Source organism: Microchirus variegatus (assembly GCF_963457635.1).
Source record: "Microchirus variegatus genome assembly, chromosome: 10".
NCBI lineage: Eukaryota > Metazoa > Chordata > Actinopteri > Pleuronectiformes > Soleidae > Microchirus > Microchirus variegatus.
This window is the reverse complement of record NC_139811.1, coordinates 11,319,868-11,391,956: the sequence shown is the minus strand read 5'-3', so window position 1 is coordinate 11,391,956 and position 72,089 is coordinate 11,319,868. Positions and strand designations below refer to the sequence as shown.

At 41.2% G+C, this 72,089-nt stretch overlaps 1 protein-coding gene across 1 annotated transcript; it reads right to left on the bottom strand.

Annotated features, from left to right (window-relative positions):
- Nucleotides 1-28,357: 28,357 nt before the first annotated feature.
- Nucleotides 28,358-58,328, bottom strand: grapa (GRB2 related adaptor protein a; the record flags this gene model as incomplete). The annotated part of the gene is made up of 5 exons (XM_083897126.1): nt 58,245-58,328; nt 53,273-53,370; nt 51,508-51,627; nt 42,413-42,581; nt 28,358-28,543 (listed from the first exon to the last, which is right to left on the bottom strand). Exons 1-5 carry the CDS (start codon nt 58,320-58,322, stop codon nt 28,358-28,360), a joined length of 651 nt encoding a protein of 216 aa, XP_083753252.1. The 5' UTR covers nt 58,323-58,328.
- Between the last annotated feature and the right edge of the window lie 13,761 nt (nt 58,329-72,089).

Genomic DNA, 72,089 nt, shown 5'->3' with positions numbered 1-72,089 from the left:
GGATCCAGGAGAGTACCAGGAAGGAGAATCTAACTAATGGTTTTACACAAACTACTGAGAAAATACTTAAGATTTGCGTGAGACATTTAGTATATTATACCACATGACATGGGTGAATGAATGAATGAGAGCTGGGTATTTAAGAAGAGCAGGAGTGAAATCCTGATGAGATGATTAACTGCAGGTGAGATGTTTGGGAGGGGCTTAAGATATAGGTCAGCCACGTTTACCTAATCACAGAGAGACATCATTTTATTTTATATCAAAAGCATGTCTATTTTATTTGTTGTTTGTTTTTAAAAAAAAAAAAAAGCATAAAACACAGTGAGGTTGACACCGTTTCATATTTTTTTTTATTGTAAACAGTCCCATGAAATGATGAGCCGTGTCCTACATCACCGTGAACATCTGCTCTTGGTTATTTCTGAGTCAAACCCTCGTGCGCAGCTGCTGCTCATTCTGTGTGACTGTAAAGCCACGGCAGAAAATACTGTGAACAAGTGCATGTGCCACATTTTTTAGTTTATTTTAGTAGAATCCAATGGCCTTGAGGGCTGCATGTGCCACATTGGGAGGATGACAGTTGTATCAAACCCTTGTGGTGTGTTTAACTGTAAATATTAACCCACGTTGACATGTGTTCTGCAGCTGCAATAGGGATGAGTTTTTTTGCAGACTGTGTTGTGTCTTTGTTGTGTATCTCAGGGTTTTATATTTGTAGTTTCTGCATCGCTCTTCAGATATGGAGGTTATTTCTGCTTCTCTGTTGTTGTTGTTGTTATTTTCTTTATCTTTACTTCCTGCATTTCAATCATTGCTCCTCTCTCTCTCTCTCTCTCTCTCTCTCTCCTCCACACCTTTCTTGTGAATTGAGTGCGTGAGAGTTTGATTGTGTATGTGTGTGTGTGTGACTCATGCTAAATGCAGATGTGTGAGACACAAAAGCAGATTTCTTCCCACGTCTGTATGGCCATAGATTTTTTTTTTTTTTTTTTTTGTTCATAGTATACAGTAGTTTTAAGCGTCTCTTGTGTCTCATATCCCAGATTAAGTAGACAAAGACGTTTGGATTTATGACGGTGAGGGACGGTTTGAATAATGCTGACGTGCGGAGAGGAGCCTCATCCCGGTGTGTTCTCATGAATCGAGGGTTATTTCATTCGTTGTCAACCACTTTTTTTTCCTCCACATGAAGAGGGATTGGTCCCAATCTGAGCGGAGGGTCATAAAAATGATCTCTGTCCATTTTCTGCACTGCACATCGCACCAATTATAGCTGTTACAATAAAAAAATCTACTCCTAATCTACACCTCAGACTCAAGATATTCACATGAACCTCCCATCATCGGTCAGAGGAAACATCTGATGTGAGAATCTATAATGGGATCGTTTTCACTGCACTGTTTACTTCTGGAAATATGGTGCCAACTCACAACTGTGTGTGTGTGTGTGTGATATTTGCAGAATTGCAACGTGCTGTGAAAGACGAAGCACCTCAGACCTTCTCTTCCTGACACAGATGTTTAGTCTTAGAGTCTTGTGCTTTGAGGTTATTCACGATATCAGGGTGTAAATACTGTATGTACATGAGCCAGAATGTGCAACCCAGCCCTTCCACAGCTCAAAATAGCAGTTATTTATGATCCTCAATCAATATTTTGTACAAATATATTACATTATCTTCCACTATGCACATAAAAATCAGTGCTTGAAACTGTTTTAGACGAAAACAAAACAAAACCAACAAAAGGGAACATCTCGTCTCTGGATTTTTGTGCACAGAATAAATGAATAACCTGAGTCCTTTACTCTTTTAATGTGCGGCACACAATGGACGACCATATAAGATAGCCAAAATGAAGGTCTGACGATGAAAAGACAAAACAATTAGTTTTTTAGATAATGTTGCAGTTAAAAGTCAATTTTACAGCATTTACAGATTCACAGAAGAGGAAAAACAACATAGTTTTCAATATAAATAGGGGACAAAATCTCTCCCGATCAACACTCCTATGCTACCAGTAAGTATTTGTATTGTCATGTTAACCCTCTGAACATTTACTTGGAGTATTTGTTCACTAACAAAAATGCTAAAACACTGAAGAGAAGAAAATACCTGTGACACCACACTGGAAGAAGCGGTTTAAATTTGTTGTGGTCTGGCAATAAACTGAATATGAATAGAGATCTGTCAAAAATGTCCACAGACACCAATGAACAACACACACACACGAGTGGTTTCATAGTAGAAAACAACCTGAAAGGGCAATGTGTAAGTATGTTCACTTCATAATGACATCATGAAAAAGACAGCCATGTATTATACTTGAAGTTGCATAGAGAGTTCCTGACCTTAGCCCCTGCCCATCCTCGTCTAATAATAGCACTTTGTACCTCGCTCGCTATTGCGCACACTGAATGACAAGTACAAAGAGAGGACTAATCCCATTGGGATTTGTACCGGTGTGTGTGCAGTGGACAGTCAGAGCTGCAAGCTCATTTATGCTTAATGTTAGATGCATGATTCATAAATGGGAACAGACAGAAACTTCCGTTCAGTACTCTGCTTTCCTTTTTGGCTGCATTGGCTTTTAATCTCCTTAAAGCTCACTGATACGACATACAAAAGAAGTATTATTACCAGAAATCATGGGAGGGCAGTGGAGCCAATACTTTGAGACAAACGTATGTCACGGGGAAGAGATTTCAACAGTGGCAGAAAAAACGATGAGGTTTAACACACTGTCAACCTCCTTCATTGGCACTCTTGGACGAATTGCATGTAAACCATGCAAACGTAAAATATGCATGGAAGGCACTTTTTTTGTCCGTAAATGGACCATAAAGAGATTTAAGGCACAGGGGGAGAAAATACAGGGTGATGCAAAGATTGCTGCTAATTTGCTGCACTCTACTTGTTTGGGGTATGAATTTGAATTAGCGGACATAAGTTAGCAGCAGGTATGATATTCGCTGGATATTGGTTTTCAAAAGACATTTTCTCAATCTGATTGCTGTAGTTGCCAATGGTAGGCGACTACTACAGGTGAAGTGTTGCTGATATCTGCCATTATAGTGAAACAGTATGAATTTAAATATTTAAAATATTCACCAAAAATCAATAAATAACCCTAACCCTGCTACTAACTTATACCCGCTATTTGAATTTTGAATAACTAGTGCAGTGCCCGTAGGAAGTATGTGCATACCGCAAATCAAATACGCATTGTGAAGAGATTCCAGCATGGCTGACAGTCACAAAACAGCTAGCTACACTAATGCTAATCGTAGCCTTGTTTCCCGCCAAATAGTAGCATTCTAATGCTAAATGAATATGTGCTCGCGTTCGTCGTTTCAGTGTAACACCATGTTCTACTTTGAACTGTGTGAAAATGGCTCACCCACCGTGAGGACAGAATCTTCACTCCGCTCCAGACAGCGCAGCTGCTGCTGATGAGCTGCTGCCTGCCTGATGCACCGTGATAAATCAGCGAAAATTAAAATTACTCCAAAAAACGTGAAAATCAAGGGCCATGCTCAACCCATATCCCAAATCTTCGGGCAATCTGACTAACGGTCAGTGAGACATGCCCGTCACAGACACACAGACGCAACTTGCTTAATAGGTGGATACTTACACATTGTCCCTTTTAAACGGTGTCCTCCACCATACAATACGAAAGCAGAGGGTGATAGTTCAAAAGCAAGGTGATGCAGAGCTGTCCTAAGGGGACAAATGTTTTTTCTATATTGCACATACTGGGTCTTTTTATGTTACAGTACCATATACAGTAAAGTACACCAGGCTTGATGCTTATTTTGTTGTAACAAGATAAAACAGACTAAACTAGCTCATTATGTCATTTGGCTGGAGAGCTGCTGCTGTGTTTCTTGGTCTGTGGGTGGCTTATCTTGCTCTTCAGGCCCTTGAGGTTGTACAGTTTGCTGAAAGTGAAGGCAAATGGAGACTTTCCCTCTTCCTGTCGGTGTGACTCCTGAGGAGGTAACTCCTGGATGGGAAAATGACGGTAGAGCTGCGACTCTGCGTTCGAGCGTGCGCGCGGACCAGAAGCCTGGGTGTTCGGGTGAGATTGCTGCTGATTGAGCAAATGTCTCACTTTGGACCTGCTGTTCGCCACGGGAGCCTGGTGAGAAACAGTGCTTTCCTTGCTGTGGGAAACCTCCGCCTGCTTCTGCTTTGCAGACCCGACAGCGCCCGCTATGACCTGTGGAGGGGGAGGCCTGGACGGCGGTCTGCGAGGAGACCTCGAAGGAGAGGCGTGCAGCTGAGACTTGGATGAAGAAGACAAGACAAGACGAGACAAGAGAATTAAAAGAAATGTATTTCTTTAAAATAATATTAAAATAATATAACATGGAACTTATTCTGAGTGACATGAACGCTTCTCCTCCGCTGCAAATAAAATATAGAAGCGCTATCATGTAACGCTACATGAACGCACCGTGTTAAAACACCTTGCTGACTTGTTAGGTAAAAAGTGAAAACACTGAGCGAGTTAACAGCCATCGGTCTTTCTACAGGTTCATCAATATTACATGCCAGTGTGTGAGCGTGTGTGAGCGTGTGTGTGCCGCTTCATTAAAAGGATGTCGCTTTAATTCGCGCACACGGCCTCGTCGTTCAATAATGAACAAGTGTCGTGTGTTTCGACTCTGTAGAGCTCTGCTGGGGCGTACGCAAAAGATCTGGATAAACACACGCACGCACGTGCAGGCACACAAATTGAACTGCTCAACTATGGTTGAACCTCACACACGACAGATGGACAAATTATCTCCAGACTTCACTTAATGATTAAAGGTGCACAGCGTCATTTTGAATAGGGTTATTTTATCTCCACGACGTTTGCAGTGTTTGGATCTAATGTACGCAGGAAATGATTCAAGACAGACGGACGCAACAACAACAACAACAACCACAACATCACACGAGTGAATGAAAGATGACTGCAAACAGGTTGACGTACAACCGACAAACACAAAGAAGAACCTACTGCACAAAAAAACCTGCTTGTTTGACGGCGGCGCAGTGTTTCTCATCCAGTTTAACACCAACGACAACACACAGCTTGCTTTAGTTTTCATGCCGCTTTATTTTCTCCTCTCTGGTAACATCCATGTCCTTAGTCCGTCCCCTATGCTGCCGCTGCTTACACACAAAAGCTCCCTCAGTCAGGTCCGATTGTACCGACTGACAGAGCCTGTTTTCAGATGCAACATACGGTACATTTTACATTACAATATCAACAAACAAACAAAAAAACGTTTTACACAGCAGCTTTAAATAAGATTTAAATTAGAAATAATAAAAATGATTAAACAAATGTTACTTAAGACATGAGTAACACAAAAATAAAACAATTTGAAAAGAGACACGTTTAAAGTTTTGGGGGAGAAGCGTGCAGCCAGGATTGATCGCGCTAAAGTTAAAGCCAGAGGTCAGCTAACAAATAATCTGCTGCTGCTTTATGGCTCATACCTTCTGTCCTTGAGTATCTCTGGATGACTGGACTCTGACTCTGCTCTCCACGCTGCTTGGTCTTACTGCCGCCTCATCCACTAACTTCTCTCTGTCAGTAGAAAGCTTCTCAGGCTTTAGGTCAGCGGCTAATGTCTTCACTCCTCCGTCGTGTACTCTGGGCGCCGCCGATTGGTTTGAAACCCGTTTTCTTTTAGCAACTTGGGGTGGGGTCTTCTTGTTGTTGACGGTCATCTCGGTCAAATCTTTGGCGTCTTTAAAGTGATCCGTTATTGTCGTCCTGTCATTGCTGCCTATCCTCTCCATCTCCTGGGGAAGATCTGCTACGATCCCCTTTGCGTCCTCTTGCCTCCAGTTTTCCTCATTCCTCGCTTTCATCTCCATCCACCCCATATCCAGTTTCTCCAGTGAGGAGGAAGACAGACTCTGTGCTTCACTAGCATACGCGGGATTGTTCATGTGTAGTGGACTAGCATTCATGTAAGGGAAGCTATCACAATCCACGGTTGCCCCGTGGTAAAGATAATGGGACGGCGAGTCGACGCATTCGTAATACTCATCCGAGGTGGTCGATAAAGTGGAGCCATCCATCGGCGAGATGTATCCGTCGCTCATGTCTGGCGTGGGCTTTCGAAAGTCCAGAGTATGATTCTGTGGATCCGGCGTGTGCGATCGCGAGTCTGTCGTAGGCGTGCGTGGAATAAAGTAATCAGGAGTTGGAGTGCGAAGCAGAGGAGATGGCGGCTGTGGATTTTTCTCAGCGAACGTGGAAAGCAGCTCTGACATGTTTGTGTTGAGATGTAAGCGCCGGGGTCTTTCAGGAGTGTATGCGCTTCCCTGTGCTTTGGGAATCTTTTGAGATCCTTGAGTGGTAACACCGATGTGTCCATTGTGTTCCTCTATATTTGGCTCGTCGTGTATGCGGGGTTCCGGTGTGACGCACGGACTACCTGGCTGACTGCTGTCGTTGGACGTGTGTGAATTGATTCTGGCAGAAACGCCATCGTTTCTCGAGTCCACGTCAGTAACGGTTGAATTTAGTTCGCAATATGATATGATCTGAGGTTCATGAGCTCTGGCAAGGTATGTTTTGCATCTTATCACATCTTCACTTTTTGCATTTGGCTCTTTTGTGAACCCAAAGCCTATTAGGGTTTCATCTAAGTCCTTGGTGTCCGTCTGTACTGTTGACTTGAAGTCTGATGACAATAAACTCTTGTTTTTAACCTTTTCTTTTGGAATGACTTCTTGATTATTCCCTATTAGGGTTTTATCTAAGGCCTTGGTGTCCGTCTGTACTGTGGCTACACAATCCATGTCTGTCTTTGAGGGTGTTTTGAAGTCTGATGACATTAAACTCTTGTTTTTAACTTGTTCTTTTGGAATGACTTCTTGATTATTCCCTATTAGGGTTTCAACTAAGGCCTTTGTGTCTGTCTGTACTGTTGACTTGAAGTCTGATGACAATAAACTCTTGTTTTTAACCTTTTCTTTTGGAATGACTTCTTGATTATTCCCTATTAGGGTTTTATCTAAGGCCTTGGTGTCCGTCTGTACTGTGGCTACACAATCCATGCCCGTCTTTGCGGGTGTTTCGAAGTCTGATGACATTAAACTCTTGTTTTTAACCTTTTCTTTTGGAATGACTTCTTGATTATTCCCCATTAGGGTTTCAACTAAGGCCTTTGTGTCTGTCTGTACTGTTGACTTGAAGTCTGATGAAATTAAACTCTTGTTTTCAACTTGTTTTTCTGGAATTACTTCTTGATTATACCCTATTAGGGTTTTATCTAAGGCCTTGGTGTCTGTCTGTACAGTTGACTTGAAGTCTGATGACATTAAACTCTTGTTTTTAACCTTTTCTTTTGAAATGACTTCTTGATTATTCCCTATTAGGGTTTTATCTAAGGCCTTGGTGTCTGTCTGTACTGTGGCCACACAATCCATGTCTGTCTTTGAGGGTGTTTTGAAGTCTGATGACATTAAACTCTTGTTTTTAACTTGTTCTTTTGGAATGACTTCTTGATTATTCCCTATTAGGGTTTTATTTAAGACCTTGGTGTCCGTCTGTACTTTTGACTTGAGGTCTGATGACATTAAACTCTTGTTTTTAACCTTTTCTTTTGAAATGACTTCTTGATTATTCCCTATTAGGGTTTTATCTGAGGCCTTCGTGTCTGTCTGTACTGTGGCCACACAATCCATGCCCGTCTTTGGCGGTGTTTTGGAGTCTGATGACATTAAACTCTTGTTTTCAACTTGTTCTTTTGGAATGACTTCTTGATTATTCTCACTATGTGCCTTTGGTGCATTGATAGTCCAAAAATCTGACTGTCCCTGTGGTTTGGTAGCAGCAGGTGACAAAGGTGTCACATCTGTATTAACTTTTTCATCATCCTTTGTCTCTTGGGAAGTCACATTCTGATTTTGGTGTGGGTTTCCTGTGCTTGCTGTGTCTTTTAGGATTCCTGGTTTGACCCCAGTGCTCACCTGCACTTGTGCAAGAGTCTCTGGCTCTTTCTCTGGTTGTGTCTGCACCACATCTGTTTCACTGCTGACCACGAGTGGCCCTGTGCCGTCTCGGCTCTCAGGTCTCTTGACAACACTGACCTCTGGCAGCTTCTGGCCATCACTGGTTGCATCGTTTCTGATAACCAGTTGAAAGGTGCGGGGTTTAGGGATGGGCGCGTTCATGGTCAAAGACGAGGCGGCGGAGGATGCAGGGACGGGAGGATCTATAGTTGTAGAAGAGATAAGAAGTGGGACAGGGGTGGAGCAGCTGGTGGAGGGCACAACAGAAGTATTGATAGCTGTCCTTGAGGGGGGACTGACGGACTGATGCTGCACGGGAGAAGCGGAGGAGGTGGGAATGCGGCTGTGAACAGTCTGGATGTTAACAGTCAGTTCAGGGGAACTGCGTGGACGCATGGGAAGAGCCCGTGTGCGTGAATCTATCCGTGTCCCCTCTGTCTTTGTTTGTGTGTGTGACTCTGAGTTTAAGTAAGCGGGGAAACTTTGTGTGTTTAAACTCGTTTCTGTCTCTTGTTCAGGGATCGATCCTGAGGGGGACAGCGGCTTTGGACTGCTCACAATGACTGTTGGTGTGGTGTGTGAGCTATTGCTGGCATTAGGGGTGGATGAGTTGCTGCTGGACTGAGACAGTGAATGTTCACTGACATGAGATGCAGTGCAGCTGGTTTGGCCTGGATTTTGTTTGGTGGTTGTGTTTAAATGCAGTTCATTCTCTGTGTTCAGAGTCTTATTTGTGTCTTTTTCAGGTTCTGAGTTCTGCACAGATTTGGCTAAACTCTGTTCAGGCACTTCTTTTTTTGCTTTCACGTCACTAGGCTCTGCAATGTGTTCCACTGGACGATTACTGTCCACCACAGGCTCCAAAGCTTTTGTTTCATTTGGTGTCGATTGAGGTTTATTCATGTTCTCGTGTTTAGCAGTGACCTGTCTGGGCTGGGCAACCCCCAGCGGTGCTTTCTCAGGCATGCTGAATGGACTGCTAAACCTGATTGCTTGGCTTGTTTCAAACATTTCAGATCTCTGCAGGTGGACCTGCGTTGGTTTGCTGGAATCGCGGATATTAATGAACCCAATGACATCACTTGGGGGATCAGGCTCGGGCCAAATGGGCAGGTACGAGATCAAGGACGCCTTCTCTAAATTCATAAGTCCAGGGTGGAGGGGAGGAGCCTCTTGTATAGCGTCTTTACTACTCTTCATCTTCTTGCCATCCAGGACGTCTGCCTTGTTGTTGTTTTTGGGCTCTTTGGTGTTGTTTTTTGCATTAGATGTGATCAGATTTCCTGCAGCTACAAGTGCATATTTGGGATTATACAGTTTCCTGACATCAGCAGCAGAAGGAGGGGCAACAGCAGCCGGCTGCTGGACGGGCTCTGGCTCAGGTTCTGGCTCGGTGGTCACCTGCCGGAGGTCAACGAAGCTGGAGGTCAGGTAAAGGAAGCGAAACAGCTGGTCAAAGCCTTCCACTGCCTGGCCGGTCACCACAGTGATGAGGTTTCTGTCCAGTCGCGAGGCCATCCAGGTGAAACTAAATGACAAAACAAACTTGTGTCACTCTCCTGTAAAAGATACTCAGGCCACGTAAACATCAATAACAGAACTTGGCAGGCAGTCTCTGGGAATCTCTAGAATGCAGCAGTGCTCAAACTGTAATGTCTGCCAAGTGACATTTTTGCTATTGTTAGGCCTCTGTGAAATACTGACAGTAAAGTTCAAAAGTGTGAGATACAGAGCTTATGCTGATGACTCTGGGCTCTGCAGCTAATCCCTGAATACAAATTAATTTGTAATCAAATAATAAGTAAGTATGATAATGCTTTATTAATGTTTGTTTGCCCGGTTTGTAATCCTGAAGCTGTGTATGCATCAAATTAACCACACAGAAAGACCCTTAATTTTTAAAAGCACTGTACATCATGGCATGCATTTATGTCAGCGGCACACTCAATACATGAACTGTTTTTTTAACAAACCAGTTCATCTAGTTTGTTAAAAAAAAAATGTTACAGAACATTAATCAACATATTCTTTATCTTTATCTGTCCACAGATTGAACCCAGGTGGAGCACACGGAGATAATCTTTCATTCGGGCATTGTCTCACTTTATCTCCTTGTCACATTGTCAATGAAACACAAACACAGAGAGAGAGAGCGAGAGTGACAGAGATAAAGCACACTGACCTGTACGACCCAGACACGGCTTTGTCCCCGTCGACGAACATGAATCTGTGTCCCAGCTGCCCTTTGACCTTGGCGCATGACCGAGTGCAGAACTCTGCCCCTTCTGCGCAGCGAACACGAAGGTGCTGTAACACACATACACATTTTGACAGTGTTACAGGTGCCACTGTACAGCTAGTACATTTAACAATCGTGATTATAGCTAGGGTGGTACAATGTCACAGTGGTTCTGTCCTAGAAACACTGATAAGAAATGACACATAAAGGGAACTTTGAGTTGAAGACATAATCAAGTCTCTCTCTTTTCCTTCACTCACAAGGGTGTGGGCTGACATCTGAGCACAATGAATCACGAGGACATAAAAGTTATGATTCACCATTCAGCAGTTGGATCGTCCAACGTCTGCATTTCCAACTGGTGTTATAATGCTATGATCAGCCAAACATGTTTCGAGCCATCTTGTCCTGATTTCTGAAGGTCATGAGTATAAACTACAGTATTCTTTCATCCATTGCTTTTCCACAATTGTTAAAGGACTCATATTATACCCTATTTCTCAAAGTTAAACTAGTTCCCTGGTGTCCTAATGAACATGTCTGTGACATGCTTTGGTCAAAATACTATAAGGATGAAGCACCACCGCAGTTCAATCACCCTGCCAAAACAGCCCTGTTCAGAACGCTCCGTTAAGTCATATCTCTTTAGGTCCACCTTAAAAAAAAAGTAAAACGAAACCTAAGGGACAGGAAATGACATCAGCCACAGAGGCTACTGGGTACTAACAGCAGTTCGCATTTGGAAAAGTAATAATTTGCAGGCTCTAGCAGGCACATTGCCGTCATATATAATAACATGTATCCGCTGGACAGATAAATCCTCTGAGGCTGGAAGTTTGTGTAGGACTCTGTGCTGCACTGCGGACTACACAGACTTCTGGTTTTTGGATACCGTTGCCCTCACCAGCACTCTCGCTTGTTTTACAATTCAAGGATTCCAGGAATTTAACGCATTGTGATGTCCCAATGAGTGCGGAAGTCAACTTTGCGTGTTTCATCTCCTGTACTTAGACTGAGGAGGACCACAAACACATGAGTGAGTCATCTTTTTTCACACTTTGCAGACTGATGGGGTCTCCAGAGTCCCAAATATAAGGATTTAAATGATTAAAAAGTTGATTTAAACTGTGTTTTTCATCCTCAGCAACTTGGAAATAAACTGTGCCAAAGTGATATTTGGGTACTTCAACTTTCAACACTTTTTTCCTCATCGGAAGCCTATGCTTGCAGTCACAGGGTGTTATAGATAGGGTTTAATGTATGTGCCTTGACTGTGATATTCTGTTTTATGGCCCTCTTTTGGGAAAGCAGTGCAAGTTCAGCTTGACCTTTTTGTTTCTTTGACCTTTGAACTGCATCAGGGTGTTGTCAGAGAGACCGTGATAAAACACTGATGTAGCACAGGTTCTACAGTAGCTGCACAGTCTTTATGGAGCAAATTACTCCTGGCATGGCCTGCTTCACTTTCTTAGAACACTTTTCTCCCCCTCCCTCTCTTCACTTTCTCTTTCCCTCAGTACATTCCTTTGACTAACTGATTAAATAAAACCATTCCAATTGCTTTTCTGGGTGTGTTTTGTTGTCAGAGCTGCGCTCTAAATGAAGAGCACTTAAACTGTCATTTGAGGAATCTTGCACGGATTTACGACCTGACAACAAGCTTTAAGAACAAACTATACAGAGCTGACCAAATGTGGATTTGCGAAAAATACTTAAACTAGAGTCTAAAGCCCAATTTATACTTCTGCGTAAAGTGCTCTGCGTAGGCTACGTAGAGACTCTGCGTCGACGCAGAGACTGTCGAAGAGCCTCTGCGTAGTCTCCGTCTGCACGAAATATTTTTTAAGTGTCCGTCACTCCGTCAAGGGACTACGGAGACGGCAAGAGCTGCGATTGGTCCTCAGGACAGGCCGAGCTAAGCTGCTCTGTGCCGGCTCTCAGTGCGCTCCGGGCGTCCTGACAGAGGCGGAGCAGATCCCCGCCGATAACGCCGCTGCCGAACTATAAATACGTCATATCTTAACACACACAGCACATGTTTAGACTCTAAATGGCCAATTTCTCGCCTCAAATTATCTTAAAACTGCGTTCCGTCACACAGAAAAGTGAGAAACGGCCACTTTTTCAACAACAACAGTCTTTCTCTCTCTTTCTTTCTCGGACGCCATTGCTCACTGTAGCCAGAAGCACAACAACCTTGCGCAGCGACCCCTACTGATCGGGCGGGAAATTGCAGCGAGTGTCCGTCACCACGACGCAGAAGTATAAATGCTCGAGGCGTCTCCGTGGTGACGCAGACGGATAACGCATACGCAGTCGGAGAAGTATAATGTGGCCTTAAGTCAACATGTTTCACGCTGATGGATCACTATAACGGAGGTGCACAATGCCACGGAAACCTAATTAGACCTTTGAAGAGAAAGACAACTGTGGCACCTCTTTGCTTACCTCGCACAACTCATCTTCTGATTACATCTCCTCACTTACAGCTTACAGTAAAAAACTCAAGCTGTCTTCTTCTCCGCCAGTCGAACACTCATTTAGCAGCTCAGACTCAGCTTCAAGGCAGACTTTTTTTTTAACGTTTGTTAAACATCCATCACTGTTACACAGCTGTCCTCAAAATTCTTTGAATACCACAAAGTAGCCACAATGACAATCTTCCAGAGGAGCATCATATGAATATAATATCATTTCCTCTAAGGACACCCATTTTGATTGAGTTGAGTTGCAAGGGGATCTTGTAGAGCACTGCATCACTTTTCTCCACTAGAAAGGCACTCCTTTAGAATTCATCAAATCAATTTGTGGAATACTTACACTGAATCAAATCAGCAGCTCATCAGGGTCACTTAGAAATGTCCTTATTTTTGAAGGAAAAGTACTTTTTTTTCAATGAATATAACATTAAATTAATCAGAAATACACTCTATACATTCTAGCTGCAAACGTCTGTTTTTTAATGGAACATGTACATAGGTGTATAGAGGCCCATTTCCAGCAACCACACTCTTAGAAATAAGGGTTCCAAAATGGTCCTTCTACAAGGGCTGAGGTTCTACCTGGAACCAGTTGCTTCTGAAATGGTTCCAGTAAGAACCATTAGATCCCGAGAACCCTTTAAAACCCCTTTCCTGAATAAAGGATTTTAAAAGGGTTCTTACTGGAACCATTAGTGTTACCAATGTTTCAGAAGCAAATGGTTCCAGGTAGAACCTCAGCCCTTGTAGAAGGACCCTTTTGGAACCCTTATTTCTAACAGTGTATATTATATAACTAAGATACGGACACCTACAATCGTTGTGGCGTTAAACACGGACTCTATTTCTTCATATGCAGCTTTGAGAGCTTAACAGCTGCCTCAACAAATAGACATAAACCAACTGTTACAAAGTAATAATGATGTGCTTTGCGTGCGACGGGTAAAAAGTGCATGAGAACACAAATACTGCTCACACCTCTCTGCAACAACAGGCCCATGCACTGACACTAAACATAAAGAATACAATCAAGGGAAGCTGCTAATACACAGCGACCAAATATCCAGCTAATTTAATTTACAGCCACTTCAGGCTAAGTGTGAAATGTCCGGCTGTATTAGTGTCAGCAGGTTTGTTTCTGTGAACATAATCACGACAAAACTGAGACAACTTGCCGAGTAGCTGCCATGACATGCAGTATAATATAAACATGTTTATGTTTATAAGGCACACACACACCCACACGAGACTGTGGCATTTACTGCCATTCACCGATTTATTCCAGATCCAGATGGTGCAGAAAGTCTGTTCCACATTTGTGCCTCCAAGGCATAGAGAGAGATAGAGAGATATGTGCAACCTAATCATTTTTGTCTATGAACGTCTATTAACGTCAATTATAGTTTCCTACATTAGTACTTACTAAACACTGAAGTAAATACTCAACAGTTAAAAATCACTTTGAGCATAATTAGAGAAGCACGTTTGTGGGGTTTTTACAAGTGCACTCCCTGAAGGAAAGAGGACAAATAGTAAAGAGCCTGACATCCAACAACAAACATAGCTTTATTAGCCATTAAAACTATCATCTGTTGCTCTGGAAAAAACATAAATACGACACCACATGTCGAGGTGCTCATATTAGTTGATACAAGTTAAAAGCTATCATGACTTGGCACAGAGTGTGATTTATGTGATAAAAATGAATCTAACTGAAAACAGCGGCTGTATTTTCACGTGTTCCGACAGGACCACATTCTGTTTGACGTATGATTTCATAACCGGGTAATCAAGCCGACGTTAAAGATTTATCTAGTGTATTTGAGGTGACAGCTGGAAGGGATTGACGGCTGTTGTTTGAGGACTAATGTGTGTGTGTGTGAGTGTTTGTGAGAGAGAGGAAGATTAATAAGCATACATAAGAGAGTTGCATGTCTTGCCTTCACCACATAATTTTATTCACTTATAATTATTTTTTCCTGATTCGTTTTCAATCTCTGTGCCTCCAGACACTCACTTTCTGTTAGCGCTATCACGTTATATCTGAAATTTGGATAACTTGGGAGTGAAATTCATATCTCACATCTTAAATTGAGAGGTCAACATATACAGCCTATATATATATACAGCCAAGACGTGCATCAGATCATCTGAGAGCTGTGAGCGTAAGATTGGCCTTTGATCCTCATTAAAAAGACAGTAACGTTATGTTGTTTTGCTGTGAGAATGGACGACACAACCTAGCCAAACTATATGTGTGGACAACCACAGTATCTGAAAAGCAGCGTGTGGAAGTATTGCAGCTTAAATGAAATACGTTTAATGCATCACAGACAAACAGTGCCACTACTGCGTGTGTGTAGTGAATGGTATATAACTCAGTTTGGGCTCAACCTCAAAATTAACTTCTTGTCTGGTCAGGAGGGGCCAGGCCAAGTAAAAAAAGTCCAACAATTCGGGGAAAAATGAGCGGTTTAGCGATTAGAAATTAAAATGATATCTTGATAATCCATCCTGATGTTGCAATTACAAATATTTAGGATGACATCGCACACCATTTCAAAGAAAAGGTGTTTGTTTTGATATAGTCCACGACCCAAATCTTTTTTTTTTTTTTTTAATTCATGACGCAAAATGAATCTGTAAAACAGACAGAAATAAAACAGAATTCAAAAAATACATGTAGAATTAATACACTAGACAGGCTTATATATAATAAAATAATTTCAAAATAAGTGTAGGGCCGCAGGACATTGACTGGCAGGCCACACGTGGACCCCGGGCCGCGAGTTTGAGACCCCTGGTATATAAGATGTGAAATGTTTGGAAACTTTGGAAACATGGATTTGTCCTGGTAGTCATAGTTTGTTATTGCGTGCTTGGATTCATGGCAGCGTTAGTTCTGAATGACATGTTGTTTCTGTGTCTTGTTTATGTCATGACTCCGCGTTTCTCCGCCTGTGTCTCTGTGCTGGAGGCGTGGCCTCCAATCAGCTCACCTGCACCTTGGACTCACCTGCCATGAATCAGCTCATCAGTGCTATCTACTTATACCCCAGCTCTTCGGCAGTTCAAGATTTTGTCTTAACAACTTAGCGGAGGTGTGAGCATCTGTATCGTGTGTCGCCAGGACCTTTTGTGGGTTAATTCTTGACATCTTATACTAGAAAAGCACTCAGAGAGCGCAGACCTCCACCAAGGCAGCACAGTGCCTACAAAATACACCCTGCCGGCGCGCCTGGGTCAGACAGCAAACGATGTAACCAGTGATAGCAACTACAGATCACGGCCAAAATTGAATCACTTGTTCCTGGTCCCATTGCGGACATTTCCTAAAAAATGGTATCCAAAATCAAGCTATGTTGGTCAGTAACAGACACACAAACTCCGGCGAAAACATATACCTCCTTGGCGGAGATAAAATATTGTGATGCAGTGCTGTAACTATGTTTATTAATTAGTTTGAACTTGATTTTTTGAAAAAATTACCGACCTCTCTATTTCCCTATAAAATGTATGAATTTAACCGGAAACATTTATCAACCACATGCCATAAAATGTGATTTTAACAACGTCATTGCTTTCAGCACATCTGGATGACATATCATTCTGACACATGCAAACAAATAATATAAAAATGCTGCTACATATAGCTCGGACCAGCTCACCTTGAGGTATCCAGCATGCATGTTGGCCCTCTGACACATGGAGAGGAAATGAGGTAGCCTTGTACGTTCCAGCAGGATGTAAACAGAAACCTTCCTCTTGAAACCAGCATCGAGTAAATCTCTGAAGATGTCGACGTCGGTGAAGACGTCCATCACCACGGCTATCACCTGGAGACACACATATGTATATGTGTCATGTAACATAGTATATGCATGCAAACGACTGAATAACTACACATACAGGGAATGTACCACTCAGGCCATATCCACATTCTACACATTCCAATGTATACAAGTCACAGAATGAACCGAGCCAGGGGAAAGTCTGGGAAATATAACAGAGAAAATTAAAAATTAGTGACTTTGTTATATTGAGCGACTTTTCAGATCCAAAATTCAAAAACACGAGCGAAAAATCTTAGAAAGACTTTCTGGCATGACCCTAACTACTACACAGAGAGAAAGAGAGAGAGAGAAACACTGTGACCACACAGTGCTGCACACAAAGAGCAATCTGTGCATGTGCAGTGCAGCTGCAGTCCATGTGTGGGCCAATCACAAATCTGTGTTTTCCATTCGAGTAAAAATAGTGTCTATGAAAATAGGTATTTTTCAAGACGCTGCTTCTGTGTGGACGGAATGCCAACATGTGGACGTGTACCTCAGTACGTTTGCATGCACACTTGTGTCGTTGCTCAGCTACACTATTTAATTGAACCACTGTCCTAGTTCCAGTATAGAAACACTGGCAGGGAATCCATTTCTTGAATGGAGCGTGTCCAGCTCCATTATGCTCAGTGGCAATTTGGCTGTCTGTATTTGGCGTTTTCTGCTTGACCTTTTACATCACAGTGCCATGTTGAGCACCAGTCTGTGACTTTCTACCATCCCTTTACTTCAGAAATATTTTATATTTTAATTTGTCAGAGCATAAATACTAGTAATTCAACTTCCAACTACATTACGTACTTCCACATTAATATGTCTTACTTCCACATTAATTTGATTTAGTGCAATTTACCTACAGCAAACTCCTGAAGACGACCTCAATAACTGAGATACACATAGATAGATAGATACTTGCATATATGTTAGAGCTGCAAATAACGATTATTTTTGTAATCGGTTAATCTGTCAATTATTTTCTCGATTAATCGTTTGGTCCATAAAATGTAAGAAAACGTTATGATCTTGTCGAATGTCTTGTGATGTCCACAAACCAAAATGATTCAGTTTTAAAGAGCAAAGAAATTAAGAAAATATTCACATTTAAGAAGCCAAAATGTCTTTAAGAAACTTAAAAAAAAGCTTCAAACCGATTAATCTATTATCAAAATACATGACGATTAATTTAGTAATTGATTAATAATAGATTAATCGATTAATTGTTTCAGCTCTAACGTTTTTCTAAAAGTCTGGTTTTATTCAGATGAACACACAGTGTAAACATACTAGCTATACAGTGGGATCAAACCACAGGCATGAAGAAGTCTACAAGCCAACAATAAATAAATGCTAAAGCCGTTCAGCAGGTTTGAGTTTAGCATAACTGCACAGGTTTTTTTTTTTTTTTAAATAGGTAATTACTAAAAAGAAGATCTAATTGTTTCTCCTGTTTTTGTTTCGATCCATATTCTTCCTTCCTGTCAGAAGCAATGTGGGAAAATGCCCATGGGATGTTTCAGTGGAATAAAACGTGACACCCGAGAACAGCGGCTATGAAAATAAAACATGTCACAAACGTGTGCTGCTTTGGATGAGTCAGCGTCACGAACGCACGAGTGCACGCTTTGTGCAAGCGCACCCTGGCAGCAATGTTGTGTCTCGATCCCTCGGATCAGTCGAGTTCAAGTCGACTGCACTTTTCTCAGTCGCTGATAAAGCGAGTTGCACTTTGGTCTTGGGTTTCTCATTTGGCCCAACGGTCTGAACTGTGACCTCTGTTCAATGAGAGCCATGTGCACTCATGGAAAACACTGTGACATGATCACGGTAAATCTTCTGAATGGGTACAGCAGGGTATTAAAAAGTTGTTGTTGTTGTTTTATGAACGATTGGAAACCAACGTCTGAAACATTTGTCAAGAAAAGAAACTAAAAGCTCGACTTTACAGCTCTGCAGTGTGTGGATGGCTTTCTCTGACATAATAAAGGAGCCAAAGAACATTATATTATATTTACAGTAGGAAGTCTTGTATAAAGTACTTAAAAGTATGTTACCAGAAAATGACTTTGATAGAAGTTGAAGTCACTTTTTCTCATATTACTTAAGTAAACGTTGACGTAAAGTAAAGTCTTTCAACTAGATGGTTGTAGGTTCAATTCCTGCCTCTCCTAGTCTATATGTGTCATTGAACACTACACTTCACCCCATGTTGCAGTGTGTGTGAATGGGTGAAAGTCTAAAGACTAGAAAAGCTCTAATATAAATACAAACCATGACCTAAATCTTCTTCTTTTGGTTTTATTTTGTAGTAACGAGGAGTTAAAGGAAATGTAGTGGAGTAAAAGTAAAGGTTAATGGAAATACAAATAAAGTAAAGTAAAGATATGTGAATTGTGTACTTAAGTACAGTAATAAAGTAGTTGTACAGTCTATATATTAGGGCTCTAGCAGTTCTTGAATGGGGCTCTGTGAAAAGCTTCCACATCCAGCCATTAAAGGTCCAGTGTCTCATTTAGCAGGGTCTGTAAATAGGTTTTCATGTATTAATCTTAGTAATTGAACAATTAATCTGTTGGTGAGGTACAGTCGAGGGTACATGGCTGAGAAAGCAGACTACAGCACTAAACAGAGATTAATATTCCATATTAAGTCTAGGAAATAAGGCCAAACAACTGATTTTGCTACATTAATGGGCAGGAATTATCTCTGATAATGTGCAATATAGTCGACAATACACCAATGCTACTTATCACACAACACTGTGTGGCTTATTTTCCAATATTCCTAGGATTAGCCTGTTTTTTTAATAATCTGTGAAGTCTGATTTTTAATAATAAAATAAAAATAAAATAAAAATAATAAAGTCCATGTCTTGGGAGTTTGAAGCTTGATTACCTTCTGCGCCTGCGCAATCGTCCTTCTAACAACCTCTTTGATGTGCGCCTGACCATCCAGCGGCGGTTGCGTGTAAACAGTAGCCCGCGTCACTCCGCGGTAAGCTTTGGTGTCCGGCCAGCCCAGGTCCATCTGCGGCGCAGATGTGTCCGACATATCGGGCCAGTATTGAAGCGATAGCCGGGGCTCGCAGTCCCCCTCCTCCACCGCATTCTCCGGGAGGAGTTCCGTGGTGTCAGGGTCACGGGGCTCCACCGCCCCAGCCAGAGTTTCCAGCTCCGGCTCCGACAGGAAGCCCCGCAGGCCGCGGTCCTGCAGGTATTTAAAGAATGCCTCGCGTCCATCACAGAGCAGAGCCTCCAGCGCGAGCCGCTGGTCCTCGCTGTACAGAAACTCCGGCTTGGACTCGTGCGTCCGTGGGTTCACGTGGTTGTCATCGAGGCACTGGACCTGGGACAGAGCCATTGTGTGTGTGAAACCAAAAACACTGAATAAAAACAAAAAAACAACAACAACTAAAAAGTTTCACAGGACAGAACTCCAGCCAAACAAACTTCCCCCGCATTCAAACCTCGCCTGAGGTTAGCTTAATGCTTCATGTTTTCGTTTTGGTATTCCTCCTGAGAGCAGCCATGGTGCGTTCACTGTCATTCCCGTTAGTGAGTGAGGAACTAGACTGACCAGAGAGAGAGAGCGAGAGCGAGAGAGCAAGAGAGAAAGAGGGAGGGAGAGAGAGAGAGAGACACCCCACTGGTGGCACCGCCCGTCAGGTGTGACCCTGACAGGCAAACCACACCCACCCACACATTCACTGAAACATGCACACCTACAGTATGTCATAAGACCTGGAGTGTTTTCCAAAGGATTCTCTCTCTCTCTCTCTTATTAATGCTGTGTTTACATTTTTTTGGTTTGAAGTAGGTTAAGGTGAGAGTTCTCGCAGCGGAAGGGAGTTGTTTTTCATCTCAAGAATCTTTCCTGGTATAAACACTACAGACTATTTCAAGAACAGTTGTACTAATGTGGACCAAAGCCCAGTCCTGTAGGGAGGTAGAACCTCACATTCTCTGAGGCTCACGTTAAAGTCGTAAAATTAAGGGTTAATTATGCAAAATTGTGGTTAAGGTAAGGTTAGGGCTATGTATTAACTGGTTAAGGTTAGGGATAAGTACGGTGGCCCTGAAGTGCAAATCACCAACACAAATAGGAAAAATTTTGTTGATGTTTTATGCTAATGTTGTTGTGTTTCAGTTAATGTAATGTGTTTTCCTAGTTGTGTTGTGTTATTATCATCATTATTGATAATGATGATAATAATAATTAGTGCTGTCAAGCATTAACGGCGTCAACGTTAACACACAACGCGTTTCCATGACTGAGGCGGAAAAAGACAGGCGCAACGGCATGTTTACGTGACTCCGGATTGTTAAAATTAGTCTCGAAAGTAACGCTAAACTTTAAAAACAGAGGCACACATACGCAGTACACATGTACAGCTGGTTATTTGTAGCGCTGCTCTTTTCCTTTAATAAACAGACTGCTCCAGTTCGACTGTAACGGCGCTAAAAGGAGCTAATGCAGCTAACGGAGCTAACTGGTTAACGGTGCCGGCACGTAAACAATGATGTCATGCGCATCTTTTTCCGGTCATGCGTTAACCTATTGCACAGCACTAGTAATAATAATATTATGTGTAGTGGCAACTTAACCAAAAAAAAAAGGACATTCCTTGCCACTGTTGCAGGAAGTGCATTTCCTGACACAGGAAAAGGCGAGACTGATGAAAGATTGCAATCAGAACGTTTATTCCACAAACCCGTCAGTTAGAAAAATAAACAAGCTCCCATCACCGTTCACCAGCCTATTAACTATGAACTGTCATACTCACGTGGAGCCCAGTGAGGGGAATAAACGCAATTTACTTGCATTAATTTACGACAGCAGGACAATTAAAGGAGCCATAAACCTTTTTTTTTTTTTTTTTAACAAATTTAAAGTGCTAAATATGACCAAATGCCACAATTATATATTACCTTTAATTACTTTAATTTATTCTAAAGGGCTACATATAATAATAAACACCATTATATATGGATCTAACAATAAAGCAGTCAAAATAATTACATTTATTAAATTATGGGAGGGTTCGGCTCTTGGTTCTGGTGACAGGGGTCGAGAGGAGGTTGGAGTCGGCAGATCAGAGACGTCTGGTGGGGGAGTGGTGGTGGAGAAGGTTAGTGAGATAAGAGGGAGTTTAAGGGCTTTGTAGGTGATGAGGACGAGTTTGTACTGGATACAGTGTCCTAAGAGGAAAACCTGCACAAACCTGTGTGTGTGTGTACACGTGTATTCTGACTCTTTCCAAAGAAGTACCCTTAAGTTACGTGTGTAAAGAAGATATTTCCATTTCTACACCTCATTAAGGTTTCCCACCACTATCACCTCAAATGATCTATCCTCCAAAAACATAAAACACATCAGCATAACCTGCGTGTGTCTGTTTAACTCGTTGTGTCTTGTTTCTTAACCCCCCCTCTGCCAGAATGGGAGGAGAGTGTTCTGCAAAGATCAAAGATGAGGTTCATGATTGCTTTAAAGAAAGCCACAAATGAAATGATCAGAGAGTGAGATTAGGTTGGGTTTAAGGTTATTCAAAAAAAACATTAACTGGAGGGCTTGCGCCAAATATTATCAGCAAGAAATTAAGATGTTAAGTAAAAACAGAACTCAAACACATGCATAGCCTTAAGGCTTTTTTAGTTTTTGCTAGTTTGATATCTTGTCATGTTTGAATAACTTGTATTAACCGAACCTCACTTTTTAATGATTATCAGCAGATTAGAGCCACAGCAGGATCTTTGAGGTAACGTTATGTCATTAGCTTCTCTGTGTGACAGGTATAGCGAGACAGAAGGAGATTTAACATGAAGGCTGACATGGCTGTAACTTTGCTGCAGGGCTGAACTGCCAGCGTGGTGGAGCTCACTGTGAGATATTCATCACTCAGAAACTATGAAATGCATGAACGCACATTATTCATTGGGTGGTTTTTCAGGATATGTTGTGGCCCTCGGGCTCATAGGCAGAAGAAAAACAATATTTGCTACATGGATGTAGAAACAGGACACACAGTTATTACTAACCTCATTGAGATGATAGTTTAGGTGACATGCTATGGACTAACCTGACTACACTCTTTAGAAATAAGGGTTCCAAAGGTGTTCTTCTGCAAGGGCTGAGTTTCTACCTGGAACCATTTGCTTCTGAAAAACCCTTTACAGAAGAAAGGGTTTTTCAAGGGTTCTTGGTAACACCAATGGTTCCAGTAAGAACCATTTTGATCCAGAGAGCCCTTTAAAACCCCTTTTCTGAATAAAGGGTTTTAAAAGGGTTCTTGGTGGAACCCTCCAAAAGGGAGCCAAAAAGGGTTATTCTAAGAGTGTAGTGCACATCACTCATCTTTCATACCACGCTGCCGGCAGGAGCAACATGGGGCTATAGACTAGCGGAGCTGGGATTCAAACTCGCAACCTTTGAATTGAAAGATGACTCGCTCCACCGAGCCAGCAACAAAGGTGTCAAAAAGAGGGATGGTGTCTCATCTGTCTCAGGTCATGTTCTCTTCTTTCTTTTTTCTCTCATTTCAGACTCCGTCATTTCAGGTTCCTCATCCCCCCTCCCTCAGTGATGGATAGATACGGCTGAATAACATGCAAATGCACCTGGTTCTTGTTAACTCGCCTCCCTCACAGTACAGAAGCTCAGTTCAGACCTCAGACTCTCTGCCAGTTATCCTGCATTCTCTGGTTTTAGTTCAGTTTTATTGTGCATGACCACACTTTTTTGTACTTTTGACTCTTTCTGTCTCGCCCGGGCGATTTTGTACCTTTGCCTTATTTGACTGCCTGCCTGTGTACTGAACTGTTTAATTTGGTCTCATTCCCAAATAATTGCCCAATGTTAAGAGCTGAACCCAACTGTACGGTGGAAATGTGGCATATGAGAAAACAACCTAATTCTCACCTTATTATAAAACACCAGCAAACATTGTGCAAACATTGTCTATTTTGTTAGTTATGGTTCAATGTAGCATGTGGTTGCTTTGTGGTGTCGATGGTAAACACAGGGGTCATGGGTCAAAACGGACCTGACATCAATAACATCTGAGATACCAGCTCATTTTATTCCTGGAATTGTTTTTATTTCACAATATACTAACAGTGCCATGGGTCATGACAACATTCATATGATCACTTCCTATGTGGCAGTTGTGCTTACAAAGTAAAAGCATGAGAATGCTCCATAGTTTGCTGCAATGCTTTATTTTGAGCTGATTAAACATGTTTGTTTGTTTTTAATGTGAAAAGCCATGAACTTCTGCCTGAAGTACATTAAACATTAAGCTGTCCGTCTGAAAATAAACCGTAAAATAAAAACTTGGTGCATGTTTTGATGATGGAACAGAATAATGTAGTGGCTGGATTTTTGCTAGTGCTGCTGATGGTAGACTGACAATGACAGCTGGTTCTGTGTGTGTGTGTGTGTGTGTGTGTGTGTGTGTGTGTGTGTGTGTGTGTGTGTGTGTGTGTGTGTGTGTGTGTGCATTTTAAAGTTTTTATGAAACTTTAATGTTGGTTAACATTGAAAAATTCAAAATATAGACATAGTCCTTAATCTTTTGTTCAAAAATACCAACACACACCTGGTGCTCTTCTTGTTTCTAATAATCCAAAATAGTGTCCAAAGACAAATTGTCTTACCAGCCCCTCCATCAGGATGTGACTATGGTGTGATTGACAGCAGATGTTGTGCACAGTGACCTGTTCAGAATGAGATCCTACCCTCAATTTTATCTCCAGCTCCTCCCTCTCACCCAAATATGATCTCTTTATGAAAAAGACCGGTGGGTGCTAGCAGGCCAAATTGCATGCATGAGTGGTGCTGATTGAGGATTTCCAATAGAATGCAGACAGTATGTTTACATGCACAGTTTGATCAAGCTAAGGTCATAGTCTGACTAAGACAGGCAATCGGACAACTTGCCCCATCAGTGAATACATGAGGGGAAAATGGCCGTGTACATCTGACCCCACGTCCGTAGGTGAACAGCTGACGGCGAGATGGATCATGTTGTGGTTCTGTATGTTTCGTTGACACTGTATGATATCCGGCAACAGTACTGCAGAAGTCCGACTCCAGTCTGACTAAGCGTATACATGCAGGAGAAATCGGACTATGAATCTCATTATCCGGGTATGTTAGTCTGACTAAGACTAGCTCAATTTTAGTTGGACTAACATGCTTACGTGACATTAAGAAAACCTAGTTATTGTCTTAGTCTGACTTAAAATCAGACTTTTAGCATTCATGTAATTACACGGATTAGAGAGGCGCTCTTTCAAAAGGGGAACTCTGTTGACATCACACAGCTTGTCATCAGAGATCAAAACTGCTGTAACACAGTGCAGCATCAGGTACATTATAAGGTTAATTGTATAATATTAGCCTTCGTCTTTCTCAAAACTCGCCTCCTCAACTGTTCTTCATTTCATCTTCTTTCTCTGGTAGCAACACGCCCTCTCGGATTCATCTAATTACTATACATACCAGACGTAAACGAGTAAAACGGTTGACACCTGGAATTATAATGCGTTCTGGATGTGTCCCCGATGACTGTCTGATGAGATCAGATCTGCCGCCCGCCCTGTATTCAAGCGTGCACCGACGTCATGATTGTTTACAGTCATTTTAAATACTTTTAATGAGTCTGTTGGTACAGAGGAGTCTGCTGTCAGAGTGTTTAGAGATGAGAGGAACTCCAGGCTCTACTCACGCTGACGCAGCATTACATAAGAGTTAATAATCAGTGCTAATAATGTGGTCGACGTATGAGCACTGATTAGTGTAAAAAAAAAAACAGGAACTTCAGAGGAGGAGGAGGAGGCGGTCTCCAAACTGTCCTGATGACAGTTCGCATTGATGCAGCTGAGGAATGATGTCCAAATGTAGTCCCAAAACCACCTTTGAATGTGGTTTCTGTGACCAGGTTCTGAGGGATGCACTCATTCTCAACCTCTGAAATACTCTGTATGTGCGAGAGCATGCGTATGTGTTTCAAAGATGACTCACCCGTCGTCTGTCTCACTTTGTTATCGATTTACAAACCGATTTGCCGCGCTTGTGACTAATAACCTGGTAAATTGTGTTGCTGTTTTGAAGGCTGCGGTTTTAAAGTCAGGTTTTTTTTTTTACGGTTATTTCTCCCATCACTGCGTGACTCATTCAGTATTAGATAGTATTTTAGCCTAAAAAATACAACTCACAGATATTACAGCTCACACACCTTCACTTTCCCGTGCCGCGTGCCCTTTTAACGTCACTCTCCTTCGCACAGTTGACACATTGCTTCCTCGCCCCACTCGCCCGTCTTCACCTGCCTCCTCCTCTCTGTTTTATTGTCACACGTCATTGCCCATATTTCTCCTCTTCCCTCCTTGTAGCGTTCTATTATTCTCGTACTCTCCTGCTACTGTAACTCTGGTCCCTGTCTACCTCTGCGTTCCCTCCCTCATGCGTTAAGTATGAGATCATAAATGTGTCAGTCTGCCTCAGACACACACACACACACACACACACACACACACACACACACACACACACACACACACACACACACACACACAGATCTTTTTGGTCTGCCATGCACACACTTCAAAGTGACTTTGCAGTTTTAAAGAGAACAGGGAAACAGTGCTGTGCTATTTCTTAGTTACACCTTGGACACTGTGGATGCTGGTTTTATTGACTCGCTGTCCCAGCCAGAGTAGCCAGAGGTGACTCTGTCAGCAGGAATGGACTCTGTTTGACGGAGGTAATGAACAAATAGTGTCCATTTTAGTCACATAAAAGTGTGAACCCAAATTAGAAAATGTGAACCGTCTTCATTCTAAAACATGATATCCTGGTGAGAGAAGCAGCGCCGCATTCCTCGCATATCGCCAGTTGACTGTCAAAAGTTCACTAACCTCCTGATCGTATTTGCACAGGCTATGTCTGCTCACTCACTCACACACCCCCCCCCCCCACACACACACACAAACACACTCAGACCTAATAAGCTAATTAAGAATTAAATAATGAGGTCTTATATTAGTATTATAACAGTATCTGATGCAATTCAATGCGTTTGCTGCAATGAATGATTTTTATCATCTAATCCTCAAACAAAGAACTATTTTTAAGTTCTTATATTCTCTAATATTCAGTTTAGTGGGAATACCGGGGAACGATGGTGGCATGTTACAAGTTTGGACCCAGGTAATGTTCGCTATAAGCTGGAGTTAAGAAAATGACAAAGAGTAACAGTGGTTCCAATTTAAATGTGCAGGACACTATAATGATTGAGATAATAAAATAAAATGAAATAGAAATTGAAGCTGAATTGACACTTGGTGTCATCGATGAAGTTTTTTTTGTTATATTTCTATTTACAGGACAGTAGGCACCAGCACATGTGAATGGACACCAGTGTGATTGACAGTTCTTGACGTCCAGTAGGTGCCCACTTGGAGGTGACATCTGTGAATTTCCAGTTGCAAAACCGTGGGAGCATCCAATCCTCACTTTTGGAAGTTATGTAGAAGTCGTTTTCTTAAAGTTTTAAAAAGGTGTGAAAAGTGTCGCTTTTCCATTATATTATAACACTACTCCGCTCCACTCGATACTAAAATACCAAAATGCGACGTCGACAGAATGCCAAACTGTAGATCGGTTAAGAATCTCCATCTGTTAATCTGCAACATTTCAGAAGGACATTTCTAAAATCTCAAAATTGTACAGTGTACCTTTAAATTCAGGGTACTTTGTGAAACTATTGTTTATATATCAACAAACAGTATTAAACAGTAATGTCAGAGGTTCAAAGAGGTAAATGTATAACTTTATTTCAATGATTTGTCATTACACGTAAAAGGAAGACTGGTCCAAGTTCTCACTGTTAATCCCATAAAATGTTTTTTTTTTTTTTTTTTTTTCCCAAACTTGTTGCAATAGAACTGTTACTTGTATTATATGTACCCTAAGGTTTTACATGAATAAGAATAAATAGATAGAAATGAACGACCGATCCATAAATTCAGATGAGCTATAATTACATTTTAGGCATTTAAGCGTTAGAAAACAAAGAGTGTGACGTTTGGCCTGTGAACATCTCACTGGTCACTGGAACACAGTGACCTCCCCTTCACGCACGCACACACACTCACATTTTTACATCATAAACACAAGCTTTAATAAAGTATGCAAGTTCAGCAGGACTTTAAAAACACACACACACCTCAGAAACACCTTAGAAGGGAAAGGAATGTGCTGTGTCAGTGTCCACTGAGTGTTCACAGACACTCACACCTCCACAACATGATGATGATGATGACTGTGTGTCTCTCTCCTCTCAGCAGCTCGCTGGATCTCCGCGTGGGAACAGCTGCTGCGACGCACAGGAGCGAATCCTGACTCATGTGAGAAGTGGAGAAAACTGTGACCACAGAAGCTCCACAAGCTCCTGTGGGCGGCCTCATTCTTCCTCGTCAGTGTGTTCTCCACAGTGTGTGGGCCCCCACATCTTGGATTTTTTTTTTTCCATTTGTCCTTGATGATGATTTAAGAGAAATTGTATTGAATCTGCTGCAACGTGAGACTGACGTATGACATCACAGGGAAAATGGGAGGAGTCACAAATATATGACCAGTTCAGCAGCTGCTTGGTCAGGTGGTCTGCTCCAAAAATGAATGGGCAAGTGGCGAAGAGAAGAAGTGAAGAACCCAGCGGGGCTGAAACCACCCCCGCAGTTTTTTTTTTTTTTAATTGACAACTTCAGTTCATTGGCAGTGGTAAACGGGCTGGACGTACTCTGGCGGGAAGTAGCCCACGTGACCGCGGCAACGGCCCCTCCAGCGTACCGAGTCGGAGCAGTCCATGAGTTCGATGACGTCGCCGCGCAGGAAGCGCAGCTGGGAAGGGTGGTGCGGCGCGAAGTCGAAGAGGGCGTGCGCGTGATGGGGGCGCTGTGGAGGAGAAGAAGAAGAAAATAGAGAAATTAATTATTTCTTAAAGGACTCATATTATACACTAATTCTCCAAGTTAACCTAGTTCCCTGATGTCCTAATGAACATGTCTGTGACATGCTTTGGTCAAAATAACATAACGATGAAGCACCACAGCAGTTCAATCACCCTGCCAAAACAGCCCTGTTCTGAACGCTCGGTTAAAAAGTACTTAAGGGACAGGAAATGACATCAGCCACAGAGGCTACCGGGAGCTAACAGCAGTTAGCATTTGGAAAAGTGATCGTTGCAGGCTCTAGCAGGCACATTGCTGTCATATATAACATGTATCCACTGGACAGATAAATCCTCTGAGGCTGGAACTTTGTGTAGAACTCTGTGCTGCACTGTGGAGCCAAGAATAGAACTTTTTGCGGGCTTCCCGTTTTCATGGGATTTCATGGGAATTCCTCTTTATATTTGGACTTTACAGGAAGAAGAGGTGATGAGTAGTCGTGATGAGTTTTGTATAAAGTACCTAAAAAGGACCCGAGTTACCAGAAAAGTCACTTTTTTTATAATATTACTTAAGTAAAAGTCTTAAAGTATGTGACATTTACTGTACTTAAGTATCAAATCTTTTATGACATAAAATGTAATTAACTTTTAGAAGTTAAAGTATTAAAAAAAGTTTGGATTGAGCCCAGTGGAAGTGCGAGTTGTATGTTGCAGCGTGTGATTGGGAGAATGGCAAAACTGTAGCGTACAGCAGCTCATCAAGACTAGAAAAGCTCTATATAACATATACGGACCAAGCTCTTCTTCTTCTGATTTTATTTGGTAGTAACGAGTAACAAAGATAGTTAGAGGAAATGTAGTGGAGTAAAAGTTGCTCGAAATATAAATAGCAAAGTATTTGTACTTTAGTGAATGTCTCCCTGTCTCTGTCATCAGTGATGCTTACGCCACCATTTACACTTTAGCCTCTTAAAGGAGATTCCATTGTTGTGAACAAACCAGCGCTTCTATGTTGTCATCACAGCAAAGGTATCCACAGCTGCCACGCCCTCATAAATAAGTCATAAGTCTTAATAATTATGGTTTGGCTGCAAATGAACAACTTGTTTTTGCTTGTGGGGAAACCCAGTTACAAGGAAAAAGATATAAGAGTGATTTGGACCCCTGATTTCTTTTTGGCAGATATCATAGGTGGCATGAGATGTGATGATTCATGATACGCTGTATTTTGGTAGTAATTTGGCTACCTTTTTCAGTAACAAACCAGGAAACATTTCGACATTCAACATTTCAACATTCTGTGACTTTTGGGGAATGTTTTTTTTCCCCGAACAGAATGTCAAAACAAACAGACAGCTGCGTAGAGCTGATGTGACTCACGGTATCTGCATTGTGTGGAGTCATTTCACAGGCGTTTGATAGACATTTGAAAGTTACGTACTACAGCTTTAAGAGTGTGAATTTAAATCTAATCTGCCAATTTCTGAGATTGCTTTACAGAAGAGACGGTTTTTTCACAGGTGCAACATTTGGTCAATTTTTGCCCCTTTTGAAGTAGCACAATGAATACGATACACTGTACACTAAGTAAGACTGACAGATGGATCATTTGATCCCAAACACAAATACATGTTTGCAAAACAGCCAAAAATCATCATAAGCTCATAACTTTGTAATTTAATAGCTTTTTATTAAGCGCACGCACACACACACACATACCCTCCCTCCCTGTCACACCCACAACAGAATGCCATTTCTGACTAAAGCATAAGTTATTAGTCATCAATCATCCATTCTGTGCCTGTTCAAACAACCTACCTCACAACGTTAATCATAGTCATTTATAATTAAATAATAATCATAAAAAAAAATAGAGCTATTTTAAATTTGAGTGCGTTCTAGAGTCTCTGCAGAGGCATCAGTGGAAATAAAGTAGGCTGACGCATGAGGACCCAAGCTGTGTGCTCCAAAGAGTTCACAATCCACTTCACAGAAAGCATCATGTGTAATCAAGTTCAGCTCTCTCTGTGTGTGTGTGTCTGTGCAATGACAAATAGCATCAGTGTTTCTTGAGTATTATATTAAAGGTAAATGTCTATTTTACCTCATCATTTTCATGTCATATTTATTAAGCCAGTCTGTTCAATCTGATGATCGAACAAACGTAGCCTACGTCAACTCAGTCGCTCTGCAGATCCGTTTAGTCGACTGCTTCGAAAAAAGGGGAAACCAATCGCAAACAGGTTCTTTTCCCTGATGGGAAACGACGATGACAGAGAAGCGACGACGAGCAGCTTTTGTAAACATCCAACGTGGCGTACTTGTTGCGACTTGCTTAGATGCCATTACTAGAACTACTGCTCCTATTAAACTACAACGAGTACCATCTGCTGACAATACACTCTGCATACATCATTTATCATCATTTATCATTTATTGTCATTGTGTATTGTATGTTTTGGGTAACATCTACTGCACGTCTGTCCGTCCAAGGAGTGGATCCCTCACCTGTGGTTCTCCCTAAGGTTTCTACCCTTTTTCCCTGTTATAAGGGTTTTTTCCCTGGTAGTTTTTCCTTATCCTGGTCGAAGGTCTAAGGACAGAGGATGTTACCAACCCTGTGAAGTCCTGTGAGACAAACTACGTTTTGTAAACTGTGGGCTATGCAAATAAAGATTGATTGATTGATTTATGATTGACATCTTCTGGGTCACTGGTCTGATTGGTTGTAGGTTTATCCAGTCGCATGCAGAGGCATTTTCATCTACGTCTGTTGACTGCAACAGTTCCAGCCTCTTACTAAGCTTTTACTGCTTTCGCGCCAGAGTTGTTTGGTGCATTTTTTAACGATAGTTCAGATTGTCCACTTTGTTTGGGGCAGGTGTGGAGCAAACTCTGGTCCGCCTGAAAACATGGGTCTCTGGTGCAGTTTGCTTACAGTGGGAAATGCAAACGGACTATACCAGTGAACCAAAAAGAGGAAGTGAGGATAGCTGGCTGCCTCGCCTGCTCCTGGGCAGTTTCTTGTGAAAAAACCAATTAGGATTGAACACCGAAGTTAAAACAGAAACCCCCAAGACTGCATACATTTGGTTTTGAGCCATTGTTTGTTTGACTGAAGGGGATATTTCGGCCCTGGCGAATCGATGAGCCAGGTTTTCTTCGTCCTCGTGCTTGTTTTCTTCCTGGTTGGTGCTTGTTTTTGGGCAACAAGGAGCTGTTTTAACTGCGTGACATTGTCCAGGGGGTTTGGTCCACTTACAAAAGTGCTTACAAAAGGACTTTCCTGGTGTGCATGTACCCTCTATCGCAAATGATATTGAGATCCAGTTTTGGTGTTAGCTTTGTTTTACTTAATGCTGCCGAGTCTGGTGGGCGAGCGGATCTTTTCAAGCTGACCAAATGAAGAGATTTGAACTGTATATATGACCAGGTGACAGCCAGGTTATACTGTATATGGATCTGATATGAGATTACATGCAGAGGAGAGAGAGATCACCTCTTTGGAAACTCTCATTTTATCTTGACTTCTAACAGGAGGAAAATATAGTAGCACGTCGTTTGCCTCGCTCGTATTTATCAATCATTGAAAACTAAATGTCCCAGAATCAGAATGTCGTCATTGTCCTGACAACAAAACACGGACGCAAACATTTGCTTAAAACCAGAAGACGTGTAAAACCTGTGTAAAAGCTGTTGACAAGTGAAATTTGAATAAGGGCCATATTGACACAGGTAAACAGATGCGCTGACAACTGGGTCATATTGACACAATGCACCTTTAAACTCACAGCTGTTTGCAATGCAGGTTTACTTTGTTAAAATAAGGTAAAACTACTCAATAAGGTAAAGGGTCTTTTATATTTTAGTGCACTAAAAAAAACAAGTTATATAAGTTTATTCATTATTTGCTTCCTGAGCTTTTTCAGAGCAGAGCAGCTTTTTGTGGAATAAAAGACACAGAATGAAAGAATGCTTCTTTGCATCTATTTCATGAGGCAGGTGCATAAAGTAACAAACAAAGATTCTGTGCATTGTCCGACTTAACTGCATCAGAAATGAGAGAGAGGAAAACAGAACAATTCACCAGCTAAAAACTCTCAAACTGTGACCCATGCAAGTGAACTCTCTTCTCTGTTCTCATCATAAAAAGGAGTGTTTTTTCTCTGCCCTCCCTCATAGCTGTCATTCTCTCAACTGGCTGTTGACTCATCCTGCAAATAAATCAGGAAATCTGTCCGTCTATATCTGTCTGTTCTTCTGCCTGATGCTTCGATAACCGCTCAACTTGGCAGCTGTGCCGAGCACAAGCGCACCTTTCATCTCGGACAAGTTTAAAGTCGATCGGTTCAGTGGTTGTTCTGAAAACTGAAGGACAAACAGACAAAAAGACAGACATAAAGGGGCCCTATTCAAAAATATCCAAAGCATATGGGGATTACGGGGTGTCCAACTCCACTTCTGCTTGTTACAAAGACGTGGAATCTATGCGCAAATGGGTCGTATTTAGTGTTTGAATTCATGTTGCCCCTACGTGTGTGTGCATGGGTTTTCTCCAGGTTGTCCAGTTTCCTTCCACAGTCCAAAAACATGCAATATGGGGATTAGGTAAATTGGACACTTGACTGTAGTTGAGAGTGAATGGTTGTTTGTCTCTATGTGTGGCGAACTGTCCAGGTTGTAGCCCACCTATCGCCCGTTGCACCCCCGTGACACTCATGTGGAGGACAAAACGGTAGAAAATTGACGGACGGATGGATGGATGGATAGAAGGGAAGGAGGAGGAGGAATGCTGACAATGAATTTTCCCATGCAAGTGCATCTAATGCATAAGCGTGGAAAATACTGCGTCGCTGACATTAAACTGTGTTTTTGTTACTGGCACAGTGGCTTTCTGCTGCCTCAACAATGTGCCAATGACCACACCTCATTTGTAGGCCAAAACATGCACACACACACACACACACACTGATGGGCACAAGTGATTTTCCATCTTCATACACAACATGGACGCCGGGCATGGGAACGACAAGTGTGTCAGACGGATACGAGCAGTGGCACATGTGTAAGATTGAACCCATGGTAGTCATGAGTGGGACTGTGTGCGTCTGTACGCATCTGTGTTGCAACAGCGGCGTTTTTCAGAACAAGGCTCGGTGAAGTGGGCACACGCACAAACACTCACTTTACCAACCAGACGGCAGGATTACGATCAAGAGGCCCAGACACAATCTCTCAATTCATCAAATCTTATAAAATCCTCACGGCCTTATCTTTTATTGTGCCACTGATCTAGTCTAGACTCATAGGACTGCGAGTGCATGCATGCATGCACACCCTGAGCGCTTGGGTGTGAGAGAGAACATGTGAGCGCAGGCCTCTGTTTGCTCAGTGCGTGTTTGTATGTGAAGTCCTGTGACTTTTGTGTACACTGTATTTAAATGTGCGTTTGTGTGTGTGTGGCTGCACAGAAAGGAGCTATTCATCTCTCTGTGGCAACTTGTGAATAACAGTTTGGAAGGAGAAATGCGGTCCCGCTGGTCAGCTCCAGCAGATTTATAATACATTTGTCTCTTCCTCTCTGAAAAGAGGGCAAAGCAGTCGCAGCTTTTTGTTTTGGAGGAAAAAGCACAGAGACGCAGTGACGTCATCACCGCCGTCTGGTGGGAGAAATGAAGGGGGGAAAAAAAGGATTCAGACTGAGTACTATGTCCAAATCCTGCCACTGCGAGATAAGAAATGATCTATAAAGCCGCGTAATGACGAGCTGAGGCTGAATTAGTTTGGAGAGAGACACAATACGAAATACACTGCCACACCTCAGAAGCTATTGCTACATGGGTTACATACATGGATTAAGCCTTAAGTTTGCATCTTAGAGACAGAAAGTCAAAGAGAATGTGAGAAAAACAAATCATTACTTGGATCGGCGTAAGCGTGAGTCTGCCTCGAAAACTGTGACTGCCTGAAAGCTACAATGTTATGTTTTAGCTGAAGAAACAGCAGCTTTATCAGAGTTTAATTTTTAATCATTGTGTGTATATATATATATATATATATATATATGTGTGTGTGTGTTTGTCAGAGAGCACAGATAGTTAAGGCAGGGATGAGAGCTGCTAAATGATTCAACACAAGGTTACGCACTATATAATGTACAAGGACAGAAAAAGGTTTAGTGCAGTTAGTTCATCTGTGACGATATCGTATGAATGACTTTGGTGGTAGCGAGGATGCACGGAGAAATGTTCCGTGACATGTTTGTAGTGGAACACCAGGGTTGTGTTGACAAAGCCCAACACATACACATATAGACCAAATATTAAAGTAAAAGTCCCAACAACAACAAAATGTAAAAAGGAAAGCTGTGGAAATAGTTATGGAAATTCTCTGCTGCTGCTGGTAAAGAATGAAATAGAGACTTCTGCCGGCGGACAACGTTTTATTTTCTTTGCAAAGAAAAGGTCAATCTACACACGAGTGTTCGTAGCTGGAGAAAGACCCAGAGCATAGTGAGTCCTAAACATTTATACCCGGGGAACATCCCTTTTCAGATCTCTTTGTCCGGGAAGGGGTCTGCCCCTCCAGGCCGTGCTTTCACACCCCTTTGTCTACAGGGGGGTGACAAGAAATTGAATTTACCATGACAAAATGTATTCAAGAACAAAATCATACATGATTGAAGACTGAGAAGTGTATAAATCATCGTCTAAGTGTCGAGCATGAGATTTAAAACCACAGGAGCAAACATACTTTATATAACATCACAAATATAACCTTATCAATAATAGACAGATTGTGAGTTGCCTTTACAAACACCCTTCATGTTATGCTCACCTGTTGCTAAATTTGTGTTTCACTGTTTTGATTTTAAATAATAAAAAAAGGATAAAATATGAGTCATTAAGACTCTTATTAGCAACATTTACAAAGAGTAAGCACGCGCACAGCTGTCGTGAAGGTGTGACTCAGCTGTGGTGCGCGCTGATGTGGAAAGGCAGATTTTTGTCAGGCTATAAAAACGTAAATGTAGGTAAACACTTCAGCACGACACTTCGCTGCTGTGGGGCATGTTTTCAGATCGTCTTCGTGACAATGCAATGCAACACGGCGTCGCTACCAGTGTACTAGTGTTAGAGTAAAATACAGTTGCTTTAAATGACAAGCAATAAGCAAATCTGATTCAGTGTTGTACTCTAGTACAAATACTTTCACGTATCTGTACTTTGTTATTTACATAACTTTTACGTTTACTCCACTACATTTCAATAAGTATCTTTGTTAGATAGAGCTTTTCTTGTCATGATGCACTTGATGATCTTTCATATCCATTCACATGCTGCACCATGGGGTTAAGTGTCTTGCTCAAGGACACACATAGACTATGAGAACCAGGAATTGAACCCACAGCCCTCCAGTTGAAGCTGAGCAACCACAGCGCAACCCTACTTGTAAAACGTAAGTGCATTTAATATCAGAAAATGACTTTTGATACTAAAGTACAGGAAATGTCATAAACTTTTACTTAAGTAATATTATAAAAAGTGACTTCAACTTTTACCAAAGTAATTTTCTGGTAAGATACTTGTATCCCTTTTAGGTACTTTAAATTGCTTTATACTCTTATTGAATAAGAGCACATCTTCTACCTCATATAATACAGCAGCTGTGCACTGAAGCAAACACAAAGACGATGTACCGAGCTATGAAAGACGTGTATTCATGCATGCATGCATGTAATCTGGATTTGTTTATTGCTTAATTCCGCGTTCCAGTGTTTGCAGACCAATAAAGGATACAGAGAACATAATGTATAGGTTAGTCATATATTCACATAGCACGCGATGCAACGATAAAATAAAAAATAGCAACAGCAACAAAATGTCCTGAGAGCGCTTCATTCAGACTTGAGGCAGAATAATACAGTCATTTTGAAAGGTAAACAATCACTTTAATGATGAAATACGATTACTTCTGCACTGGAGATAATCAGTGTGTGACTTTGTTTTATGTACATTAAATTAAATCTGATTTGGTAATTAATTAGACACTGACATAACAATATATGTATGTATAGGAATGTAAATATAATTATACAACCCTTGATTTCTTGGGGATGTGGGTGAAACGTGGGTTACAGTTTTGTTCACTGACATCATTAATACTGATGAGTTTACTAGTCAAGATATTAGATATTTGATACATTCTATATAATATGAAATGCACATAACTATTGTATTAAATAGCCAATAAGAAGATGTAACTTAATTTGTATTTATGTGCAGCTGAAAAAGTTTAGTGTTGCTAATGCGCAGTAAAGAATAAAACTAAAATTATAACTTATTTAATCAGTCAAGTATAGTTTGAGTCATTTTTTGGAGGGTTTATCTGTCATTTCATCGTAAAATAAACATATATTTGAGGTTTTAATGGTCGAAGAAGAAGAACGACATGAACCTAAACTATTAATCAAGCCTTTTTTTTAAAGAAAATATACTCCAGATTCATCAATTTACAATCAGTGTGCTCCAAAATATGAAACGATCACTGGCACACTTCATGAAAATTATCCAAACAAATAATTAAAGAATCACTGCTAATGAGAGGAAGAGGAAATATACACAAATTTAAAGGTGCGTTATGTAATAAATCTAAAGCAACTGGCCATAAAATTCTCCTAATATGTCACAGAGACTCAGGAATAATGTTCATATAACAAACTGAACTCACCAACAACAACAGTACAGACAAAATATTTGCATTAAAAAAAATATTTTGCAGACTGCAAATCATGTTCATGTTTTGAAATCATGTTTTGGCATGTGGCGCCACCTACTGCCGTCTACCAATCATTGCAGTCAGTAGAGTTTCAGCTGCCAGTTACGTCTGAGCTACAACGGAGGAGAAAACGAAACATAAAAGACCTCAGTATTTTGAATTTGAATGTAGTAACCGTTTTTGGCCACATTCTTACATATGGCGCCTTTAAGCAGAATTAAAAAAAGGCAATAACATTAATAACAAGCATTCATTTCACTGTAACATCATCAGTGTGTTTTATGAAAGCAGCAAAATTAATGTCATCAGAATTTGTTATTTTTGCACCTGGAGAGCAATGAGGAAGTGAGTGCCTTGCTCATGGCCAGCCCAGCCATCGTGGAATTTTGAGCCTTCAATCCTCCAATTACAAGCCCAATTAAGTTCTGCAGCGCGTGCCTAGCTATTCATATTCGACACAGGCGCTGTCTGGAGAAACAGACACTACTTTGTCATTTGTCAGTCATTTGTCAGACGTGTCATTATTCTGACGGTGACAGAATGATGTTTTTTTGAATTAACCAGTTTTGTCTGAACTGATGAATCTTTCATCAAACTGCCTCAAGTCAAACTCTTCACTTGCACCTGCTCCTGCATGCTGCATGTGTTCAGAGGACTGGATATAGCGTGCAGCGTTCCCTACATATAGACGTATATTTATTTACAACAATGCGTGGAAACCGTTAAGGTGTGAAAACGGATGTTATCTGAGCACGAGCTAAGTTTGTGAGAAACTGCTCTCTGAGTGAGAGGAGTTCTATTTTTAGTATGGCACGGGCTGAGACTGAGGACACAAAAAACATGCTTTAGAAAGTAGGTGATGAAAAGAAAAAGAGAGAGAGAGAGGTGTAAAAGTCCAGTGCTATTGAAGTACTGAAATAAAGCTCACATCACAAAAATCAATCCATGTGGATCATCTTCAGACAAGCTTGCACATTTCACCCATGTCTATACCGATGAGGCTTGTGGTCATGAATCTGTTTAAATACAATTAAATATGTATATACATATATATATATATACAGATATGAATATATTGATATCATCGATTTTATTTTAGTTTTAAAAAACGCCCATTTATCTATATAAACTCTCATTTATTTATTCCATATGTCCTTTCTACTAACTACAACTAGTCCTTTTGTTGACTTTTGTTCATATAATGACACATTATTGTACATATAACAAAGAAAATGGGGGAAGTAAACAAAATAAACTGTGCATTCTTGCCTGAAATGTAATGCCTGTTTGTAATCTTAACCCTGAGTGCTCCCACGCGACACGGATCTGTGCAGCGTGGGAATAACACTCAACTCCTTATATGGACATCCTGGGGGTGTGTGTTTATAGGTCACATATTCAGGCTTTTTCTGTGTTTCAAAGTTCATTTTATATATATATATATATATATATATATATATATATATATATATATATATATATATATATAAAAAAGTAGCAATAATTGGGCAGAAGTCACAAAAACTGTGACGTATTTCCAAAATGTCACAAGTTCAATCCGATTTCAAACATTTTTTAGAACTTTTATAGCTGGTGAAAATGATTTTTCAGGATATAAGACACTCTTTATTGCACATTCTTATACCCTGTGTATACTGTATGTTTCAACGTAGTAATGGAAAAAAAACTGCCAAAATGCTTTGTGTTCTCAGGGTTCAAAAACTAGCCCTTTGGATTATGTCTCACAAGAGGATGTATGCATACGTGTCATTTCCTGACTCTAACCTCGCTTCCCCTCCGACTATACCTCAAGCAAATGCGGTTGGCGATCTTCGTACCTCACATTTTCCTCCTTTAACTGAATCCTGTGGCGTGAGCTGATAGTTGATAGGTTTATCCGTCAGATTAATTGGGGACATCAGACAGAGTCATGGTCACGAAAAAGACTCCATTCGCGGGATTGTTAGGGAAAACAGATGGCAGCAAAATGGACGGAGAACACGGAAGCTGCTGTCATCTGCTTCAGAGTTGCTTTGAGCTGACACCTTTTTTAAAGAAGGCTCTTAAAAAGGGTTTTTAGTCACACTCAATAAGTGGCAACAAAATGTTAGCAGAAGACTAAGATCTTTTATCCCAGGTAAAATGTGTTATTTACATTCACATAACAACTAGGTCACGGAGCTGAGACTTGTGAGGTTTTGACAAATCCGATCCGACTAGTCTTCACCACAAATGACGAGCCGCATCTCTACTAGAGTAATACACCCTGTTGACAGACAGTAAATCACTGAGGTGATGATAAAGTTAAGTGCAGCACTCCATAATGACATGTAGTAGTTTCATCGACAAACAAAACAAGGTCAAAATCCGGTCTGTGGTCGGACTCTGGGCCTCCTTGAAATTTTCTAATGACACTAGAATCCTGATTGTCCTGGTCCGACATTAAGCTAATGGAGTAATGTGAGTTGCCTGCAGAAGTAGAAAGGCGTGACCTCATCGTGCTGATTCTTATCAGGTTTTTTTTTTCCCCACAAACTTGTCCCTTGTTGCTTTTGTGAAAAAGAGCCAGAATCAGGATCCTGATGCCTACTTTTGAAAGTTGCACATGATTGGCAGTGGGCGAATGTGAAATATTCAAAGATATGATGATCCACCTGCACCACCTCTGCAATCTTTTGCAGAAACCAAACTGAATCAGATACTGCTATGACTAAGTGGTGAAAAAGAAAAAAAGACAAATACAAAGAAACACAGACAGTACTGCTATGGTAAGAGTATCAAAAAACAGGATTGGCCACAGTTTAAAGGTCCAGTGTGTAACATTTAGGTGGGTTTAACGGCAATAAAGAAGTGTATAATCGCTCTAAAATGATTAAAATAGTTTGCGTTTTGTCCGCAATGGGACAAGTGATTACATTTTGGGCGCAATCCATACACACTATCACTGGTTACAACAGGGTGTATTTTGTATGCACTTAGCTGCCTTAGCGGAGGTCTGCGCTCTCCGAGTGCTTTTCTAGATTTTGGTTTGTGAAGGCCATCGTAGTTCCCTGATATCCTTGGTAAAGGGAGGGTGGAGTTCTCCGTTTGTTATCTGTAGTCACGTATTAGATGTCTTCCACATGTTTACTTATATATTTGTAATAAATGTGAATGAGTACTCATTTCTGTTGAGGTTTGCTCAGTTTGTTCAGCTCATAGTTGAAATCCCACTCATAAATGCAGACGCACCTTTCCTGTTGTAAGTCAAACAGTATTATACACTGCACCCTCCGGTTTCCCCCCAAGGGCTGGGAGTTTATTTTGATGTGACGTGATGAGCATTTGCATGCAGTTGGTGTTGCAGTGATAGAACCATGCTTTCATGTCAGAATAGCTCTGGATCGGCTCCCACCATCGCGACTCCGGGTATAGCCCGCGGGCGACTCGCCCGCCACTCCCAAGAACAGTTACGCTGCAATGTGATCTTGTCAGCACATAATGAGTTCACAGTAACGACAACAGCTGCTTCTCCCTCGGTGACACCGTCAAGGAAACTACCTGCCACTTGTACTTTCTCTCGTTAAACCTGAGAGAGGACATTGCAATTTTCAAGATACGCCCTAAATGATGATGGATTTAATATACAGATCGGTACAGATGTGAGTGAAATGAGGACTTGGGGGTGGGAAATTGGACGAATCGTGAAGTGCTGCTCCGTCCAGACTCCAGATATGAACGGACTCACTCATATCTGAGGTGAATGATTGCCTTTAAAGTCAGTTTTCTTGAGCAGTGAGGTGCTCACTCCCTTTGGCCGTATGCCTAGGATGACTGATTTGGTTCTGTTCCTAACTGGCGGCTCTCGTGTGATCTTTCATTACAAGCTGCGCCTCTATATCCAGCCCTGCTGCCACAGTTACAAATGCATCCAGCATATAGACTGTTCCCATAGCTGTCAGCTGACTTAAACAAAAAACAAAGTGCTTTGAAGTCTCTGTGAGAAGAAACAGAAGCACCTGAGATCTATTTACATTTGTCTAGAACAGGTGTGTCTCTGCACCCAAATACATGTAATCTGGAGCCATAAAACCTATTTGATCCACAAAATGAAGATAGCATCATGTATATCTATATAATATAAAAAACATAGTTTGTTGCATTTATTAAATCTAAAAAGTAGAAAAAGAAAGTCTTAGGAGGAGTCTTAATGTGTACGTCTTCATATACAAATGACTTCATTCAAGTGCTGGGATTTCATTAGACATAGACACAGTACACTCTTAGAAATAAAAGTGCTAAGTTGATGGTTCCACCAAGAAGCCTTTTCAAACCCTTTATTCGGGAAAGTGGTTTTAAAGGGTTCTCTGGATCAAAATGGTTCTTACTGGAACCATTAGTGTTACCAAGAGCCCTTGAAAAGCTCTTCCTTCGGGAAAGGGTTTTTCAGAAGTAAATGGTTCCAGATAGAACCTCAGCCCTTGTAGAAGGACCCTTGACGGAACCCTTATTTCTAAGAGTGTAGGATGTGACACATATTTTAGTGGACAAAACATTAAACCACTTTAATTTTTTCGCAGTGTTCACTTTGAAGGGAATAATGACAGAAAGAAATTAAATGAAGATAAACATAGAACCTAGAGCCACAGGTTGCAGAACCCTGGTCTAGACATACTGATTTGATAATACGGGGGATTGAAAATAAATTACATTCATTACATTTCGAAATGCAGTTTCATTGGTAATGTAAGGGGGGAAAAAGGAATGGAAGAAGACCAAAAAAGAGACGACAGAACAGATGTGTTTTAAATAATTTGGAGGGGAGGTTTAAAGAAATTGCTAAGGACATAAATGTATTCCATGGGAATGGGCAGTGAGCAGCTAATTTCTAATGTGTCCTGACTTTTAAATAGCTTAAATGTACTGTCTAAAAGAGATTTCTACACGAACAATCTCGAGAAATTTCTAATAATTTCCTTCTCATTGTGCTTTGACCCTATTTTTTTCTCAACATGATCTTACCAAATTGTTGATTAACTCATAAAAAACCCAACAGTAATTTGTGCTAAACTGCGTTAAAAACAACAAACAAAAGTGCAAACACGCACGCTTACCCTGGCAAAGTGCTCGGGATCTCTTAGAAAGACGTTCCTCTCCTTGGCGATGCTGTTGCTATGGTAAAACTCCACGAGTTCGTTGAGCGAGGAGAAGCGCTCGTCCCACACGTAGTACTGACCACAGTGATCCTGCAGCACCTTGAAATGCTGCACATGATCCCCGTAACTGCAAAAAAGAATAACGAAAGAAAGAGAGAAATTTAGATGATTTTTTACACTTTAGGTTCTCATCATGATGACACGTGTTACATCATTTATCCTCAGGAGGATCACGGACTGTCAACACCTCTGATGGTGATAATGGCTTTTCTGCAGAGAACGTTAAAAAGTGTTATTGTAGTCAATCTATTGGGTAGCAATGGTGTGTGTGTGTGTTTATATACCTAAGGAAGTGAAGACATTTTGGCTGGTCCTCACATTCGAACACCCATAAAAATGGCTTGGAAACAAAAGTGCTAAGTAGAACCACATAAGGTTCTTTGGCTTGTCCTCATAGGAGAACCCTTTTTGGCTCCAGGTAGAACCATTTTATAAAGGTTCCACCTGGAACCCTTTTGCAGTGTTCCACTTGAACCCTTTTAACATCCTTTATTCGGGAAAGGGGTTTTAAAGGTTTCTCTGGATCAAAATGGTTCTTACTGGAACCATTAGTGTTGCCAAGAAGCCTTGAAAAACCCTTTCTTCTGGAAAGGGTTCTTCAGAAGCAAATGGTTCCAGGTAGAACCTCAGCCCTTGTAGAAGAACACTTTTGGAACCCTTATTTCTAAGAGTGTAGGGTTAGAATTAGGTTAGGGTTCAGGTTGGGGTTAGGAACTTAGTTATGATGGTTAAGGTTAGGGTAAGGTAAGGGACCAGGGAATGAGTGTGAGTCATATTTGACCTCTGTGAGTCATGTAAGCAGAATATGTCAAACAAAAATGCAATTTAGGTGTGTATTATTATGATTTAATGAAACGCACAGTATAACGTTTCAGGAAATCACTCAAAGTATTTTTGTTGTCAGTCATTTTGACGAACAAGAAGCTACTTTGCAAATGTAGTACAGTTGACATGGCACCAACAGAAAGTGTCGGAGTGCGTGCCTCGTCGTTGTGATTAAAGATTTCGGCGAGTATTTGTTCGGCAGTCTCACCTGCGCCCCTATCCTGCTCTGTGGGCGGTTGCTAAGTTACTTCTGGGCTTATCTTTAGTAATCTGGACATCTTGCCATGATCGTACTGTTATATAACTCTCATATGCAGCAGAAGTCAGCACAACTCCCCCTTATTTCTAAACACATCACAGAGTAGGTGTGTGTGTGTGTGTGTGTGTGTGTGTGTGTGTGTGTGTGTGTGTAAGATAAGATATTCTTAAGAAGAAGAATAAGAACATGTTTTTCTCCAGAACAAGCAGATTTGGTTATGTTTTAACCTCGTGGCTCCTCCTCAGTCTATATATTCTGAGTGACATTGTCCTAAAATAAATGAGCATCAGATCGTTTCACCCTGACTTTCTTTCTCCATTCACAGAGCCGATCTCTGTGAACAAGCAGGACCGACTCCCTGATGACTGGATGGCATTCAACTACACCTCCACCCTGCCCCCCCCCCCCCCCCCCCCCCCCCCACCTTCCATTCACTGTGCATGTCCTCATTTCTCCTCTCTCACCCTCAGTCAGTCTGAAGTGTAAAGTGTTTGAAAGACAAACTCAAGACAAACATCAAGTTTTTTGATGTGTGTTTTTCGACACGGCCTTTGTAGTCTTTGGAATATTAACACATTCTCTGTGAGCAAGCGGCGTTATCTGTTTTTCTTCTTTCGCCTCCGGATCTGTATTGCTCTCTCCGTTGCTCTCATTCTTCTCAATTATGTGACATCTATCGGACTTTTCCCACACTATCGCAATCCCTCTTGTTATCTCCTCCGCTGTGTCTCCATTTCCTCTCAGCCTCATCCCTCCACTGACTCACACAAGCAATGCAATCTCCATTTTGGCCCTATAGTGTGGCACTCTCTGCTGCACCCTCCTGGCGGGGGAACCTGTGCACTAGCAGTTTGTCTGAGTGCAACAAAGCATAAGCCATTGTCTGTATAAGTCAGGATTAATGAGGACAGATACTCTGTGAGGTGAAGAAAAGGGAGGAGGTTTAAAAAAAAAAAAAAATATAGCGTGTCGACAGTACAAGGACTTTCCCTTTAGGGGATTTACAAATTACTTACCGAATGAAACTCATCAAATACTTTGACGGAAGAAAAAAAGTAGGAAACCAAATGTCATTGTGCTGGTTTGTTCACCACATCATCGCCTGCAGGTGTTGTACAGTGTGTAGAATCTTTTTTTTTTTTTTTGGCTGGTTTCTTTTGAGTCAGTTTTGATAAAGGAAGAAGTCATGCTAAGCTCGGCTTATGACTGCACTATCCAAGTGTCCTCTCATCTCTGTGATCCGGTGTAATTAACACCCACAGCGATAGGGAGAGAGGGAGAGAGACTTATGGTTTTGGTTTTTGTTCACATAAATGAATCGACAGAGAGAGAGAGAGTAAGGGAGGACAAGACAGAAAATGAAATGGATGCAGCGATAGATCCCAAAGTGGGTGAGATACTGTAGGGGCATTTTTTTTCCCTTTTACCCTGTGCCAGCACTATTCAAGATGCATGAAGGTTACCCGTCCATCTTTCACTCGACTTGACTTCCTCCATCAATCTGCTCTCACTTCCCTGTTCTCACTCTCTCTCTCTCTCTCTCTCTCTCTCACTCCCCCTCACCCCCGTCCTTCTCTGTAATCTGCGGTTCAGTTTCTAAACCACTGCAGATGTCTTGCAAAACTCCTCAAACTTGTCACTTCAAGCCGCCATGTTTCATGTGCGTATCAGCGACTCCTGGTTGAGTCAAGAAGTTACCAGAATCCGTGTGCTCGCTGCAAATCGCAGATCATATCTCACGTCGACATGTGGCAGAGTTTGTGTGTCTGCTGCTGCTGCTGCTGCTGCTGTGTGCAACCACCCGTCCATGGCCATATCTCATGTATGACAGCTTGTCTACGGGCCATGATTGTGTGTGTGTGTGTGCATGTGTGAGAGAAGAATTTGTAGGCATGTGTCATCCGTCCCATGTTACTGAGTGAGTGAGTGAGCGAGCGAGTGAGTGAGTGAGTGAGTGAGTGAGTGAGTGAGAGGCTCGGCTCCTCTTGCAGCATTGAAAAAGTGTCGCTGTCACCTGATTCGATAGATGGATGACGAGAGAGAGACAGGGGAAGTGTGTGTGTGTGTGTGTGTGTGTGTGTGTGTGTGTGTGTGTGTGTGTGTGTGTGTGTGTGTGTGTGTGTGTGTGTGTGTGTGTGTGTGTGTGTGTGTCTGTACATGTGTGTCGTGTGAGAGGGAGATGAGATGAAGCGAAGGACAGAAATGCTGAACGATGTTCGGTGCAGGCAGTGTAGTATGGAAGTATGTTGATGGCTCAATTAGGAGCCATTCAGAAGAAATATATATGTACAGTATATAACTATATATAGGGTACATAGAGTACTTCTATATAGGTCTGTGATGAATTAATAAACCAGGACGTCTTGTTCTTCAGCCTACATTTGTGTAGTTATTCTACCGGAGCAAGAGGTGATTTGGGGTTGAATAAAAAAACAAAGTCAAAGAGACTTGAGAGGTCATTTACATATGCCTCACGTGAATTTTGTGCACCGACATAATATTTTTAAGTTTTCATTAGGACAGAAGGAGACCTGGATGGCTTCTCACAAAACAAAGAAATAATCTCTTGAATCAAGAACAGCACCATCCACCATAAGCTTTTTTTTTTTCTTCCTCCTCGCTGTCACTTCTTGCTCTTTGCCGTTGCCCTCTGTACAGCCTTTCCCTCTCCGTATCGCATTTACGTCTCTCTCTTTGCTGTGTTTTGGTCACTGGACTGTAAAGCTAGTGACAGCCTAACTGATGAGTTGATTTAAAAAAAAAAACAAAAAAAAAAAACAGTTTCTGTGGGTGCTACAAATGTACTAATCTATTACTCTTCGTTTAATCGTGAGAGATTATTTCACATCATGTCAGCTGGGATTGGCTCCTGTGGCCCCCGTGACTCTCGTGTGGAGGATAAAGCAGTAGACACTGAATGCATGAGCGAAAAGAACGGTCGTGACTTTGAAAACAAAAGACGATCTGGTCACCGCCCATCTCGTGTGTTTATTCCAAAATGTCATTATGTAATTCATGACATTCTTTGACACAGTTTATCCACATGCACGAGCTTGTCCAAACTTAACCAAAAACTAAACCGCTGAAAATGGCTGCCAAAAATGCAGTTCCGTGTTTTTTGTTTTTGGAAATAAGAAAAAGATGCCGTTTAATTATATCTCTTGTAGTCTCAGAAAGAAGGATTTGTATTAAACTACTTGAATAACAAAAGTGAACACATCACACTTATAAAAGCTGCTGACAGACGTCTGGCTCGACCTTGAGCTCTGGCACAACAACAACAACCAAGCCAGCCATCGAAAAAAGGAAATTTGGCTGAAACAATAAAAAATAAAAAACATTTGGTGTTGTTTCAAGGGAACGGGGGTAATAAATGAAACGACTGCGCCGAACTATCGCAGAAATAAAAGAGACTTTCACATCACCTTGGGCCTTTTTGATGACTCACAAAGCCACCGAGTGTAGCACGAAGGGTGAGGAGCTGATATTAATAAAGACTGATCAGGAAAAGTACGAATCAGGAAATGAGATTTTCTAAGTGAGGAGAAAGTGAAAGTCTGATCTGTGAGGATCTGTAAAATGCCACATTGGGGAGGAAAAAGGAGCAGATATGCAATATTTTGCTTTTTATTTGGAACTCTTCTGACACGACTCTGCACTTCATATCAGTCAATATTATACCATTGTGTAAAATTATTTAAAAAATATCCTTCGAGTGCATCTGCTGCTGCTGCTGAGTCAAAAAGAGCTGTAAAAAACCAGCTCAGCGAAATAGATTCCTCAACTCCCTCTCAAAATATCTACGCTGTCGTCACTTTGCTCCAATTTCCAAAAATAAACTACGAATATTGGAGAAGTCTCACCAGGCACAGTCGAAACCACTCGTCCCTTGTCACATATGATTAACATAATGAAAAAAGTATCAAAAAGTATCCTTCAGTATTCTGTTTTCCCCGTGCAGACCCCCTGCAATTTTTAAATGCCTGCAGGAAGTTCGTCTTCTAACAGATTCAACATCCAGGCATATAAATAGATAAATAAATGCATTATTTATTTAATTTAAACTATTTATCATCAAGTTTTGACATTTTCAGCCTACGTTTCAGGAGATAGAAGATTAAGTCATGGTTCTTCCTTTCTGAAGAAGCAATATCAAAGATGCTTTGGAGTGAAGAAACTTAATATCACATTCAAATGAGCAAAAATAATTGCATGGCAAATACTAGCGTTCATCGTCAAACTCCTAAATAAATGTGCAAAAAACATTAAATATTAAACTCGCCAGTAATAAAAGGCTTTATCTGTATTTCAGCCGGTTTCCAATAAACAAGAAACAAAGTTCATTTCTTGGCAACATTTATGGCTGTGAAAGCGGATACAATTTATTTGTATTGATGGCCCCTCAAAGCTGGACGCTGACTGAGCCAATTCTCCTCAGTTAGTCCTGCCAGGATGTCTCCACTGACAGGACAGCTGTCAGAACACAACGACCTCTCTCTCTCTCACACACACACACACACACCTGACCTAAATTTCACCATCAAACAGCCAAATCGCAGAGCAAATCCAAATTCGCCCGAGAATATCATGCCCAGACATTCAAACAATTTCCCATTCCCACATTTCCCAACCTACAGATCCAACTCTATGGCCTATTGCATGTTGCATGATACGATATAGTTACGATATGATATGATACAATATGATACTGTTACAATACGACACGTTAAAATATGGTATAGTTACGATACAATACGACACAAGGCGATACGATATAGTTACAATATGATACGATTCAATATGATATAATTACAATACGATAAAATATGGCATAGTTACGATGCAATACGACACAAGGCGATACAATATAGTTACGTTACGATACAATACAATATGATATAGTTACGTTACGTTTTGATACGATAAAATATGGTGTAGTTGCGGTACGATACAATACTATACAATATGATACTACACTACACAAGGCTATGCGATATAGTTACGAAATGATACGATAAGATAACATATGATATAGTTATGATATGATACGATAAGATAAAATATGATATAGTTACAATAAGATACGATATGATATGATACAGTTACGCTACATTATGATACGATACGATATTATATAGTTACGTTGCGATACAATACAATATGATATAGTTACGATACTTTATGATACGATACAATATGATGTAGTTTCGATACGTTATTATACAATACAATATGATATAGTTCCGTTACGTTATAATAAAATAATATGATATAATAACATTACGGTATGATACGATACAATATGATATAGTTATGATACGATACAATACTATACGATGACACGATATGATACAACACTACACAAGGCGATACGATCCGATCCGATATGATATAGTTACGCTACATTATGATATGATACAATATGATATAGTTACGATACGATATGATTGCAGGACAAATCATGATATCTGTCTAACTTAAGAAACCCAAGTTTCCCTCATTCTGCGTATATATGTGCATACATGCCCAAAGTTTAGCGGTGGGTCACAATATCGATTTGTTGATATATCGCCGTCCTTCCTCGTGCAAGATGAATTAATGCAGGAACCGGCGGTCAAGGCGGAGATCTGATTCAGACTAGATTCTAGAATGAGGAGGATGAGGCTGTATCAATTGCATGCAGAGATGAATGCAGTGGAGAAAGGATGAGACGCAGACGGAGATGAAGGCAGAGCATGACATTAAGGACCTCTAAAGTATATAAATAAAGTCCCTGCCCAGTTTCACCCGTCAAGAGTCGCTTCTTCTTGTCTCCTTGTTGCGGCGCTGCTCAAATGAATTGTCTCTCTGTTGACATGGAACACGAGTAAGTATAACATGACTCTTAAACCCAGAAGTGAATATCTTACACCCCGAGCTGCGAGTGAGGAGTCTTTTATTAAAACCAAATCTCCAACACTTCCAATATCCACTCAGCCCCCAGAAGCGCAATACCAAGCCTCAGCTGCATCCCATGACCATGATCCCTCGACAACACAAGACATTGGCGTCATCGGCGGCTCCAGATGCCACACCGTGCCAAACAGGATTAGCTCATATCAGGCCAGAGGGGTTGCAGATCCTCCCTCTGACTCTCCACCCTGCACCTTATCTTCTAAAACCACTTCCTCTGACTGCTCCTCTGATCCCCTGCCACTAAAATATGCCATATTCTCTTGTCCATACAAGGCGGATTGAGCAATGAAAAAGTAAAGCCTCATGTACACTTCAGCCAGATACCTTTAGTGACATATATCATAGAGCCCAGATCTGTCTCTGTCATCTTATTCTTTTGTAACGATATTTGTGCACCTTTTTAGGAACAACTTAATCACATCAGTGGATTTGATGAAGTTGTAATTAATAAGATCGAGGAGGAAGTACTTTTTCCGAGAAGGAAACTGAGGTGATCAGTTTGTCAGCTGAACCAATTAAGAGAGGTTCAACAGGAAGATTATTCTTTGACAGTTGACAACGGACATGAACTCATTGTAACAATGTGTGACAAAGTGTAACAGCTTTCACAACACAAGAGAATTCCACTGTCATGGAACACTTTAAGTGTCACTTTTTTCTGTATACGTGTCATGCCACAGAGTGTAAATCAAGGCTAATGCTCATTTAGCAGCGTAAAGAATTATGAGTTGAAGACTGTTAAATGGCTGTCTGTCTGTTTTCCCCTGTCTGCATGTGTGTTTGTGGGTTAGTCTCTTTTTCCTTGCAGACTGGCCAGAGAAACCCCTTTACCTGATTTCCCTCCAACTCACCTGCTGCAGATTACTCTGATTGCTACCACTCGCTGTTTAAAAACCTGGACCAGCCCACTAGTATTCACTAGGTTGTTTTGTCTTTCTACTGCTAACACCGTCATGCTTGCCTTCACCCCTTTTTGTCCCTGTCTGCTCTGGCCCGCCCGCCTGTTTTTTTTATTGTTTTTGGACTGAAATTTAAAAAATCTTTGATTTTATATTCGGCTAAGGCTTCGACTAACACTCCCGGGTGAAACCGACAAAATGTTTTATCAGATGTGCCTTTCGTTCAGACTGCGATGTCGTTTTTGGGGCTTAAAAACGCAAAAAAATGAACCCACCCTCCAGAGTGGAACTCTTAAAAACGCTCCACCATCGCGTTACCGCCTAAAGGGTTGAAAACGCAAAAGTGTGCTCTGAGCTGCTCACGCTAGCTATCCTCCTGTACACGTTGAAGTCTGATCCATGTGCAGTAACAGCCAAACAACAACAAACATGTCGGATTACATCCATCAGTCGGACATTCAAGTTGCCTTATTAGCTGCTCTGATACCTGTCCAAGAGTAATTTCAGCCAATTAAGCCGAGTTAATGTTTTTTTTTTTTTTGGACTGTGGGCTACTAGAGAGAAGTAGAAGGAAGTTTCAACGCATGCGTGCGCTCCTGGTGTTGTTGTATGGTAGTGCGTCACAGTGCCACCTAGCCACCTGGCATGCATACTACATCAAATTTCACACACTTTTGCGTCATCGTGTGCATGCAGATTTCCACCCAAAGACGCTCGTCTAAACGCGAAATAAAAAGTGGGAATGCAGCACCACTTTTGCGGTTTATTTTCAGATCGTTGTCGTGTAAAGCTAGCTTAAGTTTTTGTGCCTGCATTTGGGGCTCTGCTTACGCCTAGCAGCAGCGTCACTATAGAAGCAGGTTACACTAAATACTTGACACTTTCACCTGTGAAGCTGTTTGTTTTCGCATGAACTGCATTCATTTTTCCTGTGTTTTGTGGATGTGTTCCAATAAAGTGATTAAGAAATAGTTCAACTGTATGGTCATCGCAAAACTAAAACAACAAATCTAATGCACAACACCAGATATGCAATAAATGTGTGAATATCTCACCTAACAGACATGGAGAACTCTCCTGGAGCACTTTCACTCTCTCGGACCAGAAAAGCTCCGCACTCCCTGTGTCGCAGCCGACTTTCTGCGACGCCGCGAGATATGCGACCTGCAAACCAGCTGGGGGCAAGAAAGAGAAATGACATTAGAAAGAAATGTACAGCAACTCCGTTAGCGTGCGCACACTTGGAAAAAAGGAGTTCGAAATGTCAGTTTTGATGTCTGTGTTTTCAGCACGGCACAAACATATCAATGCGAGCAAATAAAGGAGGACGTCGAGTGTGGAGAAAATTAAAACATCTGCGGGTTTATTTTTAAACTCGCTGCTAAATATGCACACGGCCACTAATCCCATGAAACCGGATTTCATTTGTCAGCGGAGACGCATAAGTAACAGTGTCATTTTTCATTTTATTATTTTGCTTATCAGTCTTGCTTCGTTGAGCGGATTGCCTGGATGCGTGGCTTGCATTAATGATGCTCTGCAACAGCAGTCTTGTTTGATGACTCATATAAGGAGAGAGAGCGTGCATTTCCACTGTGGTGGACAGATTACAGGATGCTCATGGTTAAGGTCACAAGGTCAATCTTTTTTTCCTTTTTTTTTTCCATTTCATGGCTCTGTGCAGAACTTTGCAGGAGGACAAACACTCGCAGACACACTCCACAGCAGACGACCCAACTCCCTGCGGTGTGAGCAAACTTCCAAATGCGCCGTTCATCAGTGTACATTAACGAGCCAGCGCCGCTGTAATGGCTGTGCTGTCAGTTTAGTGTTTGTCACGGCGAAAAGGAAGAACCCAGCTGGTACATGATGGAGAGTCAGGGTGTACCAGTAGCTTCACTACGAACACACACACACACACACTGCTGAATTTATGTATCATTACGTAAAGCAGCGAGTTAGCGAGTCCCTTTGGGTACGCTACCTTATGGCAGAGTGCAGATGTCCAAAGCAGAGCAGAAAACGCCTGTAGCTCACTCACTCACTCACTCACTCACTCACACACACACACTCACTGATGAGCTGTTTAGACAGACCAGAGCTGGACGTGTGAAGAGTTGTGTGTTTGTGTGTGTGTGTGTAGTTCTATTTGTGCGAGGGCCAGTTGCAGTCATAAACCTTACAGATTAAAGCCCTCCTAATCTTAAAAGGCAATTTTAACGCGTTAACACTATTCGTGTGCTGCGTTCCTCATCTGATTACGGGCTCCGTCAAGCAATACTATCAGACCAGACTGAGGGAGCGTTTGTGCGTATACACCAGCACACCTTTATAGTGTGAAATGCAGATTTATTTGACAGTTGAATATAACAGATGTGTTTATATTTCAAAGATGATTTATCACTATTTATCTCTAGTGGGTGGCGATGGGTGGTCTGTGTGCTTCAGTGCATGTCCTAATTATATGTTCTAATGTGGTATTGGTATAGGGGTGTATACGTGCATATGCGTGTGTGCATATATACTCTATAAGTGCCAATTATGTGATGAAATGTTGTAGAAAAGTGTCAATTATTTGAGGAATTTCCACTTTTGTTTCACGTTTTTATAATTCCCTGAATCTAGTGCACTGTATTTTACACGTACACTTCCTTTTAATGGTTGACAGTGGGCATGATGTGATGCTGAATCCTTCTCCGTGCAGCAACAAGAGAGGGGTTAATACTGTACTTCTTTATACAGTACAAGAAAATACAGTACATTCTCTCAATGAGCTTCCACAGAGAGGTGGATTTAAAGTGTGTGTGCACATTTACTTACGCATGTGGCCGCAGGTTGATGTAGTTTTTCGGCACAAAGCCTTTTCTGTTGTGCAGCTCAGCTGTGTACCAGTTAGGATCGTCCTCCATGTTGGTGATCTAGGAGCGAACACACACACGCACACACACATATAAAACATATTGCTCATAATGACACGATGCAGGCTATTACTGTCGCGTAAAAGGCCACTATTATTTATCTCTGTCTTGCTGCATATCAATTTCAACGTCTATTATCCACTACAACGGCTTTCAGGCATCTCCGTGTGAAATATCAACCAGCCACACACATTCTGCAGCCCGTGAGCTTATTGGCGAGTTCAAAATGCCACATAGGCCTTCAAGATGACACACATGGAGGCAAATAGATCTGGCCTGCACCATATTAACCCAGACATTTCACCATAATGTCACCATTTTGAGGAATATGTCTATTCTAGTATCAGTTTTCTGAATCCAGTCGAGCTCAGCCATGGCACATTTTTATTTACTTCGACGTGTAGAAACAAATGAGAGATGCCTAGGCCCTGCCTGGCGCAGTTCTGAGCAGATAAATTCTCTGTTTCTTACAATCTGCTTTCTCACCATTCGATGCCACTAATTCTTACGCAATAAAACTTGAAATAAAATGTCCCAAAACCATGTTCCCTCTAGTTTGGCCAACTCTAGATATGTCTGATAGCCTGTATATACCATATATCAGGACTTGTGTGTGGTACTGTCTATAGACAGTGATTCCTTTTGAGCCTTAACCTGTTACTCCGAGCTTCCTCTCTGGAGTCATATAGCTGGACGCCCACAGAGAGGAGACACAGATCAAAATAGTCTCCATTTATGGAGTTTTTCTGACAGGATGGATGTCGTTTGATTCTTTTAAGACTCATCTCTTCAGCAGATGCTTCTTGTTAACAGAAATATCCAAATGTTTTATTTAAGACAAAGATAACCCCCAAACATAGATCCAATTCTTTTTCCATTTGACTTTACTCCAGGTTTACACACTTTAGACTCAAGTTAAAGCTACATTGTGTGATATTTGTTTTGTTATTATTCTGCCTCTGTTTTGTTTCACTGTTAGAAACGGGCTCTATCAAGCAAACCCATCAGATCTGAATGAATCTGACAGAATCTTTTCACTTTGTTAAAATGTTAAAACGTTAAAAATATTTGCAAACCTCTTAAGGAATAATTTTAATAAATTTTTCAAATTCAGAAAATGATCCATTTGCCCTGATGCACTTTGACAGTGAGCTGACTTTAGTCTCAAAAGCAAAAAGTATCTCGGAATGACTTGAAATTTACCATCATAATAGTCGGCATCGCCCTGAACAAGGATCCGTTGAAAATATTTGCAAACCTCTTATGGAATCATTTTAATGAATTTTTGAAATTTAGGAAATGATCCATTTGCCCTGATGCACTTTGACAGTGAGCTGACTTTCTTCGTGTTCTTTGTGTTTCCAGTTTCTCACTTTACTAGCCCAGTGTTGCTGTCGCTGCCGCCTGTCTTCAAAACAAATCACTTCCTGTGTGTGTGTGTGCGTGCGTGAGAATGTCGCCATGGGCAACATGAGATCTAGTGTAAAAAAACAACAACTGCTATTTATTCTGAGTTGTTAGATTTAATTAGCATCGTGTGAACTCGTTGGACAGTTGTTTGAGATGAATGTAAAAGGCCAACGTTTTTAGATTGCTCGTTAGTCTCAGGTTCACATACATGCTGATGGACTATAGTTATTTCAATGTTTTTTACACTGATTTTACACTCATTTACCAAAAATATATGTGAAAACAGACATGAATTCATTCCAAAGGCATCACTTACTCGCTCTAGCCACTATGTCAAAAGGTTGCCTTGTCTCCTTTCTGCCATCTGGAACTTTATTTCACGCACCAGTTATTTTAATGGTTACACTGCACAATTGTACGGGCGTTTTAAAAATGTGTTGCAGGCCGCCACGGAGTGATTTACTGTTCATGGCCTCAGTCATTGTTCAATCACAGAGCTGAGCGATTGCCCATTATTTACACATCATTTTCTTCTCCGCAGTCACTCATTCATTCAACCTCTTGTGCCACAGACCCGGTTAATGAATCACTCTGACCCTGTGACCCATCGGCGCTAATCAAAAAATATGAAATAATTCCCACTGATTCCCTTTTCCTTTGCTTCTCAGTTCCAGTTTGCCAAGGGTCACTTGGCAATTACGTTGCGTGGAGCTCTTAACTTTGCAATGAAATCAGTGCCACTGTTTTTTTTAGTGAAACGACGACGTTGTTTTAAATCGTTGGTTAACACCGTGCCGTTTTTTTTTTTAGAGACCATGTCGGTGAAAGACACTGTGAGTCCAAGCTCAGCTCAGCCAAATCTAAAAATAATTTCTTCCTTCCATGCCTTGTAACTACTTCTATTTTCAAACTACAAAGTGCTGCTTCCACTTTTGAATGCTACACTAATCTGTTCAGTGATATAATAATACAGTAGCTGAATATGCAACACTTTAACTCCATGACTTATTTAACAGTTGTTTTATTTTCTTCTAATATTAATAGCATCCTCCTCCATCTGTGAAAACCAGTCTATAAATCACATATGGAGGATGTTTTATCCGGGCACCGATCCCCCCCCCCCCCCCCCCCCCGCTGACTCAGACGTGACTGACTCAGCTCCTTCTGGACGACGGCGATGGAGTTTAAGAATTACAAAATAGCACCTCAAAAATAGCAACAATATTTCGATCCTCAAATGAATCCAGCACTCACACCAAAATATAGAACATGAATGTTGGCAATGTAAAAAAAAACACCTAAATCAGGCCCAGAAACAGAGTGGGTGACAATGTGCACCTGTGCCCACTGGCACACATAAAAACAGTCTGGTGTAACTGGGATTTCAGTCGCCAGATAACTGACGCGATCCAAACCTAATTAAAATTCTAAAATTGTCACATTAGCGTGTGTGTGTTTGGTTTGGAGGAACAAAAGACCACGTTGAGTCCCATGTGTCAAACTTGGTCACAATGTTTCCTGGCTTTAAAGGCTTGTGTGTTAGAGCTTCAAAAAAAAGAAATGGAACTATGAAGTTATTTTTATAAATTCTTCATGAGATGACAATCAGCCGAGTCTGAGAGATGACATGGGTTCTCCACATGAACAAAGCAAATCGAGATGTTTTCATCCACACATTACGCTTTCAAGTTCATATTATGAAGTTATTAAACTGTGCAGCAAGTAGGAAGAAACAGACATTTGAACCAGAAGACAAAATACCTGAATTTCTGAATTTTTGGGGGGGAATTTTAACCATCAAACTATACAGTAGGCTCAGTGATTTAATAGCATCAGGCTGATGCATGCTGATGTGCATTAATCCATCCTTTAAATTAATGCCAATCTTAAACCAAGGTCAAAAACACAGTGTAATAGAGTGTGGTTAATTATCTTTTATGTATCTTAGTCTCATGGCTGCACTATGCACTTCACATACTAAAATAAAACCATGATATTGCAGTCAGTGGTAATAATGTGATATATAATATTGGAATGAAGTCTATATATAATATTCTCACCTGCTAAACTCCACCATTAGAAATTAATATTCTCAAAAATATCATTTTTGGTGGTATTTGACATACGGTTTTCTTTAACCTATCAACCTCAGTAAGACTTCTCTTTGTTTCCAAATAAGGACAAATTGATTCTGCTGTTTTGTCAACGCTGGATTTGTTTATTTTACGGCTGTCCAACAGCTGGTGCGGGGAGGGGGGGGGGATTATATGTCCAGAAAACAAGCTCTTGCTCTTTAATTCTGAGCTTCACTGCCGATGTCTCTGAGCGGCAATTTTCTACAACAATAATTTCCAGCTGTGCAGGAACTATCTCCACACGCTGCGTTTGGCCTGGTAGCCATCAGAAAAAAGCACAAAATCTCTAAATAAGAAATGAAAAACATGGACTACACTAAAGGGATCGCTTGTCATTTGTTTTTTTTTATAGAAACGTGTTTTTATTTGTCAATAATTTTGCCGAGAGTTAGATGAGAAGACGGATAATAAGTCTCGCCTCTGGACACTAAATATGCCACTGCTGCCTGGATACAGGTGCCTTAACTTAGCACAAACACTGGAAAGGGAGGCAACAGCTCACCTAAAGCACAGAGATGACAAGTCGCCATTATGTAAGGGTATGGTATCTCACTATTGATTGGCCAGGACCAGTTTCCGAGCAACCAGCGGAAAGTCCAGGAAGTTACTGCTGCTGGTCAAGGTATAGATGGATAAAAAAAAACAAAAAAACATGTAAAACTGGCGTTGGTGAGGGTAATGAGTCATGTTCATACACGCTGGTGGACAGATGTTTGTGATGGGAATTCAGCTAATCTTTCAGCTTATCACCGCTGGCTCCAACCACACGTCTGCTGTTACGTCTTCTCAACTCTTCTCATCCTCTCACACTAAATCTAATCTCAAAGCATCTTTGTGCTGGTTGGCATGGGTTATTTTCTGGTTTCCAGTTGCCAGTGGGGGGGGGGGGGAAGAGAGAGAATAAAGAAAGTTTGAGGTCATCTACACATAAGCTGCTCTTTCTCGAGACGGCAACAGCGGCAGCGGCACCTGCATACAGAACACCAAGAGCTCCGGATACTAAAGTTATAATTGTTGTAATTATCACAGCGGAGGCAGAGAGATGGAGGGAGAAAGAGGGAGAAAGAGAGAGCTGGATGATTGGTCCAATTCTGAGTGATGAGAAGATGAATGGATTTATAGATAGATGTATAGATGTATAGATAGATGTATAGATAGATGTATAGATAGATAGATAGATAGATAGATAGATAGATAGATAGATAGATAGATAGATAGATAGATAGATAGATAGATAGATAGATAGATAGATAGATAGATAGATAGATAGATAGATAGATAGATAGATAGATAGATAGATAGATAGATAGATAAGATTTGATTCCTTACCTTCAGCAAGTCCCCTTTGTTGAAACTGAGTTCATCGCCTTCAGTGGCACGAAACATGTACAGTGCCACTGCTTCCATGTCGAAAACCCCCTCCAGAACTAACACATACACACACACACACACACACACACACACACTTTTGGGGACCCCCCCCCAACTAATGTCCCCGACACAAGTTGGGTGGTTTGAGGAGTGGGAAATGAAATGAAATAGAAAAAAATGAAAAATAAAAAAATGACCACACTTGAGGACGAGTGAGAGGAGAAGAGAGGAGACAGAAGAAAGGTCTCGCGTGTCCGCCTGAGCTACACGGCGCGCAAAGAGAGTCAGAGTCAGAGGATGAGGAGAGTGAGGAGAGTGAGGCGGGGGAAAAACACGACTGGCTGCTGCTGCTGCTGCTGCTCGGCAACACTGCCATGAGTAACATTCAGAGAGGGAGGGAGAGAGAGAGAGAGAGAGAGAGAGAGAGAGAGAGAGAGAGAGAGAGAGAGCATGAAGAGACAAGTGAGTGGGAGGCACTTCCTGTGTATATATTTGTCTCATACATTCAATGTGGCTTTTGTGGCGTTTGTGTGTGCGTGTGTGTGTGCATGAGAGAACCATCGCCAGGGTTTCTTCACAATGTTCATCAGTGTCCACTTTAAGGATTAAAAATATAAATGAAATAATTATTCCTTTTTAAAAAAGGAATAATTCACTCCTTAATTAAACAAATATGTTCAAATAAATATCGATTGGCTTTGAGGGGTTTGTCGAAATGGTTGTAATAATAGATGTGGATTAACGTTGTGGTTTCAAGGAAGTGAGCAGCAGCAGCATCCTGTGTCAAAGTCCGACAATCTGAACATAACAGGGTAACTTGAACCTTGTCTACATAAAAAAAAAAAAAACATCTGTTCCAACTAAAGTCGTTTGCGGATTTTAATTAATCGTTGTGAGTACCTGCAAGTACAAGTACAAGTACAAGTACCTACACTCTTAGAAATAAGGGTTCCAAAAGGGTCCTTCTACAAGGGCTAAGGTTCTACCTGGAACCATTTGCTTCTGAAAAACCCTTTCCCGAAGAAAGGGTTTTTCAAGGGTTCTTGGTAACACTAATGGTTCCAGCAAGAACCATTTTGATCCAGAGAACCCTTTAAAACACCTTTCCTGAATAAAGGGTTTTAAAAGGGTTCTTGGTGGAACCCTCCAAAAGGGTTCCAAGTGGAACCTTAATAAAAAGGTTCTACATGGAGCCAAAAACAGTTCTTCTATGAGGACAAGCCGAAGAACCTTATATGGTTCTACTGAGCACTTTAATTTCTAAGAGTGTAGGACTTTTCCATTTCAATACTGGAGGGACACACTAAGGATTTACTCAGTTTACCCAACCTAAGATTTATATCACCAGTGTAGTATGGCTCTAATGGAAGCCTAACTATAACTTAATTTTTTCCTCATTCCATTTGAAACCTAAAAAATAAATAAAAAGACAAGAATTGCAATTCAGCTAAATAGTAACTAAGGGTCTTCAAGGGTCAAAACTAAAATGACTTTTCCGTCATGGTTTAAAGGGTAAAACTTGCAAAACACATTATACTACACATAGTAAATACTGCATTAAATGTACAAAGACAGACTAATGAGCTCTATGAAGGTAATTTTTGTCTCTGAAAAAGTAATCCATTGCTTCAGTGGTAGACAGCCTATACATGTTAAGATTGTGGGGAAACAATTCTCTGCATTTAACCCATTCTCTAGTAGGAATCTTTCTAAGAACTGTGTGTTTGGACGGTTGGAGGAAACCAACACGGAAAGAACCTGAAACGTCAACACAGGAAGGACCTGTGATGGACCGTGGTTCAAACCTGGGACCTTCTTTGTTGACATGTGTACACACATAAGGCTCTGTCGCTAAGGCTGTGGGCTACGGCATGAAGTAGGACTGAAGTAGCCACAAGTGGGCGGCTCTGTTGGTTGCCAAAAACCAAACAAACTTTGTTTGGATGGACGTCCACTGAGTTCTCACTCACAGAGGTTAATGGTCTCATCCCTTGTGTCAGTTCTTCTTCAATAGAATATGATGTCAATTTTGTAAGTTATGTTCCTATTTATTGGCCACACTGTTGGTGTAGTGGTTAGCACTCTGCATGGAGTTTGCATGTTCTCCCCATGTGTGGGTGGGGGTTTTTCTCTGGGTTTTCCAGTTTCCTCCCACAGTCCAAAAACATGCAGATTTAGGGATTAGGCTAATTGGACACTCTAAATTGACAATAGGTGTGAGTGCGAGAGTGAATGTCTCTATGTGGCCCAGTGATGGACTGGCGAACTATCCAGGGTGTGACCCCACCTTTCGCCCAATATCAGATTGGCACCATGTGACCCTCATGTAGAGGATAATGGGGTAGAAGATGAATGGATGAATGAGATTGACAGCTGGTATTTATCCTATTTGAGCATTTTAACTGGCTTTTAACATTACTCCAGTTTTAGCGGCATTTCACAGGCTCGCAGTTCATTTCCGGATTGATTTTAAAATGATTTGACTTGTTTTTAAATGTCTTCAAGGTCTTGCCTCCAAAGTATCTGTCCGACCTGCTTTCACTTGCACGCTCCCTCACGCTCTCTCAGGTCGGCAGATCTGTCACTGTTAGTCGTCCCTGAGACGAAGCTTGTAGGTTACCGTGCATTTTCAGTCGCTGCTTTGAAACTGTGGAATGAGTTGCTTTTACTATGCACATCAGGCAGGCGAACTGACTTCCTGTTTTTAAGTCCTCACACTCTTTGGCTTTTAACTCAGTTTGAGATGTTGGCTTTTACTATTTTTCATTGTTTTGCTCGCTTTCATTGTCTTTTTATTTGTCAGCACTTTGGCCTAAAGTGATTTATAAGTAAAGATGGATTTTTTTTGGTGTTGTGTGTCTCTACCTCAAACTTGCAGCTTTACATCAGGGCTGGATACCACAGGCGCTGTGATTGGTCAGGACGGCTTTCTTGCATCTTCTCTGATACCAGGTACTGATGTCACTATATTCTTCTTCCTCCTCCTCTCTTTAGGGGTCGCCATAGTGGATCATCTGCCTCCATCTCACCCTATCCCTCGTGTCGGTAGACTTCTGAAAGCAAAAACAGCTCTCAATGGTTGTATTGTCATTGCACACACTGGTGTCATATTCTTACCCATATTCAGTGGCAAACGATGACTTTTTATGATAAATGAAAGACCATCAGTGAGGAACATACATAATTAAAGCACAATGCGGCCTGATCAAGTGAAATTCATTTGTCTTGTGTGGCAGCGCTAACAACAATTGAAATCTGTTGCAGAACTATGAATTACCATCAACCCCATTCAGTGAGACTTGCATCCCCTATAAATCAGGGTTAAGTGGCCCCTGTTTCCACCCCCACATGCTGGGAATTGCATCACAAATGGGCACATCTCTCATAAATTACATGGTTCATCTTTTTTTTTTTTCTTAGATACAACATGAAATATTCAGTTACAGTCTGAATTGTCTGAACTGCAGGGTGGAAGCAATACACTGGCAGGCAGTTGCCCTTTAGTCCAGTCAAAATATGTCATTAGAAATTTGCTGCAGCTGTTCAGAATCCAGACGTGGTGTGAGTTCTGCTTTTCTGCAGAGCCATGGAAATAATTGCATTTGCACACTCTGCAGAAAAAAAGTTTGACCAAATTTGTTAAATGATATGAATTCAGCAAAACAATTGACTCATTATGCCTAAACCTAACCACATTCATGTGGTTAAAACACTAATCGCACTGATATGCAGCTGTAGATACATATATAAATAACACAATTTGTTTCAAAGGTGCAATGGCAACATGCAAACCTGAAGACTGGGTAGGAATAACAATATGTAAAACAAAAGGGTAAAATTTAAATGCATTAACTGATATAAAGTTATCATAGACTAAAGCTTTAATATAGGCTTAAACATTTTAGCATTTAACTAACGGTACAGTTGACAGAGGAAAAGCATCTCTTTCCATTACTGTGTGCATGCAAAGTCCGGGGACTTTTGAAGGATTGTGGTTTCGATAGCATGACCTGTCCAGGAAATCACCAGTCAGCTGCTCACTTTGACTCAGCCTTCAGATGAAGTACGACATGAGGAAGAGTGGACGATGGTTGGATGTGTGGCGATGGGACATACTAGAAGAGGAAGAGGAAGAGAGGAAGTGGAACTGCTCTTCAGCTCAATCTGGTCCGTTGCTTTTCTCCTTTTAGTATGCGGTGGTGCTGTGTGCTGATTTTCCCCATGTGTAGATGTGGTTAAACTGTTTATCGCTCGTGTGCTTCTCATTTGGATTTTGTGTATTTTGAAGTTTGTGTGTCTCTGTAGGTTGCTCAGCTCATGCAGTTGCAACACGTTTATCTTAAAGTGCATGTTCCATCAGTTGCTCGTGCTCTCATGGAAGATGCAAACAAACCTATAGCCCACAGTTATATGAGTTACCAACAATACACAGGCACATCTAATATGCACATGAGTACTTTTCTGCCTGAGTGACAATAACATTTCATCCTATTAGAGGCACTGATGCAGGGATGAAATAGATGAGCAGGTGTGTGTGCGTCTGTGTGTGTGTCGGCGGAAGCAAGTGGGCAACAGCGGAAAAGCAGGTGGGCACAGACTCTCTCAACTTACCTTCAAAGTCAGAGATTGCACTTTTTTCCTATCCATCTGTTTAGTCTCTGAGGCCAAGTCTCAATCCTTTTTACTGTGGTCTAAAAAAACCACACACGTATTGTTTGTGCCCACCCGTTTGACTTTGATTCCCGTGACACTTTCTAAGTTTCTTCACTTTTTTTTTCCACTTATCTCTCTCCTGTTCTCGTTTAGCAATAAAAATGCAGATTTTAAAACCTCCACATATAAGCCCACTCTCCACACTTACTCACATACTGAGTAGTACTGCACTGAGGGACGGGTTGAGATGTCAGAAAGTTTCATAAACAGAGTGAGAAACATTTGCCTGCCCTGTAACAGTGTGCAGAAAAATGAGTCATGTGGTAGTTTTTATGTTAATAATTACATACTGAATATTGGAGTTGTCATTTAGAGTGTGTAAATGTGGTTCAAATGGCTGTTTGCATGAACTATGGGAAGATATGGGAAAATATGTAAATTAAACATCAATGTGATTTCAATGTTGTGATTTTTGTTCCTGTCCCTGAACTCACTTCAGGAGTATGTACATTTAATGTTCACTTTGTCTTCATGTTAACCGACTCTACAGCTGCTCCCAGCGAGTATAATATTTGCATGTATGAAAACATTGAGCTAATAATCTCCCAGGAGTGACAGGTATTACACTAAATCTTGTTTCATGCTTTCTTTCTGTCGCCTCTTTGTGTTTCTGCCCGATTTTGGCTCCATCTGTGTCACTGTAGCCCAAATACTAAATCTAGCGGGTATGTTTTCCTTTCCACGTCACCTAACTTCATAGGTTTTTGAACCTGATGCACCAATTATTCATGCAACAACCGGCAGGCCTCTCGTGCATCCTCACATGACCCCCTTTTTACACAAAAGACTGAATGATGTGTGTTGCTGATATTTTAACTGCAGTTTACTGGAAGGAGTGTCTGAAATGTCGGTATGGGACAAACAATATTCCCTTATGTAATTATTCTGACAGAGATTGATCAGAGATTGTGAGGTTCATCAGCTTGTCGTTCTTTGGCTAATATATTGTCAAGTGATGACTTGATGGATTCTTTATAGTAGCACGCTTGCCTTTGCAGCAAAAGGCCTGGGTTTGCGACCCGGTTGGAACAATGGTCTTTCTACATGGAGTTTGCATGTTCTCTCCATATCTGCGTGGGTTTTCTCCGGGTTCTCCAGTTTCCTCCCATAGTCCAAAAACATGATGCAGATTTGGGGATTAAGCAAATTGGATACTCTAAATTTACCGTAGGTGTGATGGTTGTGTTGCCTTTCGCCCTATGTCATCTGGAGGATAAAGCAGTGGAAGATGGATGGTTGAATGGATTCTTTATAGTCTGAAAAGTTAGAGACAAGATGGTAGACATGTGTTACTTCCACATGTTTTGTACAATACAGGGTATAGCACAGTGTTGCATTAATTTGCATGAGGCTCAATCCAGAGTTGACCAAGTTTGCACATTTCTCACTGTGTACGGATTAAGGTTAGATTAATGCACATTGAAGGTGCACATTTTCATCCAGGTGCCAAATATAGATTATTATTATTATTATACCTCTGCGTCACCATGAATGGCCAGACTTTTAAATCTGAGGGTTCAGATGAAGCCAAGGGCTCAATGACTCACGAACAAGATCTAAGCATCGTGAATGGGGTGGTGACATGAAAGCTGGCAGGCAGGCTGTGGTGTTTAATGTTAATTACTTCTGATGACTTCTTCTTTTCTTTTCTTTTTTTTTTATCAATGGTCACCACTGCTAATCACATTCTGAAGGACACACCTGACTGCAGGGGCCTTTGCTTGAAAGACCTCTGAAGTTACCTTCACTTGACAACCATAACTTTTCTTCACAGAAAGTAAACCTCTCCTGACCTCTACTGGCTGAAAGTGGGACTGCAAGAAGAAGAGGTGGTATCTTAATGGTCTATGCCAGGGGTCTCAAACTGGCGGCCCGGGGACCACATGCGGCCCCCCAATCGATTACATGTGGGCCCCCACTTAATATCATGTTATAATGAAAACATGGCCCATGACCTCACCATCTTTTAGTGTGTAGCTGAGGCACATCTGCCAGCGAGGTGATATAATATAATTTATGTTTGCTAGCAATGTTTTTTTATAACAGTAATAATAAGACATTTGGTCATAATTATCCCATTATTAAATCTACATATATGTATCCTATACAACATTCAGTTACATAGAAATACACTTGTGAGGGCCCGTGTCACCAATGGCAGTGGCCGAAACATCTCCTGGCACAAATTTTAATTACAGTTGTCCACACTATATACTGTTTTTGATATTAATGCATTCATTTTGCATCATAAATAGTAAAAATACGTTTCCCCCCACTTTTTGTTCTCTAGTGCGGCCCCCTCTTGACCACAATAGATGCGCATTTGCCCCCAGGTCATTTGAGTTTGAGACCCCTGGTCTATGCTAACCTGTAATGGGTTCTGTGCTCATTAAACTGTTTTATAGTTGATGGAAAAGCACAAGCAATGTTTACATGAGCTTGCATTAGTTTAATAATGCCCTGAATCCAGTGTGATAACACTCAAGGACACATGATAAGAAAGCACATGCCTAACCGTAGAAAGAGGTGATGGTAAAATGTTTAATATGTAGATATTTGTTAATGCACGTATGCTTTGTTTCACATGTTGTGAGCAAAATGGTGTCTTAATCGGGATGATTTGCCACATTAACATCACATTTTTGAGGGATTCAAGTTATTGTATTCCTTGCCAAATTTTAGATAAACAAGTTTAGAGATAAATAATACACTTTTCTTTATCACCCCTAGTGTTGGATTCCTTCTTAGTGAAACGGAAAGTGTAATAGTTGTGTTCCCAGTTTCAAAAATATCATATGTTTTGTGTTTTATTCTCAGGGTTTTGTTTATCTCTGAGCTGTCCTCACACAGACTGAAACAAACATGCACAAATCAGCTAATAGGCTTCCTTTGGCTTATCCTGCGCTCCCAATAGTAGGGAGAGTGTGAGCTCCGGTCACATTCTCAACATAGAAGAAGAAAAATGAAAATGTCAGTGCTGGCCTGGAGGTACTAGAAAGTCAGAAAAAAAAAAAACCTCAGACACTATACACTGGCAACTTTATCATGTAAAACAGTTTGATCTCTGCTTCTAAATTTAACCAACACACTCTCAACTGCATATGTAGATGTCTATTCTTAGCTCTATGTACACTTTTTATGGAATCTTTCTGTCTATTCATAGCATCTGATCGAAGGGTGTGTTTTGCATGTGTCTAAAACGTGTTGCTCAGAGACAGTGGAAAAGTCTGATTGATGGAATGCTGTCCTGACACACCTGGAAACACACACATACGTGTGTAACAATAATAACATAGTATTCGGTTCCCTACGACTGATACAGATTTTTCTAAAAAAATGAAATAAAAATGATTCAGGTCATTTACCTGAGCAGTCTGTTCAGGTAGTCACCTAACAGCCATGATAAGAACTGAGTTTCAAAGCACTCAGTCTTAACTTTCTCTTACGTAAGTGTATATTTTGTAATCCTCTTCTTCTTACCGCCCACCCTAAAGCATGTCATTCCTGTGAACCCTTGGAGTAACATGAGTTACCAAGAGGGTGACGACAGGCACTGCGATCCCAGCCTGTCCCCGGCCCTGCCGCGTTACATGTTGGGTGTCATAATTGTAATTTTCAGCGGGGAACTAGGGGTCTCTCCCTCTCTCTCTGAGCCCCAGGCTAGTCAAGCCGCCCAGGTCACACCCTTCCCAGCTTCCCCCATCCTACTCTACCCGCCATGTTCTGGAGGAGGAGATACGTGTAGCCTGGCTTGAGCTGCCTTGGCATTAGCAACACATAGCTAGGCGGAGGCGCAACAAGCTCCTTGGACGCCCGAAATAAGTATTCTACTTTGATTTTCCCACCATTGGAAAAGGCGTAAATCGTGTATGGGTTTATATCCCAGGATTAAAAGTAGAACTTGACGCGGCACAAAATAAACGGTAAGTCATAAGCAGATTTAAAAACGGTCGAGTTGTTATGGTTTTTTTCCTGAGTGTCCTGTAATCCAGTTTGCTCTGGTGATGTCTCCACCGAGCACCCGTCTTGGTTAGCTTGAAATGTCGCTAAGTAGCATAGCATGCTACATGGCTATCTTAGCATTGAAAAATACGTCTGTGTGTGAGCTGACCGGACGAGCTGTATATGCATGTGTAAAGCTGAATGTGCAAATACAATAAACTGCAAGATATGCGTTACATTTTGACACCGAGTAATCAACATTTGTACCCGTAGCGGGCATAGGGGACACGGTCTGTGTGGCTGGCTAACATAACACAACCTTCGTCAGCTTTCATCCAACTTTTTTCGAAGCCAAGTTTTCAGAAGAGATTAGCTTGTAGTCAGTGGTTGTGTCTCTGGGCGCTAATATCAAAGTATGCAGTGAAAGCGAACGTATGATAAAATACAAAACCTGCAGTATCACAAACTTACGTTGAGATACAGATTTAAACAGAAAATAGATGAAAACAACTTACTATTTATTGCTAGCGTATTTTGTTAGCTCACGGCGGACACTTGATGCAAGTTTGCGCTCAAGTTGCTAGCATTAGCGACCTCGTATTTGTTAGCTATACAATTATTCAACCGACACTGTGCACTTGCATCTCCGCTAACGTTACGCCCACCATTATTCAAGAACATATGCAGGTCCTTTCATCGAATCGGTCAGACACGCGAGCGAGGCAGTTTACAAATAATAAAAAGTAACCTAAGCTAAAGCTACTTTAGCTGATGTGCTATCGGTGACATCAACTCAGAGAAACGCCGTGATTTGTGTTTTTGTAGAGTGGTTTGATTTTTTTAATTTGGTTTCCATTTGCCTACGTATCGGGCTGTGACCGGGAGATTCGATAAGTTAAATCATACTGCTGGGAACTATTACTACATAAATTAACATCCATAAACATTCTTGACAATGTGGGCGCTGTCTGTTTACACGCCTTGATTCCAGTCGGCTAACCCTGTTGGTAGGAAAACAAGCACATCGTGTTTGCTTAAAGATAATGAACAGAAGCACAGTGTGTTTTTTTAAAGGGTATATTCGGGTTTGCTTGAGTTTAGTCATGGCCCCTTTGCCTTGAGCCCAGATAAACGTGGCCTGTGAGATGGGTAGGGCTTTGTCTATTGTCAGGATGATCAGTCAGTCACAGTGGGTGACAGACGCATCATCACCGTCCTCCTCCCGTCCCCGGCTTGGCTTTGTCCCTCTCCCTGCCTGTGAGGACAAAAGGCGGGGTGACATGCCGGCAAGAAGGTGGCTTCTAGTGTCTTTCCTCATTGCTTCACACTCTATGCCTCTCACATCCCACTTTAAGTTCTACTGGAACACTTTATTTGAGTGTCTGTGGGTTTGACTTGATTTTATTCATGGCTGAGCTACTTAAGCTACTTAATCGTTGATTAATTCTTTATACAGATACACTTTGATTGTGAACATGCTAGAATTTACTTGATTAAATGGGTCGTTTAAAAACCGGCTGGGTTACCCAGAGTCACACTTTTGCACACGCCTCCTTGTCTGTCTTGACTCATACTCACTCTTGCAGCACAGGCACCTGGTTGTGCAAGCCTTCTATCTCCAGATCAGCTTTGCTTTTACTCCTGGGGCCTGGCAAGGTAGACCTGCTCTCAGCATTCTCCTTATGAGAACCTTTATGCTGCTAATCACAGTTTGTTGCCAAGACACGGCATAAGAAGAACATGAGCACAGGTTAATGATGTCAACAGTTGCATCATTAACCTGTGTTCATGTTCTTCTTATGCCGTGTCTTCTTCTTTGTAGTGTCACATCAATTCACTAACATCAGTCTCCATAGTTTCTCCTGCGAGTCCAGAGAGGTCCACTACGGTCTTTGTGCCACAAGTCTTGTCATGCCCACTACTTTTACGATCAGACCCCATGTAGCCATCTTCATGAAGCCCAAAATTTTGGACTGTATGCACATTCTCCTGTTAGGACAGAATATCCGGTTTGAATGAAATGAGATGTGAGTGAGATGATGATTAATGCATGCATAGCAGCCAAGGCTGATGCAAACCTTCATCACAGGTGTGTATGAATGAGCAGAATGTGCGCACAACTCTTTGCAGACATGGAATGTGTGAAGTATGGAGAGCCCTAATGGCCTGGTACACACTGCCCCCACATTCGGCCCATAGCAAAGATCGCTGACCGTCCGTGTCACTGCCTGACTTTGTATGTGAAGGGGGGGGAAAGCACTCACACACACACTGCATCCACTACAGTAGATGAGCAACCAGCACATTCTGTATGTTCTGCATTCTTTGAGAAGAAACCACTATCAGCAGATAGCAGTGGTTTCTATTTGTTAGGGATGACTTGATACCACATTTCTGTCCGATTGAATACCAATCACTATTTGATACGATACAAATAATAGTCAAGTATTGTCATTCATATTTAGGCACTGAATTGGCTTTAAATCAGCTGGCAGGGCCCCGTCGATGCCGACAGGAGCGCAGATGTGTGTCCTGGCCGAAAACCTTGTCTACAGTCACAGTGACGAGTGACTGTCAAATTAAGTTTATGCTTCTTTCACTGATGATATGGTTCTGTTATCATGAATGTGTCAATCCTTTTTAAACATGTGAACATGACGATATCACATCGCATAGTATTGCAGTAATTTGTGCTGTTCATTCCACACTAGATAAAGTTTCACTGACAGAGGGTTTTTTTTCTAGCCAATTTTGATCTTCAGTCTTCTTAGAGACAGAAATGGTAATACTGTAATCTGACAGTTTGAAAGCATCCCATTTGTTTGAAGTAAGATTCCACAGCTGACCATAATTGTAACACTAAATTCTACTATGTTGTGCATTAAAAATGCATAAATATGTGGTTAATGTTTTGACCCGATACACTAAAATAATTTGTCTGGTATCTGTTTACTACCCTGGCTTATTTTGGAGCAGCCTCATTGGCAACAAAAGATGCATGGGTTGCCGATTGAGTTGCTGCAGGGCACTGTCATTGTTTTGCTGGTGCTATGACTCTGTCCATATGGAAGCATCAATAATGAAGAATTATTCTGTAAATTTTACAGCTTGGTGGCTGGCAAATATGATGCCAAAGTTGGTGTCATTTTTATTGGGAAACAAAAGCTCACAATCCAGGTAACATGAAACGATTTAGAGGAAAATCATTGATTTCAAAGGGAAAACCATTGTCGTATAGTAAAAGTCACCATGTTTCCCAGACATACAGTTGAAGATTTAATTCACTGACGACACAACACAGGATTTACAATAATGTACATTCAAACTGACACATTAGTGTGTATTTTTTACATATACACAAATGTTAGTCATGTGTGTCATCTCCTTTGGGATTTGGAGCTTGAGTGATCGAAGTAAAAGAGGCCTGAGGGAAAGCAGACTAGCGCTGTCTTGTGGTGGAGGTTGTTCCGGGGTGTGGGGGGGTGGAATGGACAAGACAGGCTCTCCTCTCTTCTTCCTGTCTGCCTTGGGTGAATAGGTGATTATAACAGCAGATGTGTCATTAGGTCTTAGCTGTATTCATTCAGATTCAGGCTGAGGAGGCGGGTGATGAGGGAAGGTTTTTTTGGGGGGTGGTGGGGGGTTGCTTGCTCCACAGGAATCACATTTCACTGGCGATAAGTGAATTTACGGGATGTGCCAAGTTGTTTTTTTTTGCACCCCCCCTCACCCGAACACATACACTTCTCATTTCCTCAACCCCCCTACCCCCAGCTGGCTTTCCATGGTATTGTTAGGCAGGAAGCTCCCTGAAACAGATGCATACATATGCGTAAAGATGCTTTCTTTGGAAATAAACATAATTATATCCTGTTGCGTTTAACACAAATACTACACAGGCATCTAATCACTTTTAGCACTCATACTTTGTTGAGGAAAGTAAGTTTTGGGGCAGGTTGGTGCATGCCTGGAGCAAGGATCAGATAACTCAATAGGAACAGTGTTCATAGGTCTCTCTTGATGCAAGATTGAAGAATATCTCAGAAAATATTGCTTTTTTTTTACTGAGAACACTGCCCTTATGAAATGAGAATCGATGTAATAATATCGGAATCTCCGTTAATATGGTGCATGACAACAGTGTTGGCTCATTCAAATTGAAGTGGCAAGGCTATTTACTTCCAAGAGGCTCATATCGTATAAATACACGATTTGGTAAACGGAGGCGTTTTACGATAAACGTGCGTTTATTAATGTAATTTTACTTGCCAGTATATCTTTGCACATGGAACTTGAAAGCGTAGGGCTCCACACACTTTCCATACACTTCGGTGTGTCAGCCAGGAAGTGATAAGTAGCTGGGCTGATGATGATCTTGTACAAACAGGACAGAGGAGACAAAATTGGTCAAATCAGTAGTCTAGTCATAATCAATACTGGAAATGGTTTGTCTCCTCTGCCACCCACCAAAGGATGGAAAAACAAATTTTTACTCAATCATTGCGCCGGTGTTTCTCACAGCAGTGTATGAGTCTGATGTTATTATGATATCTCAATTGTAATATGTGAAGTGCCGTGAGGTATGTTGTGATTTGGCACGGTGCAAGTAAAAGTAATTTGAGTTTTGATGCCTATTTGTCAGAAATAATGACTGAATTTGTCAAACATTTAATCTCTAAATCTGAATTTGGCTCTGCTAAAACTGGCACATCTCACTGTGCAGTTACAGTGCTCCATGGTGTCGGTTTACCTGATAAACTGGTCACTCAGATTATAAAGGCAAAGACACACCATTTGTTTATACAAAGGCAGATTATTGTAGACACGTTTCCTCACATTAAATGTTGTTGCTGAAATTATCACAATAATATAGTAGGTCTTAATCCCCAATTTTTGTTATTATTTTGTTTGTTTTTTCCACTGCAAGTATCCTTTGAATTGTACCAAATAATTTTTATTTTTGCTCCGCGTTTTATGCTACCAAAGTTGTTTTTTCATGCCCACCCACTGTGCCACCTCAGGCTTTTCACAACAAGAATAGCATGACCACGCAAACGTGACTGCCCTCACTGACGTAATTTGTCTTCATCAGTCTTCTTAACATGTAATTTTCAATTGAGTCAAGTTACTGTAAACTCAAGTGAGATT